The 69954-nt window shown below is 47.9% G+C and overlaps 5 protein-coding genes and 1 long non-coding RNA gene across 9 annotated transcripts in view; 3 read left to right on the top strand and 3 right to left on the bottom strand.

Moving 5' to 3' along the window:
• ahr2 (aryl hydrocarbon receptor 2) overlaps nucleotides 1-10274 on the bottom strand; it is a 52230-nt gene extending 41956 nt beyond the window's left edge. The window contains exons 1-2 of one of the 2 annotated variants that reach the window (XM_086202533.1): nucleotides 9837-10274; nucleotides 1674-1861 (exon numbers count right to left, since the gene is read on the bottom strand). In XM_086202533.1, coding sequence (XP_086058659.1) covers nucleotides 1674-1861; nucleotides 9837-9895 — 247 coding nt within the window. In that variant the 5' untranslated portion in view covers nucleotides 9896-10274. Of the gene's footprint in view, nucleotides 1-1673; nucleotides 1862-2134; nucleotides 2236-9836 lie in introns of those variants that run through there. The other variant, XM_086202534.1, reaches the window with a different exon arrangement.
• LOC147272846 (uncharacterized) lies at nucleotides 10008-13754 on the top strand. The gene is made up of 4 exons (XR_015112842.1): nucleotides 10008-10583; nucleotides 10698-10785; nucleotides 12170-12282; nucleotides 12545-13754. It is a non-coding gene; the product is annotated as an uncharacterized LOC147272846 (long non-coding RNA).
• Nucleotides 13755-25121: 11367 nt separating this feature from the next.
• On the bottom strand, nucleotides 25122-30321 carry LOC147272845 (uncharacterized). 2 transcript variants are annotated; one of them, XM_086202531.1, is made up of 4 exons: nucleotides 30151-30321; nucleotides 27504-27858; nucleotides 26390-26425; nucleotides 25122-26298 (listed from the first exon to the last, which is right to left on the bottom strand). In XM_086202531.1, the coding sequence occupies exons 2-4, from the start codon at nucleotides 27796-27798 to the stop codon at nucleotides 26087-26089; spliced, it is 543 nt and encodes a 180-aa protein (XP_086058657.1). In that variant the 5' UTR covers nucleotides 27799-27858; nucleotides 30151-30321; the 3' UTR covers nucleotides 25122-26086. The 2 variants fall into 2 exon arrangements, with proteins under 2 accessions (XP_086058657.1, XP_086058656.1); XM_086202530.1 differs by having other exon boundaries at nucleotides 27504-27863; nucleotides 30151-30317.
• Nucleotides 30322-30990: 669 nt separating this feature from the next.
• s100b (S100 calcium binding protein, beta (neural)) lies at nucleotides 30991-33631 on the bottom strand. Its single transcript, XM_086202532.1, has 3 exons — nucleotides 33543-33631; nucleotides 33148-33291; nucleotides 30991-32520 (listed from the first exon to the last, which is right to left on the bottom strand). Exons 2-3 carry the CDS (start codon nucleotides 33283-33285, stop codon nucleotides 32374-32376), a joined length of 285 nt encoding a protein of 94 aa, XP_086058658.1. The 5' UTR covers nucleotides 33286-33291; nucleotides 33543-33631; the 3' UTR covers nucleotides 30991-32373.
• Nucleotides 33632-42400: 8769 nt separating this feature from the next.
• Nucleotides 42401-57484, top strand: LOC147272843 (SH3 domain-binding protein 4-A-like). 2 transcript variants are annotated; one of them, XM_086202527.1, is made up of 5 exons: nucleotides 42401-42620; nucleotides 47796-47964; nucleotides 48045-50356; nucleotides 55541-55729; nucleotides 55816-57484. In XM_086202527.1, exons 2-5 carry the CDS (start codon nucleotides 47841-47843, stop codon nucleotides 56038-56040), a joined length of 2850 nt encoding a protein of 949 aa, XP_086058653.1. In that variant the 5' UTR covers nucleotides 42401-42620; nucleotides 47796-47840; the 3' UTR covers nucleotides 56041-57484. The 2 variants fall into 2 exon arrangements, with proteins under 2 accessions (XP_086058653.1, XP_086058654.1); XM_086202528.1 differs by lacking the exons at nucleotides 55541-55729; nucleotides 55816-57484 and adding an exon at nucleotides 50854-51072.
• A 2443-nt stretch (nucleotides 57485-59927) lies between these two features.
• Nucleotides 59928-67907, top strand: LOC147272842 (ADP-ribosylation factor-like protein 4C). Its single transcript, XM_086202529.1, has 2 exons — nucleotides 59928-61454; nucleotides 65151-67907. The coding sequence occupies exon 2, from the start codon at nucleotides 65728-65730 to the stop codon at nucleotides 66310-66312; it is 585 nt and encodes a 194-aa protein (XP_086058655.1). The 5' UTR covers nucleotides 59928-61454; nucleotides 65151-65727; the 3' UTR covers nucleotides 66313-67907.
• Nucleotides 67908-69954: the final 2047 nt, after the last annotated feature.

The following is a 69954-nucleotide window of genomic DNA, read 5'->3' as shown; positions in this document are numbered from 1 at the left end:
ATTGGGATGTTACTCAAGGCCAATTACTCATTGATTACTCGCCAGCCGCTGACATTTCTGGCTCATTTTGCAGCCTGAACAAACGGAACAAACGCTCCCATTGATTCCAGCAATGAAGGCCTTAATCTGAAGCCAACAGAGTGAAGACTGAAGCGGTTTTATTATTCCAGAATTGAACACTGGCGATGCCTGACATGGTCATGGTTTACTACACCACAATGGGAGGAGGAGAAAGTTTTACTTTACTTCAACTACAGCTGAGTTTCTTAAAACAAGGTGCTGCACAGACACGCAGCTTGTTTTTTGGTGACTTGATTTGTTAGTTGCTGCAGAGTCTTGATGCATTTTTGTAGATGTGACAGCTTCTCTCATCACACCATGTGTTTCCACTTCTGAAACAATTTAAGATAAAAATAGCAACAAATGGCAATCAAGGTGTCCAGCACCCCGGCGCTTATCTCCAGACCGCATCGTGCAACAGCTCCAAAGCTCAAAGCCTCATGCAAACAGAGAAAAGACGAGAGTTTTTTTATGAGATGAACGCGATGCAGATTTGTTAGCTTTTCCAACACAAGTTCTTCTCTCATTCTTGGAGCACGAAGACCCCGCAGGCTTGTCGTGCTGCTTTCAGGTACAGGAATCTACCTCAGGATTCTCAGAACACAACAGTACAGGAAGTTTGTGCTCCTAGGTAATAAGAGAATAAACAAGAACTGTGAGTCAGAGAAGCACTCGCCATTCGCACTTAACGCCAACTCAAGAGGACGGTCGAGGTGCTGAGATGAATCAGAAGCATGAAGGACGTGTCAGTAAATCTTTTTATCGAAATCTGGACGTTCCAGTTCCTCATTCTCAGATTAACAGATTAGAACGACTCAGCATCGTCGTTCAGCCTCCTCAATAATCAGGTAAAGACTGATTGTTGTAGACAGACTGCATGTACCCCCCCCCCCCCCCCACACACACACACACACACATTCAGAGTGTGCTCCTCGTCTCCTCGACAACATTCTCAGAGAGAGACGCTCGCCTCGTTCCACTTCACACCTGCTGTTGCTGTGGAGGCCGTCTCCAAATATACGGCAACCCCAGAGGGCCAAATTTCACAGCAGCGCTGTACTGATATAGCCTCTCAGCTGGCGATGACCACACCCCGACTCCCTTTCTGTAAATAGGGACTTGGTCTTTCAGGATGTCTGGATCTAATGGTTTCTATTTTCAAAAGAGGCAGCAGAACAATGTGAGGAAGCACGTTGGAAACTGGAACAGGCGAGCGTCAAGCTTCTCTGCGCCGTGCAGGACAGAAACTGGGCAAAATTCACCTAAATAGCCTCTCCAGGGAGCTTTAACATCGCCTTTTGTTCCAAATACGCTCCTTAAAAATGTCTGGAATATTTTTTATAACCATAAGTTTTTCAAAGGAGAACCAAACATCGATGAAAAACACTTTTTCTACAAATTCAGGCTTCACTGCTGTGGCCGGCCTCCAAAGTTAACTTTTGGTTGCTTTTTAAACAATCAGCATTTCAATTCATGCATGAATTTGTCTTTCGCCCTTGAACCTTTTCAGTGAAGGATCTGCTTCCAGCATCTGTCGATGAACAGGGCGATAAAAGTGAGCGGAGGACTGAGAGCGGGACGTTTCTAACCAACGAGCAGGTCATCACACTCACCATTGAAGAAGCTCTTGACCTTCAGGTAGCCGACACTCAGGCGAAGGACGGACAGCTTGTCCAGCCGAGCCCGGACCTCGTCGGTGAAGGGCAGCAGGCTGGTGAGCTTGTCCAGCTCGCCATTCAGCCGGTCGCGGTGGCGCTTGGATGGGTTGGATTTGACACCGTCGGGAGGCGGTGGCTTCGGACTGCACAGAAACAGAAGGAGGAAGAGACTCAAGCATGCAGCCTGGTGTTCAGCCTCACATGCATCAGTTCCCCAACAACATGCTAACACTGCATGCTAACTAGCCGCTAGCAGGCTCAGTCTGGTTGCTGAGAACAACCTGCACGCCTGACATGCATCGTACACTGAGGCTCCAACACTTTCGGTCAGCAGCACCCATGGGAGAAGACAGCTACAAAAAGGAGACATTATGGTCCTACTTTTACCAAATACGACCGCGTTTCCTAAAACTGACCGGCTAGTTTTGCTGCATGAACTTGACACGACGACTCCGGCAAACTGAACTCAACAGAAAAGCCTCTCTGGTTTCCTGACAGACGTCTCTTCTTCTACTGTTTGTGACACCTTCTGGTGGCATTTAGCAGCCTATTTTATTCACACTACGGACACACAGGGAACGCTGATTTTCTTTTTGGCACCATGTTCACAATTTTCTTCAAATTTTCTTGGTGTGAAAGAAACTCAACCACTGTTCCAGCAGGTTTGTGTCACATGAGACACTTTGAAGAGAACTGAGCCAGCCGCTTCTTCTTTAGCAAGGTTATGTGGTAAAAGAGGGTTGTTGAAGAAATAAAAACGCGGCTTGCGATGCTGAGGAAATCCCTCTAAATGTGACATTTTTCCAAATCCCTGCGCATTCGTTGATTTTTCCTCAAGAGCTGCTCCTAGGACCTGTGCTGGGGAAAGGTCAGGACAAGAACAAGCTGGAGGCTAAATATGTTAAATGACGTGTGCAAGCGCACATGCGTCAGCGCCTCAGCAGCCAGGATAAACTGAGGTGACACACCAGACATGACGAATGTTGTACAATTAAAAAAACTGTGCATTTGTGTGTCATTTAGCTTCCTCAAAGCCTTAGGAGACACATTATGGAGCCTTTCCGACCTTCAGTGTCTTCACTTTTTATAATCACTGTAATCCGTTCCAAATTATTTCCTAAGTCCAGACAGACTGATCTGTTTTATTCCTGGCTGCTGGGGATTAAATGTTTGCTGAGTGGAAAGTAACGGAGCCCGGACCACCTCCACTCTCCAGAGGCAGACGAGCAAGCTGTCGTCTACATCCACTGTTGCCACGGGAACACAGGGGCCTGATGTCACCTGCTCCAGGGCCTGTTTGTTTATCTGTGTACGCGAGTATGATGCTGAGACAAGTGACACGCTCGTAAAGCCCTTTCTCTATGCAAAACATGACTAAAATTCTTTCAAGGTCTTCGGAGACTTCTTGAGGATCTGTTTCCAATAATGCTCGCACCGTAGAAAAGCAGGTTTGAGTGTTTCCTCCAGCAAATCTGACATTTAATATTCTTACACAATTTATTTACATGTAAGTAATTCTTCTATTGCATTACAACAACATCTGTGTGTGTTTTGGTGGTGATGTTTGGAATTGGAGACTTTTTTTTCCATCCTGACAGGAAGAGAAACACCATGATGCTACACAGATTAAAAAAAAAAAAAAAAAAAAAAAAAGGCATCCAACATTGCAGCAGGAAGAGAACCGGGTGACAACCAGCTGCATCGCCGTGACGGACGGCCTCGCAGCCTTCCGGCGTCTGTCAGGTGACTGGCTACGGTGCCGCCGATCCCTGCGGCGCTCTCGTAGATGGACTGTGGCTTTATGTTTGACTAGGAGGCGAGACCGGGTTGGAGAGGTCGGTGAGCCACCGGTCCACCTGCCAACAACCACGCTCAGGGTGGACGCTTCCTGTTCCGTCTGGACTGAAACTGCTTATCAAACCGCCCGTTATCTGCTCCTCCTTTACGACTCCTGCACAACCACTTGATACATGCAGGCCTGGAAGTGTTGCATCAATCACACTTTTGCCTTTACTGGGAGAAAACTGAGTTGGGCTGCTAAAGCTGAGCTAAGCTCTGAAAGGATGCTCGCGCTGGCTCGGTAACACTTGGGTGACTTAGTCAATAACACCCCCCCCGGTCGACTGGCTGCAGGTCAATGCCGTGGGCCAGAAGGCAGGTCGCCATCTGTACCCCCGGTGACGCGGCAGTAACTCAGACCAGACCTTCAGTGCACAGAGGGGCTTTTCTTTTTCCCACAGAAGGTGTGAAGCTGCAGAGCACCTCAAACCCTGAGACGTGGGGGGGGTTATTCTCCAGGATAGAATCAGTTTTTCCAAAACTCTCAGGCTCAGTGACTCTCCTTCAGTCAGATTCAGTTCTTATCAATGAGTTATTTAAGACCAACATGTGTCTTTGATTCTGTTTTCCACTTGAAGAAAATGGTCTCCAGATCACTGTGTCGTATTTCTGTTTGTCCCTCCAAAATAAATCTTTCTAACAGTAAACCTCCCCCGTGCTTATTTAGCTCCGCCTCCTGTCAATCACAGCTCAGAACTGTAAAGTGACCCTCAAAGAGGGCATGAAAGATCTGCTAACTCCACTAACTACTGTCTCTCTAACTAACTAACTAACTAACTTGCTTGTTGGCTGTTGTCCGTCATCACAAAGACAAAGACAGAGAGAGAACATCTGGGTCAACGTCAACACTCAGCAACATTTATAACCTTCGTCTAATGATCACTCATGAAACAACAGTCTTCCTCATTCGCTGCAACCAGAAGGAACTAGCTAAGGTTTCTTGCTCAAGGACACTTCAGCAGGCATCTGGTTGTTGTGAAAATGCAACCTGTGACCTTCCAGTTACAGGTTGGTCTCACGCAGAGCAGCTGCATGTCTGCTCCACAAGTGAAATCAGCTTCAGATGTTCCTGCCGATGACTCCGCTGGGAATTTTAGGTCAGGTGAGGCCACTCGCTAAGCTGTGTGTGTGTGTGTGTGTGTGTGTGTGCACGTGTGCGCATGTTTGCATGCACGCACCTGCATAGCTGCATACTTTCTAGGCACCGTGGATCTTTGACCTCCTGACTGCTGGTGCATTCTGCCAAAAACATGCAACCGGATGTTGCAGAAAACTCTGATTTGAGCAACGGGAGCGTAGCCACATGGAGGGTTTAGTGGCGTTAAAGTAGCCTGGGACAGAGACGCTGCTACTCCAGCATCGTCAACTCGCCGTTGAGCTGAAACGTCTCAGCAACATCACATGCGCAAGTGATTTTGTTCCGGCGATGTCAAACTCAACATGGAGCAAAAAGTCCTAAAATGAACAGAAGCTAAAATGTTCTTCTTCTAACGGTTTTGGCTGAATGAAGTCCAGCTCAAATAAGGGAGGTTTTATCTGTAAACACTGTGAACGAAGCGAGTTTGACGACTGCCAAAGGGCCAGAGTGCCTCAGACTGGATTCATGGAGGCCACCAGCTCACCTCGCTCTGTCATACGGGAGGGGCTTTTAGTAACACACTCAGACATTTGCAGCACCAAAACCTGCAGGGTTCATTTTTCCCTTGAAACAGAAATATATTCAGCAGGTGTGGCTTCAAACATTCACCTGGAGCGATAAAAAGAGCCGCCTGGAGATGAAGTTTTTGACAGTAAAACGCTGCAAACTCACGCGTCACCCGTGAGATGGTTGAACAACTCTAAAACGCCCCCCGAAAAAGGACAAACCCCTTCAAAACGTTTCACCTATCAAACACAGACGATCTCTGAGGTGAGTTGTTACCGTAACATACCCCCCCCCCCCAAATAAGACATCTGCTTCCAATAATACTCCCGAGCGCGGCGTATCTGAAATCGAGGCGAGATGGCAATCGCTGCATTCCTGACGGCACAACTCCCTGCAAGAACAATGAGCGGCCAGTGTTGTTGCTTTATCTCCCAAATCTGTCCTGCAAGGAGTGTGTATGTAAGCGAGTGTGTGTGTGTGTGTGTGTGTGTGTGTGTGTGTGCAGGTGTGTCTGTGTGTGTGCAGGTGTGTGTGTGTGTGTGTGTGTGTGTGTGTGATAGACTGCGGGGTTGTGTTGGACTTGAAGAAACACTCCCCTGCCTTCACACAAAGGCACTTTGTCTCTGACGGGGCAACGACACCTTTCCAGAACAAAAGAAACTATATACGGTTTTGGCGTCCGTCCCCCGCTGGAGTCACGATGCAGGCAGGATGGAAACACCACAGGCTTCAGCCCACATTCACGGCTGAAGCTGCACAAACCTTCATCTGATTACCTCCCGTCTTTGATAGTTTATCTGAATGCATTTTAAAGACTTTTGTTCCTTGGCTTTACTTCATCCACAGCCTCGAGAACAGCAGAACATCCAGGAAGGGACTGCTGGGGGACTGATGTCAGTCACATGACCGAGAGGAACCACAAGAGGAACCACGAGTGAAACTGAGGGAGGATTATTAGCCCCATCTTCACCAGGTACCTCCACCAGGCACCTCCACCAGGCATCGGGCACCTCCCCCAGGTACCAGGCACCTCCACCAGGCACCGGGCACCTCCACCAGGTACCAGGCACCTCCCCCTGGTACCAGGCACCTCCACCAGGCACCTCCCCCAGGTACCAGGCACCTCCCCCAGGTACCAGGCACCTCCACCAGGCACTGGGCACCTCTACCAGGCACCTCCCCCAGGTACCAGGCACCTCCACCAGGCACCTCCCCCAGGTACCAGGCACCTCCACCAGGCACCTCCCCCAGGTACCAGGCACCTCCCCCAGGTACCAGGCACCTCCACCAGGCACCTCCCCCAGGTACCAGGCACCTCCACCAGGCACCTGATGAGAAGCTATTTTGCTTCTGAAACAATCAACTGACTGAAGGACAACAACAGTGAATAATTCCCACTGAGGTGCGGTTCTGCTTTCATCAAGAGTTCTAAACCTCACGGAACATAAAATGATCAGATAATAACAAGAAAGGTACAATGATATGTTTCGTCCACTCCAGGCTGCCGTAGAACCTTGGCGGAACAATCTGCTCCCTATGTGGACATGACGGCTTCACTCTTAGCTGCAAATCTTCGGTGATCATTCATTCGCCGTCTTTCCTCCAGGAACAACGGAGCTTTGCAGGTTAAACGGAACCAAACAGGTTCTCCGGTGAATTCTCAGAACATTATTTATACATGTTCATCCCGTTATTACACTGTCATATCTAGAATAAAGGCAGAAATAGAACATGGAGGAAGAGTAAACGTACAGCAGAACCCTCCCAACCCTCCACACTGGTCCTTTAATAATGGAAACTAAACATCAGGATGCGCGTAATAAATAAACTCTAATGTGTCCACATTTGATCCACTTCATAACGGCAGGATTGGCGTTGATACGATCCTCCATATTTGTAGGCCCCTCAGGTCCAATGAAGGGGAACCTGAATGCCACAGTTTGTTCCAGAGTAGTGCGCTGCAGACAGTTTACGGGAGGGTTTCCAGTTTTATGGCCATGTGCACAGAGCATCCGTGTACAGAAATGGTTCTGCTGGTGTGGAAGAACCTGACTGGCCTACAGGGCGCTGACCTCAAACCCGTCGGACGACCGCACTGACGGCGAGCCAGGCCTCCTCGCCCGGCGCTCTCCGTCTGTGTCAGCTCGCTTGCTTTGTTTATGAATTATGTAATGAAAGTAAATATTCTGCCTTTACAACGCAGCGTAAACACAAAAACCCAACCAGCCTCGGGTGGACTGCTGTGACTCCGCCTCCCTCACGCTCAGCCATGAGCCGCTCCACCAACACTCTTTCCAAAAAAGAAAAAGAAAGATAAACTCCCTGAGAGCAACTTTTCCTAAAAACCGAGGGCGAGTGAACATGGCAGACTTACATAACCGTTTGCGTGACACAGAACTATGTTAATTTGAGTCGAGGGAGGGAGGGAAAAACAACCCCCCTGAAAAACAGCAAGACAGAAGGAAAGACAGGAAAAAAGTATGTTGTGGCAGTCGGAGGAGGAGGAGGGAAAAAAAACAGAGCGAGTCTCAGATTACGCCGCCCTCCCTCCCCCCTCCTCCCTCGTGGAAACATTGCGCTCGCCGACCTGATTATGATTAATGCAGGTAGTACCACACACACACCGAAACCACGGTTCTGGCAGGGTTCTGCCCCGGTTCTCTGCTCAGGGCCTGTGGTTCTGTGAGAGGCAGTTAACACGCCGTCTGGCTTGTTAAAGTTAAATATCACAAATCACAGCGAGGAGAACGGTGTGGCTTCCAGCAGTTGCGTTCTCAGAGGATCCTTGACAGAACCATGGAGGTGTACAGTCCTTCGGTTGAAGAGAAAAACCATCGGAAACTTTGAGAACCCTCAGGAACAGGACACTGAACTCCAGGAACCAGGCTTCACCAAACACACACGGCAGGACCTCTACCCCTCAGAGAGTGACGAGGAGACGTTCTGTTCATCATCAAGAACCCCTTTTGTGGCGGCTGCAGTCAACAGTGCAGCTTTACTCTCACAAAGAGTCTGGTTCCGTCGTGGTTACAACAGTGTTAGCCGTGCTAATATTAGCACAACATTCAGAACCATCTGGAACCAAAGTGGGACATGAGCAACTCTGGGGTTCATTCGGTTCTTCTGCACTAATTGGTTCTTACACACACATTTGTAGTCCTCAGTGAAGCAAAGCATGATGGGTACTTGTGACTGCTGGCTCCCTGCGTGTATTGTGTGACTCTTTGAACACTAAAATACGACTGTGTGTTAGAAGAAACTTGATTAGAACGTTTCATGAATGAAATCTGGAATAACAAGCACACCTCCATAGAACATAGAAACCCCCCCCCCAAAAAAAAACCTGTCAAAAAGGTTCCACGAATCCTGAGGAGAACTTCCGAAAACTGTTCTGAAGTATCAGACGATGCATTCAAGAACCAGAGCTTCTTCATAGAACCATTAAAGATCTGGATGGAACCATCTGAGGATCTTTAGAGAAGTTCTACAAACCGATTCCCCATAGCTTTTTTGTCGTGTGTGTGTGTGTGTGTGTGTGTGTGTGTGTGTTATGAACTTAGCTATTGTTTTTGGTATTCGGTATTGTTCTCCTGGCACCAGGATGTGTTACATAAATTAGGCCTGCAGGATTAATCGAACAGCAACAAACAACTCAGCTGCTATTCAGAACCGCAGGGACGTTGGTTTTCCCATTTTTCCGCGCCAGTTTAACTTCCAATGTTTGAGTTAAAAGCCCAAACACGAGCAGCACCACGATGATCATCAGTGTTCGCTCCAACGCTGACACCATCTCCAGCCACACAGGCAGGGTCGGGCTGAGATTTACTGATGATGGCAGTCCGGCTGTATCTTCCTGAACCAGTCCTCCAGCAGAGCTCCTTTAAAGCAGATTTAGCTGATGAAGGAGCAGGAGCAGGAGGAGGAGGAGGAGGAGGTGTTGCGATGCTACAGCTCGTTATAACACCACCCACAGAGACACTCGGCCTCTTCAGAGGAGACTTTGGCTCAATAATTTCATTAAAGCAAACAGACCATTTTGCAGAAATCAGTCTGGGAGGCCCAGCAGTCTCCGATGGCATAATTAGATTTAAATAATACTGAAGCAACAGTTTTCTTTATTTTCCATGCCGGGCAGGCCTGCGGAGGAGCGGAGTTCACGTTACCTCGGTCTGGCCCACATTGCACAACCACAGCAGGGAAAATAGACTTTATGGCCTCTTGGATTCTGCTCAGGACAATGTGTCTATTATTGCAAAGACAGACTACGACACCCTTATAAGCATGTAGCTAACACTTTCCTGCAGATGTTTGTACAGCTGGAAGGGCTAAAAAAGTTCAAAAAAATGCTGGAAGATGTAGATTGCAAAGAAGGTAAAGGGGTGAAATAACGCGTCGGTGACGGTGCATCATGGAAAACATGTTTAAGGTGTTTTGGGTCTTTTTTTTGCAATTCTGAATTGAACACCAGAGAAGAAGAAAACTATAAAAGTTTAGCTAGCAGACTCAAACTGCCCTCCGGCAGCTCGGGCCAATGCTGAGGTGCCAACTTAACAAGTAAAAGTACCACGGTTCGTCTCTAAAAGTACTGCAGATACTCCGCGGGAGGAATGTTACAGTGATTTCTCTCCACTTACATTTTCTGGACCGGCTTCTTCCGTTTCTTCGCCGCGTACAGCGCCGTGCTCGGCAGCATGTTGAAGTCGCAGCACACAAAAGTGGACAAAAGTGGCTTTATCCCGGGTTAGAGTACACACGAACCGGTCCGACTGCTCCTGGGAGACTTACATCTCTCGAAAAACGAGGAATCAAAGTGGAAAACCCGACGGAAAATGACTCCTCGGCTGGTGTCGGTGCGCCGGAGCGGAGGACTACTTTTTGTCTGGTTTTCTTCTTGATCAATACGCCCGTCAGACGTTAGCGAACCATCGCGACGCGCCGCGCTCACTGCGTTAACGTTCTTCCGCCGCGGTTTACCGCCCGAGAAAAACGACAGAAGCGACGACAAAGACTGCGACGGAGTCCGGAGCTTCACCCGAGTCCTCCGCGGAGCTGGCGCGACACCCCCGGTGTGATTTGACAGGGCTGCCGCGCGTTCCCGCTGCGGCGTGCGTGCATGCGTGTGCGTGTGTGTGTGTGTGTGTGTGTGTGTGTGTGTGTGTGTGTGTTTAAGGTGGACCGAATGTGGGCCAATAGAGGCGGACACTGCAGGCAGGGAAACCGCATCACGGGCGGGGAGACCTTAAAAGCGGATTGTTGCTAGCTGTCCAACGACTGCGTTACACGGTAACGTGAACGTCTCGTTACCGGATAAACTCGGGACTGAGGAGACGAGAGGACTGACACGCGCCACGCTCACCTGTTCACCTGAAATCATCAGACATGTATGGACATCATCGCGGTGCTAATCCAAGTGTTACAAACGTGTTTGTCAAAACATTAAATTGCTTTCTGAACAACTTCTTTTTATGTATCGATTAAAAATCTATAATCAATAGGCAGCCCTGAAGAGGCGCGGAGGAGGGAGGGAGTACTTCTGCCACAAGTACTTTGATGAAGGATTTACCATCTGCTTAATGTCTTCAAGTAACCCTGCTACTACTGCTCCTGCTACTACTACTGCTATTTCTACTACTACTATTACCACTGCTCCTGCTACTACCACTGCTATTGCTACTGTTACTACTGCTACTATTACTACTTCTGCTAATACTACTACTGTTACTACTACTACTGCGATTGCAACTGTTACTACTGCTACGACTACTGCTATTACCACTACTACTACTACTACTGTTACCACTGTTCCTACTACTACCACTGCTATTGCTACTATTACAACTGCTACTACTACTGCTACTACAACTACGACTACTACTGCTATTGCTACTATTACTACTGCTACAACTACTATTACTGCAGCTGCTACTGCTACTACTAATACTATTACTGCTATTATTACGACTACTATTGCTACTACTACTACTGTTGCTGCAGCTGCTACTACAGCTAATACTCTTACTGCTACTATTACTGCTTCTACTGCTACTGCTACTATTATTGCTGCCGCTGCTACGACTACTACTTCTGCTACTACTACTGCTACGACTACTACTGTTACTATTGTTCCTATGACTACTACAACAACCGCTATTGCTACTGTTACTCCTACTGCTATTGCTACTATTACTACTACTACTACTGCTGCTCCTACGACTACTGCTACTATTACGACTTCTGCCAGTACTACTACTGTTCCTACAACTACGACTACTACTGCTATTGCTACTATTACTACTGCTACAACTACTATTACTGCAGCTGCTACTGCTACTACTAATACTATTACTGCTATTATTACGACTACTATTGCTACTACTACTACTGTTGCTGCAGCTGCTACTGCTACTACAGCTAATACTCTTACTGCTACTATTACTGCTTCTACTGCTACTGCTACTATTATTGCTGCCGCTGCTACGACTACTACTTCTGCTACTACTACTGCTACGACTACTACTGTTACTATTGTTCCTATGACTACTACAACAACCGCTATTGCTACTGTTACTCCTACTGCTATTGCTATTACTACTACTACTACTACTGCTGCTCCTACGACTACTGCTACTACTACTACTCCAACTACTGCTCCTACTTCTACTACTACTGCTCCTACTTCTGCTACTTCTACTCCTACTACTACTACTACTACTACTACCACCACCATTACTGCTACTACTACGACTACTACCATTACTGCTACTTCTACTACTACTACTACTGCCATTACTGCTACTTCTACTACTGCTGCTACTACTACTACTACTACTACTATTAGATGTTCTAATGCCTACAACGTTTAGGGGTGAGTTAGGAGTACTTGACTCATCCACAGTCAGGAATTCCCTTCCTTCTGTGTCATTCCCACTCAAACAGGCAAAGCTGAACATTCCCTTCTTCCCATCAGGGAGGAATTCTCGTCCCACATGAGTGAAAACTCTAACTTCATGAACGTCGACCATCAGCTGGGTCGGTCGGCGTGATGAGCGTTTGCTCTTCAAACCTGAGGATGTTCGACTGGTGAGTTCAAGCTCCTTGTGACGGTCTGTTTTACTGAGTTTTCCTCTGAGACATAAAACTGAGAGGTGCATCACATGGAAGCAGTCCAGCCACTAATCCGTCTCCTCAGGCTGGGCACATATTGGCTTACGGGCTTCGTCATGTGTGACGGCGCTGTAGTGGCTGACTACGGAGGGAGCTGCAGGTTGCTGGAAGGACTCGTGACTCGTGTCCTTCGTGAGCATCCAGACCTTGACTTGCATGAAACTGTCTGTTTTCATAGGAGGAAAAAAATAGCTGGCGGTTGCGGCTGAAAACAAAAACTGAAAAAGAGCAAACCAGAGAGGATATATTCCAGGATTCCTCAGACGCGTCTGGTATAAACGGCTCCTTGCATCCGTCAAACGTCGACGGAGTGAAAACACCAGATTTGTTATCCTCCAAGCTGGCATGGTGCGTGTTCACTCAGAGCCCCGCCGGCAGGAGCCTCACCGCCGGATTTGGACGCCCCCCTTGTGTTTGCTGTGTCCAGGCCAGCGAGTGTCAGTGTGAGGGATGACGTTTGCTCCAGCACGCCAGCAGCCTCACACACTCACCTGAGAGGAAAACCCACACACACACAAGCACGTTGTCGCTGTGTGCAGGTTCCTAAAGAAAACGCAGCGTGGAACACGAAGCGGTGACCTTCGTCTCTCCTCAGAGCCTCATCAGTCCGATGACGCGCTCCATCCAACGCTTCCATGTTGCTTTGATCTGGAATATAAAACAAAAAAACCCAACTCATAATATCGCCATCATGCATGTACACACTTTGTGGTTTGGTTCATTTCATCATCAGTTTCTCTCATTTCTGTCCAACATTCGGAGGAAATTGTCCTTCACACCACAAAGTATTCTTGGTGTTTCTGTTGTTGTTGTCATGTTCGGTGGAAGCAGAAGCAGCAGCACAGTGGCGACACGCTCCCTGAGTTGTCGTAAACTAGACAGTCAAACAACACACACACAATATTCAGAATGATATACAAGCTAACGGTCGTTTCCATGAATACGGCGAAGGAAAGGAATGTTGTCTGGGAATGTTTTCCGAAGCCCGTCTGCCCAACAACACGCTTGTCTTTGTCTTTTCTAACGAGACTTGTCATAAAGGTAACCCAGATCCGTCGGTGGACCTTTGCTGAATTCATTCTTGTGCTGCGTTCAAGTGCTGGAAACTGCTGGACACTTTCGACCTGACAGGAGTTTCGCCGCATGTTTTCTGTCAATAACCGAACACAAAAATAAAGTTTTAACAGATGGAGAAATATTCAGGGGTGCAGGAGGCTTGTAGCTTGATGAGCATTTGCTAATCATCTTTAATTAACCACAGGGAGGTCTCAGGCCTGATTTCAGGCCAAAGACCAATTCTACTTCAATGTCCTTCAAATGTTTTGAGCTCGATGATGTCAGAGGGGCTAGGACGCATTGCCAACATCGCTAAGTCGACATCTGGTCAACGCACAGTCTTCAGCTTAAAAAACCCAACAGATTTCATGGAAAGACCACCAGGACTATGATCCTGCTCCGTAGGGCCAGTCGGCCTCCGCACACCAACCGCCAGCTAGTTAGCATGAAGCATTAGCTTGCTACAGGAAACAGGGACAGCACGAGGCTCCGCCGCTGATGTCCAAGGTTTGTAGCACTCAACCATCGCTGGTTTCCTGCCCTCATGACTGCAACGGCCACTAGATGGCGCCGGCATTCTCAGGAGGACGTGACCACGCCAGCGTCGGACACCAAACGTGTGGCCTGACGCCGAACTTTGGTCACGTCCGGTCATGGAATCAGGACAAGATGGCTGCAATTACATCATGTTTTTCTTCCCTGCAATTAAAATTTACTTCTCATTTGTGAGTCTTTTGCATATAAAACTGTTCCAGGTTGGCTGGCCTGGCAGCGCTGATGGGGAACTCTTGGCATCCACGTCGCCATGGCAGGACGTTCTGTTTAACGCTAAACAAAGTCAACTGCTATCTAGCGAATGCCACCCTCTGGCCTATTAAAACACAACCTTTGTTTAAAATACACCCTTCTTTAATGCGACTTGGCCGGGACCCCGAGCGTCTGGCGGCCGCTGCTGGGCGCACTCACTTTTCTTCATCTTTTAAAGGAGCTTTTTCTGTCCCTGCAGCTCAGCTCGGCTTCTATTCCTGCAAGTTGTATAATTTTGTGGAGGATGACAGGTTGATTTGTGCCCGCGGAGCTGGAATGTAATGGCTTTCTGATCTGGAGATGCTGATGGAGCTGTTGCCCTTAATTGAGATGGAGAGAAAGTGATTTATAGCAGGTGATTAAAACAAATGATAGTCCTTTTTGAGTGATAAAGGCTAACCGAAGCCCTCGGCTGACAGCCTGATTATGAATCACGAGTTTTTAGTGTCGTCGCTCTGATCAGGACTTGTCGTCTGAATCAAACACAGCCTGTTTTCTGTTGTTGCAGAGGGAACCGGGGGGCTGGGAAGCCGGCAGCTGCCTCTGTTCCTCATCATTAGCACGCTCCATGACTAAACTCCACCACTTATATATTTGGCTGCACCAAAACTAGCCAAAGAGCTGCGGCAACTTTCCACAGTGCCACCGCAGGCTGCTGCAGCCTTTTACTGCGACATGCAGAGGTGGAATTTACACAGCAGTAAACGCACCCGAAACTCTGACTACAACTTGTGAACTTTCTGCTTCCTCGTGATTCCCAGAAGGTTCAGCTGAGTGCAAACACCCTCAGTTTGAGAGAGTATTCATCTCACTGATCTCACTGTCAAGCTTCTTGTGCTCCAGGCTTCTTCAGCTCTGGCTTCTGACGACCTCATGACCCTCGCTGATGCGGGGTTCATTTCCCAAAAGCTCATGTCTGCGCTAACCTGTGACGGCTGCCGACATTTAGAGCGCAGGTCGTTAGAAGTCTTCAGATCCAGACCCTCATTTCCCGCCAGGCCAGGCGGGTTTACGTGGAGGCGTAGCACCAGAGCGGATCTGAGTGTTGCGTGCTGGCGATGCTGACTTTGATGGCCGTGGTTCTGCACGAGTCCTGGCTCTCACCTCAGCGCCTCTTTGGCTTTGTGTAACTGGTTGCATTACTGGTGTAACTGGTCATATTTGTGGAGAATGTGTGGGACCTTGCACAGCTGTAGTCTGGAAGGTAAAACGAGGTCATTCGGGGCAGGAAAATCTGCTTCATGTCCATTCCTGTCTGTCTCCACGACGACTGGCAAATATAAGCACAAAAAAATGCGCAAGAAGAAGCGTTCCTGCCCGTAGCCAAGAATTCTGGAGGCTGCGTTCACCGTCTGTAACGAGAGGGACGCCACACACCTCCACCAGGGCAAACACAGCCAAGACCATTAACAAGGAATATGTCATTCTTAACAAAACAGAGGGGTCCCGTGCTACAGCCTCCACCAGGTTTGGTGCTGAGGGGTGTTTGATTGGACCGTCTCAACACCAGTGAGAAGAACTGACCTGCAGCCAGCAAAGTCAGTCAAACACCCTGACCAAGCACCTGCTGACGTTGACGGGTCCCTCAGAACTGCTCTTCCTCACCGGGTAGAACCTTGATCCAGCACGTGGGACTGTTTTCTGGCAATGTTCCTTTCTGACGTGTCCCCGAAATATGACATGGCGCTCCAGCCGGGACCAGATCAGCTCGAGCTGTTCAGACACACGAGGTCTCAAATTAGCACAGATGCTGAAAAAAGGATCAAGATCAAGATTGTGATTAAAGGTCACAGCCACTCAAAATTACAGGCTTGCTGCAGTCGTGTTATTTCCGTGTCGGGCCGGTCTGGAAGGACTCGGACCTGCGGCTCATCCTTCAGCCCTTGTTAGTGGTGAGCTCTGGATGGGACATGGCAGGCTGCAGCTCTGGTTAATAGCCGTATCCGGTACAGGCGTGTTCTGGTAAATCGGTGGCAGATGTTGATAAGTTTGGAAGCGAGCTGGGGGATTCTGGGACGATCGGTTTGTGTCAGGACACTGAAGCAGCGCTCTGCTGAGGAGACGCTGTCCCCTAATATTTCTGTTGATGATGTCATCATCTGAAAGCGTTTGACTGATGGTTTCTTTGGAACGCACCGAGCAACAGACCGACTTCCTTCTTCTTCCTTTAATTTGCAGCAACTCTTTCGTCTTCGCTGACAGAAATAATGTCTCTGGACTTTGACAATAATGTGTCACAACTTGTCCACAGCAACAATGTGTATTCGTTCTGTAGCGCCGCCTAGTGGGAGTGGTATTAGCACCACGGTGCTGCATCAGTCTGCAGGTTTCACCTTGCGGGTGATGGTCCATTCTGAGCTGCTGAGGACGCAACATGGCGGACTAGAGGAACCGCCCCCTGTGTGACCTCAGTCCAGGCTCAGACTCTCTCCGCACTGGACCCGCTGGAGATCAGCTCCCAGCATCTGTGCAGCTTGTAAAAGTATCACATGACACGGTTTGGTTGTGGCGAGTTAATGAGGCCATTAGCGCCACACGTCGTCAATCGTATCTTAAACGCCTGCTTGCCGAACAGCTCGGCATGTGATGTGGTCGCAGGCCGCGAGTCACTCGGGGCCTCTCATCTTCACCATGTCACTTCTCCTATAAAAGGCTTCATTAGCTCAAGTGCGGTGAGACCGTCTAAAGAGAAGCGTTTATGTCCTGACCTTTATGTTGAATTTAAGGATTTTTTTCAACCAACAGTGGCGGTATTTTTCTGTCATGACATCAGCTCTGCCGTGGTTGACAAGGGGAAACCCCGTGAAAAATAGCTTTGCAGTGAAGAAACTCTGCATTTGTTTCCTGTTGGATTTAGTTGGGTGGTTGTTTTGGAGCGTAAATAAACAGTTTGACCTTCAGGAGGGTCTAAACAAGAATGAGGGAAATGACTGCAATTAGGTTAATTATCAGTGACATGATCCCTCTGCTTTGTGAGGCTTTTCATTGCAAGAATGGGTTTCTTTAAAGCACTTTTGATTGTTGCTAAAATGTGTTATCTCTGTCCTCCAGCAATTTGTGCTTAATTGTGCTTTTACACTTTGTTTTCTTCCATAAGATGGAGTGGAAAAACCCCGCCTGCAAACCAGATTTCACGATTCCTCTGAGAGGAATCAAATTGAATTTCTGGCTGATTTTACAGAGGGTTTGTGATGTCATGCTCATGTTTGGCCTGAAGGTTGTGAGAACTTTTGGAGGAATAAACTCAGGTACACTGCAAAAAAGCCAACTTGTGAACAGTGAGTTTAGTTGGCAAAACTCAAAGAAAAAAAAATTAAATTATTGATATTTAGGGCAAAAATGTAAGTTAACGCAACGAAGCAAGCCAGGTGCGTGCTCCAGAACAAGTTGGTGAGCTAACGAGGGACAGAAGTGCTGCTAACTCTTATTGATTTGTTGTGAAAGGCGGGAAAACCAACGTTCTGAGTTGGCACTTGAAGTCTCACTGTGGCCGCTGCCTCGCGCTGGACGACACACAGGTAAGGTTTAACCAACGGAGTCAAATGACACAGCAGGTTGAGTGAGTTTTGTTGTACGGAGGCACCAAACACGTTTTCAGTATTGAAACACAAACAGCCTTTCAGTTGTTAGCTAAAGCTAGCGGCTAACTGACACTAGCGGCACCGCATCATTTAGCCGCTAGCTTGTTTGGGCCATGCTCACTCACGTGTGCTAACCTGTTGCAGATTTTGTGAACTTCCTGTTGAGTTGACAAAAACCAGAATTCAGAGCTGAGCAAACTCAAAACTGAAGACATTTAGTTTATTGGTCCAACTTAAAATTTTATCGACATTTGTTGCCATCAAATTTTAAGTTCGCCCACCTTTTTTTTTTTGCGTTGCACTGAGCTGGTTGGGTGGAGAGAAGTTCCTCCTGTCGTCCGTGAGCTTCCCCCTGAGAAGCCTCATGATCAGACGCCGTTCCTCTCGACAAAGACCTCAAGTTTCCTCACATTTCAGATCAGCCTCAACTTTTTAACGTGAACTTTTAAAGTTTTCATGGTTGATGTTTGTCCTGGCCACCAGGTGTTGTTGGTCTGCTCACTCAGCACTCCTACATCTCGTAAAAACCCGTTTTTATGCCCAGAGGAACGCGATAACGCAGCTTTGTCCTTTCGCACAATTCAGCCTGGAAATTTTGACTTAATTGCACCTTTGAAGGTTTTCTTCTCCGCTGCTGAAGGAGCTGAAAAACAGCACGAGGACTCTGAAGTCACCCCTCACGGACATCAAAGCTAGAAACGACCGGTGAAAAAAATGAAATGCCGCCACTTCAGCGACAGATTTATTTGCTCGTTTGAGGAAAAGTGATTGATGCTAAATAAAGATAAGCGCGGCCCTCCCACGACGCCGGCTTCCCTCGCACAGAACCGTCTGGACCTGTGACCTCGCTGCCTCCCACCCTGTACTTTAACCCCACAGCTCCTATTTATACCTCACAGCTGAACGTTACCGCTCGTTAAGCTGCGGTGCCGCTGGCAATTTGTAGCAATTTGTTTGAGGGGAAGAGTTATCAGACGAGAGCTGCTACCTCATATCCTGATCTGTGGAGGTACGAAGCCCTAAAAGACGAAGAAGAAGTATTTTTAAATGTGGACAAAAGAGTTCCCCAGTAAACGATTTACAAATCCCTTGCTCTTGTGTCCTATTCTGATATTTTAAGTTTTTTTTGTGTGACATCTGATGTTGTCTGTCCTCCAAGACGTGCCAGACGTGCCATTTTAGGACAGCAGTGCAAGTGAAAGGACAGCCTGTTGAGGGGAAAAGCTCCACGCAGGGAGGAGTACGCGAAAACACGTGGGGGCTCGCTGAGGAGACGTTAGCCGTGGTGGAGTTCATGTTGTAATACCACTCCGTTCCTCAAGAGGCGACAGTGAGTCAATCATTCTTTCACACAACCCAAGAGTTACGATCGGTAACTTTGAGAAGAAGAAAACGTCAGACAAGTAAACAGCACATCCTGCATCTCCTCATCCATGTTTGCCTTTGACTTTTCTATTAAAAATGTCAAAATCAAGTTTTCTCCAAAAGATCCCCTGCAAACGTGTGATTTAAGCCGCCAGGCCGCCACCGCCGCACATCGCTGGGCTGCTGCGTCTGCACATTGAAAGCGTCCTCAGATAAATGTTTTTATTGACAGGACATTTTTACTTCCAGATCTTCTCCGTCTTCTTCAGTAGCAGCTGATTTTTCCGTGTTGCGGACCCGAGTCGGTTATTTTTCCAGCGATGATGAAGAACTGTGCTGGTTTGTTCATCATCCGACACGCTCAGGTGTCACATGACTGTATTTGGTGCGAGCAGGTGTTGCATGGAGGCGTTGGAATGACGACCCCCCCCCATCCCAGTGGAGACTGGAGCGGCGGCCACTTTGCCTTCACATGTTGAGGTCAAAGTGCTTGAGAAGAGGAATGATTCGCCAGCAGCCAGCGCGGCCCGCGAGCTGTTTGAAGTGGAGGCATTCTTCTGCCGTCCTGTCAGCCGCAGCGAGCAGCGAGATCACAAATCAGGAGGAAAAACAAATAAAGCTTCCTCCTACGACCCTCAGCTGCCGCGGAGACGATAAAGGCTTGTTTGTTTTGGGGGATGAATCTGAGGACGAGTGTGTGTGAGAGAGATTTTGATGAATATGTGCTTTCCTGTGTGTTTTAGTCTGGATGTGCGTGCGTGAACGAGGCCTTGAACTGAACGGCTGAGACGAGGACGGCCACGAACAAACCTCCCGTCGGAAACCTTCATTTATCTGTTTGGTCATCGTGAGACGTGACGCTCATGAAGCCACGCTCGCAGGCGACGGCTCGCCTTTGACCCCTGAGACAACCTGAGCAATAAAGAGGAATACAAAGGGGCGGGGATGTGCAGCTGGAGAATGGTCGTCACGACAACGATCACCCCATGACACCAGAAACAGCAGACGGCTATGGCACAGCGCAGCGCCACGTCTGACAACAGGCCAACATCATCAGCCTCCCAAACATCCTTGAACTGAATCACAGTCACAGAACAAAATGAGATCTCGTCACAAAACCAAGATGGCAGCCTTAGCGTGGTTAATTTGGACTTTCTCCAACCGCGAGCAGCGTTCAACGTCTATCGTGTGCAACGCGGGATCTGGAAGCTACGCGCACGGGGCTAACTGTGCCAGTGAAGCTAAGCTAAAGGCTAAACCTGCTAACCTGGAAGCTCTCATCATAACATCAGGAGTTCGCTGAGGCTTCGTGACCCACTTCCTAATGAGCCCAACTGAAATGGGCCGCGTTCACAGGCCACCGCAGGTCCACAGCAGGTCCACAGGCCGCCGCAGGTCCACAGGCCGCCGCAGGTCCACAGGCCGCCGCAGGTTCACAGGCCGCCACAGCAAAACCCAGGAAGCACTTGCACAGGTTGAGACAACAAGCTGTTGGTGGCCGACTCACTATCCCCCGGAGTGAGGAACCTCCTCAGGTCCCGCGGCGAACAAGACACTTAACATCCAATTAGCTGTATGGCGGCGGCAAGCTGTGGCGGCGCTGGGCAGCTTCCAGTAGCTGACAGTGGCGGCGGGCTGTGGTCAGACTGGGCCGCTTCCAGACGATAATGTGTGCAGCTTTATGGAGCAGAATCACGGCATTGTTGAACAACCTCCCCTGGATAACGAGGGGTTGAACAAAAACCTCATCGCTGACCTGAGAAGCGCAGATTTTGTTTCATGTATTTATTTGGAAGAGCATTCAATCCATCATCCTGCCATGTGAGTAACCGAGCATGCTGGGAAATGTTTTCCTCTCCTCGGAGGGTTATGCCGTTTCTTTCCAAACCCTGAAGATTTGATGACTCATTCCTGGCCAGCATGAAACCTCCGGAAAATGAACTGGCGTTTTTGGTAAGAGATGAAATGAGTCCAGAGGACTGAGGAAGAAGGCTTGAAAAACAAACCCTGGAGCGCTGAGCTGCCCTCTGCCCCTCCACCTCACCCCCGCCAGTCTGGACCTGCAGCAGCCGGACTGATGAGAGGAGCCCGCCTGCGTCCAGCTAGGAACCCACGGAGGGTCAAAGAGGGCCCTCCATTCAGGTTCAGATCTCTAACTCAGATGAGGAGAAAAGGGCTGTTTTTTTTCATGGAGTTTGGTTGAGTCCTGGTCTCTGAGCTCCTGGGTGACATCATGCGGCCTTGGCGATGTGCTCTCCAGTTTGTACAGCGATTGACCTCAAACGCAGTCTCTGATTACTGGTTGTCATCGCTGGTTGTTTGTTTGTTTATTTAAAAACCAGGAGGCTGGTGGTCTGGCGGTGGGCGGAGCCTGATACAGGACTCTCTGGTCCTCCTCCACCGCTGCACTCGCAAACTGGCGCTGCAGTTGGTTTCATATTTGGTGCGAATGCAGAAATATTCAGGAAGCCAAGTCGAGGCGTCCCCGTACCCCCCTCCCCCAAACACACACACACACACACACACACACACATCTCTATTCGCACGCAAAGGTGCTGCTGCGGCCTCCTTGTCCCAACATTCTCAGGTGGTGACTTCACAGCGAGCTGCCTGGAAGTGTGTGTGTGTGTGTGTGTGTGTGTAACGGCAGAAATAACAGTCTTGACTGGCGAGGTTCGTCCCGAGTGCCGGGCCCCCCAAAACCTCAGGCTCAGGGCCAACACACACACACACACACACACACACATACACACACACACAGATTCATACAGCAATCTTTTCGAGAACAAACCTTGACCTCAACCTTCAAACCAGTCAGACCAAGTCTTACTGGTCCCACTGGTGTGCGCCGGCGTCTCAGGACCAGAAATGTCCTCACGAGGGTTGGAACTCAGACGGCTCCTCAAAAAGACCGACACACAATCACATGCTGACTCTGAGCTCATCTGGGGTTGATTAACATCCCCACTCCCCTGCTCGCACACGCACACACACACACACACACACACAAGCTGTGGTGTATGAATTTTTAAAAGTGTGTGTGTGTTTCTGAGAGGTGGGGGGGGGGTCTGCTGGACTACACACACACAAAAGCGATGTGACGGCGGCGTCCCATGAACTCACTCACCCCTTCAAAATAAAATCTGCAGTTTGAGACTCTTCTCTCTCATGATTTCCCAGGTGACTCACTCAGGTGTCTCCATGACCTTCCAGGACTTTCCAGGACCACCCTCAGAATTCAGAGTTGCCCTGAAGATTGCCTGTTTGCTGATGGAGCCCTGAGGGAAACGCTTCAGTCTCCAGACGTGAGAGCAGCAGCGGAACCCCAAACATCTGTTTTCGGTTTTCATCTCCAGGATTTGTGATTTCAGACGAAATTGCAAAATTTCAGATTTTTTCTTTTTGGTTTCGTGACGCGTCCTGACCTTCTGAAGTTACTCAGACTTCAGAATTTTATTGATGCTGATATCTGGAGATCTTGAGCTACTCATGTAACCATCAGGATGGCCTGCAGCCCCCTGGTGGACTATGGCGGTACTGCAGGTAGACCACAGGAGGTCATCTACAGAGATTAAATGAATCATTTTTAGCTCAAGTTTTTTATCGTACTCGCTAAAATATTTGTTGAAGATTTTTCCACGTTATTCATTGACTTTTATTTGCACAGAAGCAGCAACAAGCGCCCTCGTGTGGCTCGTAGTGGTGCTGCAAGTGTGAATCTGACCCAAGAAAGTCTGCACATTTACCCCAAACAGAACCTTGGGCTCCTCACTGCCACCAAACCGCATTTGCTCCATTTCATTAAAATAATATAATAATATATATTCTTTATTGAGCCTATATTTTCATGAGAGAATGACTCCTGAACCCTCAGATGATGACGTGGGTCCCTGGTGGCAGTCGCCTTATTTGCACGGTTGATTATTGAGCTCGTTAGCGATTAGCTGCAGGTGGAAACCGCTGTAAGAGAGACCCACCAGGATCTGAATGCAGAGTGACAGCAGCTCACCGGCTCCCGCCCGCTAAATTCCACATGGAGAGCCATCAGTTCAGGCTGCAACATTAACGGCTGCTCCTATTTTCTTTAGGGAAGGGGAGAAATGGCAGGTTCCAGTGATGGAAACCAGGCTGCAGGAAATGAGCCTCTTAGAACCAGGTGAAATAAATCACTGGCTAAGAAATGGATGTGTTTTCATGTTCCAGTAATGATCTGGAGGGACCGCCGCTGCCGCCAAACCTCCCTCCTCTGGAAAAGACAGCAAGAAATTAGCCGCCTCTCCGGGGAATTTCGGGGTTTTATCTCTTTGCTCAAAACAACTCCAGCTCATTCCCGCCTCGGCGGCCTGCTGACTCAGCTCTGACTCGGCCGAGTCTCTGTCAGCGAGTCACTTGTGATTGATGATGACAGAAGTCCTCACCTGCTCAGACTGCGGTCGATCAGGTCGCTCAGGGAGCCTCATCCAGCTAGGAGTTAATCGACCATCACATCAGTCGGCGTGAGTCAGCAGAGTTGAAACATCAGCAGCTGCTCGCAGGACGAATGAGGCCAAAACCAAACAGCGGTAAAGAAAGTGACGGGCGAGACGCTGCAAAAAACAGCCCTTTGAGTTGGGCTGCGTCGGTTCGATCGGAGCTGAGACCGAAAGATCAGGAAATCACAGGACCACCGCGTCCATTGATCTCACGAGTTTCTAATCAAAGATGACATCATCAAAACATCAGTGCCGCCTGCGCCAAGGTCACGAGAGTTGGTTTGAGTGTCTAAAGAGTTTCTACTGAAACAGAGGTGTTCCTATGACGACGTTAAAAAAATAAAGTGTCAATAAAACTGCTTCAAGTTCAGAAATTGCAAATTTTCCCAACATGGAAGGTTCAGGAGAGAGAAATCTCTGGTTCATGGCCCGGCTCACGGTTCGTTCCAGGCGTTTTCCAAGAGCGCCGAGGGTGAAACTGATGTCGGCTTCATCACGAGACCCTGACGCCTCTCTGACATCATCAGCTTCTCCATCAGTGTAGCAGAAACCATGACGGTGCACCAGGGGACCCCAGCCAGAGGAGCGGCTGGACGCGAGGACCGGCATGGTGGCGTGCAGGTCGAAGGCCGGACCACACACGCTGACATCACCCCCTCTCCTCCCTCCCTCCCCCCTCCCTCCTTGGCTCAGCTGCTGGGAAGCTTGGCTGCTCCAGGAATGAAGAAATGAGAATTACTCATCGCCACGGTGACTCTTCAAACTGCAGCCAGGAGAAAAAGAAAAACGCCTTTTTGTCCATTGTGACATTTCCTGTGGTCACATGATCATCAGGGTCAAACTGGACTGCTGCCATCAAAGTAGCAGGAGGAGGAAAAATCAGCTCCAGTCCAAAAGGTTCATTCCAGACCCACACAGGGGGCTGCACCAGTTGAAGACCAAACCATCAGTCCTGGCTTGCTGGTTCCTCTTCTTCACACACACACACACATACATCTGGGGCTGCAGTATCGCATGGCGGCCACTGGATGGCGCTGTAACAGCTGCTGCGGCTTAATGAGACAGAAATCACCCTAACAAAAGAAATTTGTCCCTGCAGGACTGATTTAACGCGACTGAGTTTCTGTCCACGCTCTCATTTTGTCTTGAGTGAGTTTTTAACTTCTAAAAACTGTTTTCCTTTTTTCTTTATTCTGTCGGTCTTCAACAAAAAAACAAACAAACAAAAACAAAATCAGCCACATGAACTCACACACACACACACACACTCACACTCACACTCACTCTCGTATCTGATTCAGAGTGACGTGGCCTGTGTGTCGTATCTTCAGCAGGAAGTCGCCGCCGCCGCTGTGACTGAATAATCTGCAGCTGCAGGTGTGAGCGCCTCAGTGAGACACGTCACACGTCTGGAGGAGGGGCGTGAGCCACGTGTGAAGAAACTCAGGTTGCAGACGAAATCACTCAGCGGATGGAAAGGTAGGACACTTTACTGGAGGGACACGTGATTCAATTTAATCTGAGGTTGTGATTCGACAAACTGACATTTTCCCTCTAACTCTTCATGAGTGAACTCAGCTGTTGGAGTCGCAGTTTGCAGCTTCTTCTGCCCTCTAGTGGACATGTTATGTAGTACACGCGTTTGAATGCCAACTCAAAAATGGCGAATCAGGGAGGGAAATATTCGATGAGTTATGGCAAGAATTACATAGATTATTGTTAAAAAGAAATTCCACAGGAACAATTACTGGATTGAAACTACTGATATTCAATCATTTGTAGCTTATTTAATTTAAAAAATAGTGTTAAAGGTTATCTAAGGTTTGATAAACTGAATTGTCCGTGGATCTTGCGGTTGTAACTGAACGTCACGATGCAGTTGTTACAGTTTATAAAGAATTTCATGTTATTTTCAGTGTCATTGTTCTGCTTTGAAATGCCTCCTGCTGCCACTTGGATTTTGAACCTCTTTCTGTTCAGTTTTCTGGTTTAAATTGTTTGAAGAAGGGAAGAAATTAGAAGCAACACTGAGATATGTTACAGCTGGGGTCCTAGTGTGTGTGTGTGTGTGTGTGTGTGTGTGTGTGTGTGTGTGTGTGTGTGTGTGTGTGTGTGTGTGCCACTGGTCCCTGTATCCTGTGTGTGTGGTGGTGTGCCAGGATGGGTTCCCCTTGGTGAGTGGGAACCTTCCATGTTGTCTCTGAGAATTCAAGGTTTTTGAAATAAGCGACGAAGAATAATGTAAATTATCGCCAAATTTGTTTTTGTTTTATCAAAAGTTTGAGAAAAATCTTTCATTAAAGGCAAAATTGAATGTTGGAATGTTTGAAGCGTCACCTGATGCTGAATGTTATTAAAACTTCTGTCTTTTACAACTTATTCTCCTTCAAAAGGCTCCCCTCCGGTCGTCAAGGCAACAGAGTCCATATTTGAGTCCATCTATTCGACCTCTTTGACCTCCAGAGGTTCCACCTCAGAGCCCACAGGTTCATCCTCATCATCGCCGCCGCTGTCGTCGCAATCATCGTCATCATAGCCGCCATCATCGCCGCGGCCCTTCTCGTTGGTGCGGTACGAGCCTCGGTGTCTGCAGGCGCACCACAGCAGCAGGACTGTGAGCAGGCCGAGCAGGAGGAAGCCCCCCAGCAGCCCTGAACATCACACAGGCGAACACGTCAGAGACGGACAAACACAAATCGAGAGAGGAGCCTCCTGAAGCTCCAGAGCAAAGATGGTTCTCACCTCCCACCAAGGCTGCGAGGCTGTCCTGGCTGGCGTCTGCGGGACAGAAAACCGAATCAGTGCCGGATCATTCGTGTCATCGAGAACCGGACGGACATTCACATTGGCTGCTGGAAACATGATCGCCTGATGACATCATGATGTTTTGATGGCTTCCAGCATAAAGGTTAGTTACAAAGGGTTTTTATCAATATTTACGGCCCAGTCTGGCCCAGTCTGGTACAGTCTGGCACATTCTGGCCCAGTCTGGCCCAGTCTGGTACAGTCTGGCACATTCTGGCCCAGATCAGCCCTGCCGCCGTGGTAAAGAAAGCCAGCTGCTCTTATCTCCATGGTGACAGACCCCCGAGGCGTCACACTTCTTTCATACTCCTCTCTGGTACGAGGCTGATAAGACACTCCCTGTGTGTGTGTGTGTGTGTGTGTGTGTGTGTGTGTGTGTGTGTGTGTGTGTATGTGTGTAATTTACATGTCCATTACAGACCTGATGAAAATATTCAGTCAGGTGTTTTTCTTCTCTGAGCTCAAATTTTATATCCTTGTCAAGTCAGTTTTATTAGTGTGGCACCAAACCCCAACCAAAGTCCTGTCCTGACTCTGTCCAAGTAGAGCAGGTCCAGCACCTCCCTCCTTCAATGAACCTCCACCCAACAATTCTCCATCAGCAGCACATCCTGCAACAGCAGCCACCAGAACCTTCCTTTACCAGCAGGAAGGTGGAGCAGATCCAGGATCAGTGGGGACGGGGAGAGAGCAGGAGAGCAGGACAGAGACAAAGACAGAGAATGGAGGAAGACAGAGAGACAGAAGGAAAGAGAGGGACAGAGATAAAGAGAGAGAGAAAGGAGGAGAGACTGATGGACAGAGACAAAGACAGAATGGAGGAAGACAGAGAGACAGAAGGAGAGAGAGGGACAGAGATAAAGAGAGAGAGAAAGGAGGAGAGACTGATGGACAGATGGGGACGTGAGCAAGTCGGAAGGAGAAAGATGGCAAACAACAAAAACTCGCTATCAATCATCACATCTAGTGGCGAATCTGGGACGGTCCAGGTTCTGCACATTCTGTAGACCCCCCCCAGACACCAGTAGACACTCGTTGTCCTTGTCCTCACCAGTCGCCGTCTTTATTCCAGGTGCAAGACTTGGGTGTGTCCTGTGCAGGGTCACATGTTCAGGTGCAGAAGTCAGGGACACCATGTGGGGGGCTCCAGGTTTAGCTGCAGAAGTTGGGGACACCATGTGGGGGGTCAAAGGTTTAGGTGCAGAAGTCGGGGACGCCATGTGGGGGGCTCCAGGTTTAGGTGCAGAAGTCGGGGACGCCATGTGGGGGGTCAAAGGTTCAGGTGGAGAAGTCGGGGACACCATGTTGGGGGCTCCAGGTTCAGGTGTAGAAGTCGGGGACACCATGTGGGGGGTCAAAGGTTCAGGTAGTTCAGCTCCAAGTCACTCGTCCAGGATGGCGTCAGCCTGAGCTGAAGAAAAGCAGCATGCAGCTGGTTGATATGAAGGCAACATGGAGGAATATCAACTACTACTTCCCAACTAAAACTACTTTCTCCTCTTGATATTTGCAGTGTTTTCACACTAAAAGCAATAGAACCTCTTTGTGGAGGTCTCTGACTAGTACTCTGGAGTACTCTGTTTTATGGAGTTTCCCAGTTAACATCAAGAGTTTCTCCCTCCCTCAAATATTCCTCGCGCTGTTACGATGGAAGCTGGGTTGGTGACCAGAGATCAAGTTGTCAGCATGGTCTCTAAGCTGGGTTGGTGACCAGAGATCAAGTTGTCAGCATGGTCTCTAAACTGGGTTGGTGACCAGAGATCAAGTTGTCAGCATGGTCTCTAAACTGGGTTGGTGACCAGAGATCAAGTTGTCAGCATGGTCTCTAAACTGGGTTGGTGACCAGAGATCAAGTTGTCAGCATGGTCTCTAAACTGGGTTGGTGACTAGAGATCAAGTTGTCAGCATGGTCTCTAAACTGGGTTGGTGACCAGAGATCAAGTTGTCAGCATGGTCTCTAAGCTGGGTTGGTGACCAGAGATCAAGTTGTCAGCATGGTCTCTAAACTGGGTTAGTGACTAGAGATCAAGTTGTCAGCATGGTCTCTAAGCTGGGTTAGTGACTAGAGATCAAGTTGTCAGCATGGTCTCTAAACTGGGTTAGTGACTAGAGATCAAGTTGTCAGCATGGTCTCTAAGCTGGGTTAGTGACTAGAGATCAAGTTGTCAGCATGGTCTCTAAGCTGGGTTGGTGACCAGAGATCAAGTTGTCAGCATGGTCTCTAAGATGGGTTAGTGACTAGAGATCAAGTTGTCAGCATGGTCTCTAAGCTGGGTTAGTGACTAGAGATCAAGTTGTCAGCATGGTCTCTAAGCTGGGTTAGTGACCAGAGATCAAGTTGTCAGCATGGTCTCTAAACTGGGTTAGTGACCAGAGATCAAGTTGTCAGCATGGTCTCTAAACTGGGTTGGTGACCAGAGATCAAGTTGTCAGCATGGTCTCTAAACTGGGTTAGTGACTAGAGATCAAGTTGTCAGCATGGTCTCTAAGCTGGGTTAGTGACTAGAGATCAAGTTGTCAGCATGGTCTCTAAACTGGGTTAGTGACTAGAGATCAAGTTGTCAGCATGGTCTTTAAGCTGGGTTAGTGACCAGAGATCAAGTTGTCAGCATGGTCTCTAAACTGGGTTAGTGACTAGAGATCAAGTTGTCAGCATGGTCTCTAAGCTGGGTTAGTGACTAGAGATCAAGTTGTCAGCATGGTCTCTAAACTGGGTTAGTGACCAGAGATCAAGTTGTCAGCATGGTCTCTAAGCTGGGTTAGTGACTAGAGATCAAGTTGTCAGCATGGTCTCTAAGATGGGTTAGTGACTAGAGATCAAGTTGTCAGCATGGTCTCTAAGATGGGTTGGTGACTAGAGATCAAGTTGTCAGCATGGTCTCTAAGCTGGGTTAGTGACCAGAGATCAAGTTGTCAGCATGGTCTCTAAGCTGGGTTAGTGACCAGAGATCAAGTTGTCAGCATGGTCTCTAAGCTGGGTTAGTGACTAGAGATCAAGTTGTCAGCATGGTCTCTAAACTGGGTTGGTGACCAGAGATCAAGTTGTCAGCATGGTCTCTAAACTGGGTTAGTGACTAGAGATCAAGTTGTCAGCATGGTCTCTAAGATGGGTTAGTGACCAGAGATCAAGTTGTCAGCATGGTCTCTAAGCTGGGTTAGTGACCAGAGATCAAGTTGTCAGCATGGTCTCTAAACTGGGTTGGTGACCAGAGATCAAGTTGTCAGCATGGTCTCTAAGCTGGGTTAGTGACTAGAGATCAAGTTGTCAGCATGGTCTCTAAGCTGGGTTGGTGACCAGAGATCAAGTTGTCAGCATGGTCTCTAAACTGGGTTGGTGACCAGAGATCAAGTTGTCAGCATGGTCTCTAAACTGGGTTAGTGACTAGAGATCAAGTTGTCAGCATGGTCTCTAAACTGGGTTAGTGACTAGAGATCAAGTTGTCAGCATGGTCTCTAAGCTGGGTTAGTGACTAGAGATCAAGTTGTCAGCATGGTCTCTAAGCTGGGTTAGTGACCAGAGATCAAGTTGTCAGCATGGTCTCTAAACTGGGTTAGTGACTAGAGATCAAGTTGTCAGCATGGTCTCTAAGCTGCTGGCTGATAACGACGCTGACGGACAAACCAGGGTGTAACGGCTGAGCTGCAGCAGCGACACCATGAAGATTATGAAGAGACATAAACAAGGACAGCAAACTCACCAGATCTCAGAGTCAGAGCTTCATTTGAAGAACAAGAAAAACACGCAACAGAGCATACGCTTAAAAACACACACAAACACACACACTCTCGGGTGTGGTGTCAGTCCCCAGGGTCGGGGTCTGTTCCTGCAGGCCAATCCTGATGCTGACTCCGCCTCTTTGATGCTAAACAGCCTGCAAATGTCTGAACAAGCAGCTGACATCGGCTCTTACATCACTCCTAAAGTTGTTTTCACACACGCACACACACACACACACACACACACACACACACACGTCAACTTTAAAAAAATTAAATATGAACGAGGAAACATCTGCAGGCCAGCACAGAAACTGACTGAAGAGCCTGGTTCTTGTGGTTCCTGGCTCCTCTTCAGTCCTACATCCTCGTCAACTGGACCGCTTCCAGTTCCTTTGAGGTGTCTCGCCTCTCGTCGACGGGACTCTGACCTCTTGTCCCTGAACACGACATCACTGGGCTGTGTTTGGGCCTCACAAAGGTTCCAACTGGTATTCAGGGAAGTGTTATTTACACGTGAGCAACTTCAGTCAATACCTTTCAGAACTGGGAGAGAGAAAAACCCCAAAAATATTGTAATTTGTTTCATGAACAGACTTTTAGGATCATGTTTTTTTGCTTGTGAGAAGCATCTCTGTCTCTAGATGAAAGAGCTGGGCTTCCGGTGTTGGTCCACTGATGACGGCTATTTGTGACTTTTATTATACATTAACATTTATGTTCATGTGTGACGATCGTACCTTTACCATCTGGTGACGTCTTTTGCGTTGAATCATCTTCCTCTCACAAAAAAAACAAACAAAACATCCTCGAACTCAAGACAAGATTCACATGGATAATTTAATTCAGCTCATAAAACCAACAAACACATTCCACACGGTCACATTTTTGCATACAAACTTTCCCAATTTTCTATCTGTCACTTTACAGAAAGTTATAATTCAATATTTGTTCCATCAGCGTCACTCGGATTGTTTTTTCTACTTCGAAGAAGAAAGAAATGTCCTTGATATCACCGATAAGCTCAACATTTGATTTACTCGCTCTCTAAAAGGATGGACGGCTGCTCGGCTAATTTACTGTCTTCATCAAAAATGTAACAAAAAGTACATTCAAATTATGTGTTGAACAAAAAGACTTACCAACCATTTAAACTACTTCCTTTTCCTTTTCAAAAACCATAAAGTGAATGATTGACTATTGATTATTGTAATAAATAATAATATTTTTTATAAGTAAACCAGCCAGTTTTACAGTGACAAACTGCTAAAAAAGGTGCTATAAGCTAAAGCCGCTAGAATTGTGACTGACCAACCAAAATCGCCCCGTATCCACAAATGGCGGACAAATTGTAATTTATACTGATGTGCATTTGTCATTTCCTGTGCAGTCATCATGTGTTTGTTCCTTTTGAATGTACTCTGAGGAAACGTGGTGTAGCGGGTCTTCCTGTAGCACTTTTTGGATGCTAACCTTTTAGCCTAATCCTCAATTAAAGACACAAAACGTGATTCTTGTTTGCACTTGTTAAGTTTTTTTTGTTTCATTTAAATTCAACTTGGTAAAATTTTGGCCAGTCCCATCGTTATGAAGGCCAAACGGAAATTACACCCAAAAATGCCTAAAACAGGAATGGGGGGCTAGCAATTAGCTGTTGAGCTAACCATCAAGTAGCTAAATTAGCTGGAGTGGCTAGCACTAGCCAGTCACACAGCCTCTCTCAGGTCCTATTTGTTGTCTCATTGAGAGTTTTGTTTAGTAAAAGCTCATGTAAAGTGCCAGTCTGTTTGTGTTAGCTTAGCTAGCTCAACTGCTAATGAAACAAAACTCACAGTTTAACCAAAGAAGCTTGGCGCCACCATAAGGTAGCGCTTGTGTGGAAGAGTTCTGCAGCTAACTAGCCTCTAAAGTGATATTGAAGTGCCAAAACTTTAGTTAATTTTTGTTTTCCAGATCTTTTTTTCACACCACAATCTGATATTTTAACATTTTACATCTAGGTATTTGGAAAACAAGTAGGGGATGTCTAAAGCACAGGTAGATTTCCAGCCAAAAGGCTAGCAGGCTAACAGGACTATTAGCCAGCCATGCTAATGTCTGGCTGCTGGTCGGAGAATGTTTCCACCCTCGTCTGAAACCATCAACAGGTGCTCAGCTTCTGCTTCAGGGTTATTGACTGTAGCCTCCCTCTTTCCTCAGGCCACCTACTCGTCCTCGTGCACAAAGAACTCGTGGCAACAGATGGTAACCGTGGCGATGAATGTCATGAACTCCTGGAAGTCGCACTCGTCGTCACCGTTGGCGTCCAGACTTTCCATCAGGCTGTCCAGCGTGGCCTGGTCTTTGACGTGCTGCAGGCAGGACACGGTTGGTTAGACTTTGTTTTATTCACTCTATCCTCAAATCTTAGGGTTAGAGAATTAAAATTGTTTCATCCTTTTAAGATCTTTAACTCATTTTGGAGTCTAGATTCATTTCAATATTCTGATCATCAATTCGTTGTGAAGGCTTTAAGGGATTTTTTGACTGAGCCGCTGCCGCCGCGCTGCTGGAGAGACGCAGGTCTGGGAACCTGAACAGAGGAATGATGACAAACAGGGTGTTTGGCGTCGTGGACTTGATCGTTTCTGTTGCTGCTGTTGCGTTTGATGTCCTGAACAAACAACACTTGAGCTGCGAACAGTGAATACAGACTAAACTGAAAAACGCCACATCCTCTTTATTCCCTGCTGTATGAATTCAAGTTTTTCAAGTCCATCTTCTTCATCAGAACTTTTCAATCGCTTCTACTTGTTCGAACCTGTTGTGGTAGATCAATATTGAATACTTAATCCAAATAAGTAGGCAAAGTTGAAAAATGTAGCTAGAAAATAACAGAAATCGTTGACGTGTTTAAATGAGATTCAGCTGGAAGGGAGGGGCACCAAATCCAACGAGCGCATCCTGGAATTCATCTGTCTAATCTACGTTCACCTCACCGCCATCAGCTCCGGCAGCTCGTCGTGAAGGAGGTCCTTCAGCTCGCTCTTCTTCAGCTTGTGTTTGTCTCCTTCCCGCTCCGAGTACTTCTGGAACACGGTGATGATGGTGGCCATCGAGGTCTCCAGGTCCGTCATGGTCACCTGCCGTTCAAAGCCTCCTGAGTCGCACAATCTCAAACTAGAGTTTCTCTCCTGTTGTACGAAAGCAGGTCAGATTTTCTGTTCTGATCTTGAGAAGCACCACCACTGCTCCATCAGTGTGCTGCTACACATCAGAGCCAGGACGGGACCGGACCGGACCGGACCGGACCGGACCGGTCCTGTCCCATCTGTGATGCCCAGTGCTTCCTGGAGGCTGCAGCTGCTGAGGGAGCAGGCTGGTGGGGACTTACCTCAGTGTGAGTCGGCCAGCAGCTGGAGAGTGGCGGCTCAGGCTGGACTGGGGTCTTTATAGTGAGCCGGCGTGGTGGGTGGGGGTGTCGGGGGGGCCCTGCTGAGGTCAGCCGGGCCCACCAATCACGTCCCTCCACCTCCCCTCACTCCACTGCAGGACCAGCAGTGACGGGGCGAGTCCCATCAAGAAGTTTAACACGGAGCAGAGGACGGGAGAGAAAACAGGACAGCATGGATGGAAGGTGGAAAACTGGCGCGTGCCAGTCAGGCGGCGACGACTCCGGCAGCGGCATCTCTTCCCTTCATAAATCTCAGGTTTCGTCCTGATGTGAACGGATCACATGTTGTAACTCACACGTGTGTGAGACGGCCTGGGACGTCTCTGCATCTCAAACTCACTTCCCCTCTTGGTGCCAGTAAAAACATGCACCATGACCACAACCGTAATAAGAAACATATTAAAAATTACTTTTTTGAACATTAACTGAAAATAAAGTTCACACCAAACCTTGTTTACTCTTTTTTTTTTTTTTTAATTGATTTGGAATTTTGACAAAGACATAAATGAGACGAGGGACCGGCCCGGCTCGGCCAGCAGGGTTGAGCAGTTTCTTGTACTTTTTCACAATTTGAACCCCAGGTTGGTGCTTGTCAGGTGTAAAGAACGACATCGCGAAGCTTTTCTCTGTGGCCATTTGTGACAACAGTGCTCTCAGAGTGAGACTGCAATCAAGAATCGCTAATCAGACGTCATTCATCTCCTGGAGAGCGTTTGATTCATTGGAGGTGCAGAGTTTCTGACTGAAATGTATTTTTACAGTCCTGCCAAGCAGCTCGCGGCTAATTAAGATGAATTTAGAGGAACAAACGGGCGTTAAAGTGCCAGCCGCCTCCTTCTGTACGTCGTATACCATCGATCTGCTTCTCCTGCTGCTGGTCAGACATCTGCTGGGCCACAAAGGCCTGTTTCAGAGGAAGCGTGTGGCCGTGCATGTTAATGATCGCCTTCTTTTCACGGGTGAAGTTGGCCAGACGTGTGCCTGGACACAGCTCTATCTCTCTCTCTCTCTCTCTCTCTCTCTCTCTCTCTCTCACACTCACACACACACACACACACACACACACACACACACACACACACACACATCTGCTGGAGCCAAGCAGGCAGAAGTTCGGAACGCCCAAGTTTCTGCAGTAAACAACCTTGCGTGACCTCGACCGGACCAAATTCACACAAGCAGCAAAAATCTGTTGAGTTTGTGTAAATTCCCCCAGCAGGTGCCATCAGGTTTCACTCCAGTCCACAATGTTCTGAGCCGCCCTCTCTGACCTTTGACCTTCCTCCACTCTGAATTTCCAGTCAGGCAGCATCTTGGACAACAGAGCTGTTGATGACATGATGATGAACGTGCCTTTGTGTGGCGCCAGATTCTCACGCGGTGGAACCACTGACCGGGTCTTTGTTCGCGTCAGACACTGAGACCCTGTGAGGCCAAACGGGCCGAGTCATTCTAAGACAGCAGCGCTGAAAGAACAGATTCTGCCTTTCTATGGACCAGTTTGACGCGCCGGGCGTGAGAGTCAGCATCCCAGCGTCCGTCTGGGCCTCAGAGCTCCTAAAGGAACTGGGAATGAGGTCTGAGATGAAGATGGTGAGGGGACGTCCACTCAGGGCTGAAGTCATCAAAAGACTTGTCCTGAATTTGTCTTCGCTGCTTGGTTTTGTCCTTCTGCATTTTTCTCCAGAGAGACAGAAAACGACCGAGGCGCCCCGAGAGCCAGCGTGGCTCCTCGAGCTATGCCGTCGCCATGGCAACCGCTCAGCGCCTCCTGCTGGGGGCAGAAGAACAGATCGCTGAGTCATCACCTGGCTGACGCACAACTATTAACTCCAGCACTTTGAGCTCCTCTCATGGTTTGATTCTAAGCTCTACATGGCTGCTGTGCCTCTGTCTGCGTGCTTTGACCTTTGACCTCTTCACTCCGGGCTTTTAGCAAGTTGGACGGAGGAATGAAATCCCTGTAACCTCACAAAGGGAACCACTAGAGGGCAGCAGCTCCTCGTGTTGAAATCCTGCTGGTGACATCTGTTTCAAACCGAAGGCCTCATGCTGACTGGAAACGCTCTCCCAGCCCGTCCACGCCTCCCGCCACACACCATCAGCTCGCTTCAGGGAAAAGTTCAGTTGTTTTAGGACGTGGATGAAATCTCTCAAACTCTGGATGTTGAATCTGTCTGTTCGTGAGCTTCTGTCAACAGCTTCTACCGACGTCCAGTGCAAGACTGGAGAACGCAGAGGAGGAGGTGTTTCCAGAGGCAGCTGGGAGCGCCACCGTGCTGGCTGCTAGCCTGAGTTATGGCTGCAATCAAGCCGCTCAGGTGATTTGTGAAGGTCAGCGGTTGTCGCTTGGAGCTCCGGAGAGTTGATTGTCTGCCTTCTTGTCTCCAGAACACTCTTAAACAGCAGCATTCATCTTGAGACCAGCACACGGCGTTCTAATGACCTCAGAGCAGCGAAGAGAAGGTTCCATGTCAGGTTGTAACACGCGTGGCCTCTACAGCTCTCCGGCCGCTCCACGCTGTGGAGGCGGGATTGTTGCGGTGCTGTTACACTCAAAGTCTGCCGATTCATCTTTCCGTTGAGCTACGATGTGTGTTTCCTCTTTTCAGCAGGACCAACTTCCTGTTCTTTTCCAGGAATAGCGTGAACACACACACACACACACACACACACACACACACACTTGTGTCGGAACCAAGATGACCTCGGACAACTCTCACTTGACCCCAAAGAAAAGGTGACAAAGGTCCGTGGAGAAATCGATTGCTAGATGTTCATTTAGACAAAATCAGGGCTTCGTGTTGAAGAACGCCAGTATGAAGATGGCGTTAGCGTGCATCTGAGAGGCAGTCAGATTATAATCTACTGAAAGTCTTTGATCACCACCGAGACTGCAGCAGATTTTAATGGGCGCCGTCTCCATCGCCATGGCGACCCAGAATGTGTCAGCGTACAGGGCCGCAGCTGCCAGAGTGGCCATCTCATGTCGCATCTTCTCCTCCCTAATCCCGTAATCCTCTCCAGCCTCCACTCTCACCCCCCCGATCGGATTAGAGGCTCCTGGATCTGAGCATCCATCCTACACACACACACACACACACACACACACACACACACACTCACACACACCTGATGGCCTACATATCTACTTCCTCCTTCCAGTTTGGACTAATTGGACGGATGGAAACCAACCAGGAGGCAACAAGCAGGTTTTATCTGAGCCCGACAGACGCGGACTGAGCGAAGGTCGCGATGAGTCACTCACGGCGTGGACGAGGTCCAGCTGGCGCCGCTGGCTCTCACATCGATCAATAAACTGTAAAGTTTTCATAAAATCTGCTGAGTTTTCCTGAAAAGCGACGCCTTTCGTGTGAAAGTCTGGTTCTTATTGAAGAGGGAGAAAAAGGTGCGGAGGGTGAGCGGCGTTTATTGGAAAGTCATCGCTGTTGCATGCATGTCCGCGTGTTCTGGCGTCTCCACCTTGCTGGGTCACCGGAGCCGCTTGAGCTCGGCGCCTGGTTAATGGAATCGGATCACACGGGCGGTGGAAGTGTGGGTGCTGCGGGAGGAAGCGTCGCCCCGGCGCCGCGTGGATGATGAAGCAGAAGGTTCAGGTTCGCCCGTCCCAGACGCCGTTTTTAGGGGCTTGAGATGTTTAAGCCTGAAGTTTCAGCTTCTCTGGACCTTGAATCTTCCAACATCAAGTCGATTTTAGAACGACGAGTCCGTAAATGTGAAATTTCAGTGACCTGAGAGTTTATGCCACGGGCCAACTCTTAAAAGACTCAAATTAGAATCCATCTGTGGGTTCGATTTTCCAGCTGCTTTTGTCTGTCGGGCATTAATTCCGTTAATTCTGGTTCAGGAAAAACCAAAGAGTTGTGAGTCCAAACAGAAAAACACAAACCAGGTGGAAAATGTGGGCAGAACCAGGCAGAACGCAATGACACACCAGCAGGAGAAAGAAGTGACAGGAAGTTAAGTGGAAATTTGATAAGTGAGGATAATTTGTCAAAATAAAAGCCCAGCATGAAAACACCAGTTGTCCAAAGTGAAAAGCAGAATAATTTGAGTTCCACAGGGGAAGGACAGCTCTGCAGCTGAATGAGTGGCGGGTGACGTGCTTTCCACGAAGGTTGAAAGATGTGGAGGGAAGTCTGCAGTTGTCAACCACTTATGTGTGAAATTAGCTTTAATATTTGGAAATAAAGTTCATTCAATCAACATTTACAGCTGTGAAAGCCTTCACTTTTCCATCAAACCCAGACAGCTGTGCTCCAGTGACCCTCCGGTCTCCAGGTTAGGATCTGGACCTTCCCCTCCAGAGGAAAAGTCTGAAGTCAAGTTGACAAACTCGGTTTATTTCTGTACCGCCGTCGCGGCTGTGAATCCACACTTTGGTGTGAACGGGTGCTACAGGTTCCTCCCTGACTGCTAGCAGTGTGTGTGTGTGTGTTGCTGCGTGGCGGGAAGCAGTGACGACCTCCGGTGTATATCTTGCGGTCTTGCAGCGAGCGCCCAGCGTGGCAGCGACCACACAAAGCTAATCTCTCGCCTCCCCCGCACACACAAAAACAGCTCCTGACAAGCACAACACCATATGGCCGACGCTAAGCTGCCGTCAGCCCTGAAAGGCACCGCGGGGCTGGCACGCCGCCGCCGTGAGTGCCGGGATTACTGCCCAGGAAACAATGACCCGCAGCACTCAAACCACAACTGATAGACGTAATCCCAGCTCAGGACCCGCACACCTTTACTGGAACCACTGGGACTGAGAAGTTCGGACTTCCAGGCTGTAAAACGCAGAGAGAAGGAACTCTTGGTCTTCTCCCGGCGACGCTTGGGATTCATGAGCAGGAAGGACAAGAAGCCACGTTCCCGTTGCAGCGACGTCACTTCGTCAAGTCAGAAATCATAAAAACGCACAGAAAACATGAACTCATCATGATCATGTGACAGTGGCGGCGGCGGCCTGCTGTCTGAGCCCTCATTAAAACACCTGAAAGCTGCAGCTCCTCCAGCAGTCAGCATCAGAACCGGTTTCAGAACGGCGGCGGCGGCGCACCAGGAGGTTAAAAGCAGCAGAAAGACCAGATTATCAACTAATATTCTTGTATTTATTGACCGTATCTGTGCCCCGAAACCCCAAAACCTTGGAATATTCCAAATGGATCGATAAATACACGATGTAATACAGAACAGGACCGCTACTGCAATACTCCGTTAGCCATTACTACGACCAGCCGTGATATTTTTGAGTTGCAAACTGAAAAAATAAACAGAAGTTTCTTAGCAAACGTGGTCTGTGAGTTGTAGTGTCATGATTTCCACGTCACATCTCAAACCTCAAGCTTTGACTTTTCAGGAGGTGTCGTTTTCACTTTAAGGAGAATAAAAACCCGTTGAATCCGGCGTGACGGAGCTGAGCTCTGAGCTCTGGACGCTCAGTGGCGTGCGTTCCTCCCCGACGCTGAACTTTGCTCCAAACGAACGTTCGTGAAGCGAAATGAAGACGAAGACTTGACATAGTGTTCAGGAGCAGGAAGGTTATCGCTCAAGGGCTCATCCGTTCAGCCTGAAATGAACTTGCGACCTTTCATAGCAGGAAGTGACCTTTCGCAGCAGGAAGGGACCTCCGTCGGCATGGGGCTTTGAACGTGGCGCTCGTCTGATGTGAGCAGCTGCGGCGGCGTGGGGAACTCATTATGCTAATGAAACAGGGCCCCGGAGCTTTTCAACCAGATTAAAACCAACTTGATTGACCTGTCCATCAATACAGCGGCGAGCAGCGAGCGACTCCCTGCAGGGACAAGCGCCGGCGCAACGGGGAGACGTTGGTTTAAGAGCACGTTTGATTCTGAGCGCAACTTCTCGAACGTTTTCATCAGTGAGGCTGCCGCCAGAACACGAGCCGTCCGCCTCTGACGGGAGACGTCTTTGTTGATCATCCCGTATCTCAGCGTCAAATCCCTGAAGTTCCTGGGATAAAAGATGGATCCTGGCGGTCGGAGGATCTCGCCGCCAAAATGGTAATCATTTAGAAACCTGGGATTTGGGGATTTAAGGATTTAAAGGCCGACCTTCAGAAAGCAGCCTCATCTGGAGGGATTCGTTGGGAGGAAATCTGGGAGTGAGAGAAACAACCTGAAAGGAGACGGGTTCTGGGCCGTAAAAACATCTGAAACGCTGAGGAGAGATTCACGGGGAAACGCTCGTGTTTTTTCTACTTTATTAAAATTATCAGCAATTAATTCTGAAAAGGCAGCAGATTTCCAGGTGTGCGTTTGCCTGAAGACACAGCCGGCTAATCCTCCCAGGGACTGATGAATAAGTAATTGGACGCGGACAGGTGGAGCAGCCTCGAGTGTGGAGTAAACGGACAGATGGAGGCGAGAAAATGGGCCGCCGAGACGAGAGGGAAATAACAGCAAGGCGGAGGAGAGCGCTGGAGGATGAAATCTGCTGCGCTCTCTGTTTACTGAGGTGGAGCAGCAATAAATCTGCTGTTCTGGATTGTTTCAGATGAAGCAGACGTGGAGGGGAGCTGCTTCAGCATCGGGGTCCTGGAAGGAGCGACTTCCCAGCAGAATGAGGGAACGTAGGCGAGAGTTTATGAAGGCAGCTCCACCAATCAGGCTGACGTAGCTCGCTTTGATCAGCTGGACTCAGGAACAGAACGGCTCCTCTCTGGAATCAAAGATCCAGAGAAGTTTGTGTATGAGGAGGAAGTTGGAGAGAGGAGGAGGAAAACCAGAAGATATCTCCAGTTCTAGAGGTTCTATCAACGGAACGAGCATCTGAAGTGGTTCCAGCCAGTAGAAGCATTGGGGTTCCCTGCATTTGCTGGAGCGGAAGGTCTTTATCCGTGGTATAAAGAACAAACTCCCACAGTTTCCGAGAACGCCTGGTTTCTTCCCAGAAGCGACCTGGCTGACGAGCGCCATTGTGATGCAAAGTGAGCTGCTGATAGCGAAGCGCCGCAATAATAGAAGGCTCCTTTTCACATCCCACAGCTCCCATTCATCCCAGCTTAATGGACACGTCCAGACCAGTCTGGGCCTCGAACTGCAGCTGAACTGCAGGGCAGCAGCATCCAGTGTTAGCAGGCGCTTGTGTTCTCTGAGGAATGTCTGGTTTATTTGGCTAATCAGTGTGAAGGCCGCGGCGTGGAGGAGCCCCGACCTGCTGCCAGGCTGCCAGGCTGATCACCTGACTGCTGCGGTGGAGGCTTGGTTATAGTTGCATCACAAAATAACCATGTGACCAAGCTCAAAGAGGGACGTGGATCCCATCAGGACGCCGCTGTCCGTCCCCGGCACTCAGCAGCTCGTTTGAGGCTCTTTCATCCTTTTTCTTTGAGGCTTTGATGTTAGTGTTTTGTTCCCTGTGACGTTTTGTGGACCTCCCACGGCAGGAGACGCTACGCTCAGCGGACGCACGGCCCCTCACTCTTGTCACAAGCCTTCAGAGAGCTTGGCTCCACCTGCCGGCGGCTGATGGAGCGCCATCACGTGGAATACACAGAAGCTTCAGCTCTGATTTATCCGGCCTCGGCCTGGGACGATTGGAGGAGGACTTCTCTGAGAGTGCAGGTCCTGGGTGACTCCGGCTGGATGGATGATGCTGGTCGCTTCATAACTCACACATATCCATCATCTGGCTGGCGCCGGCGCCCGAGGGGAGGGCGCGGGGAGCAGTCACCTTGCACTTTCCCAAATCCTCCTCCTGAGGAGAACCTGGATGGTTCTGTCTCTGGATCGTGAGACTCAAATGTAACGTGATTATTTTCTTGCAAGCCTCTCCTCTCCTGGTCCTCCAGCTGTTGCCGGTCGGCGGGTCTAATTAGCGGCCTCCTCGCCGCCGCTCCGGCCCCCTCAGGCAGAACGGAGGCTGCTAGCAGACAGGCAGCCGCGCCGCGCCGCAGGGCTTTTTCTATTTTCTAACGGTCCAGATTTTACAACCGTCTTTGGTGGAGAACATCAAAGGCGTTTGCGTTCTTTGAGCTTCGCTTGCATTTTTCATCAGATCGCTCAAAGTGCTCATTTTGATGTGTTGCCTGTGATGAAGGATTCAGAGGCTGCGGGTCCAAACTGTCAGTTACAGCACTTTGACTCCAGTCCGTGTCTCAGAGCAAACATTTGCTGGCTTCAGAATTACCGGTTCCTCGTTGGCACAGTCGGTACAAGAGAGTGCACAGGTTCCTCCTGAGGTCGGCGGACACTTGGATCTGCAGGAAGAACTCCTTTGATCTGATTGATTCCTCTCCCAACGTCTTTACTCCTCGCCACAGTTACAAGTTAAAAAAAAACACACGTGAAAATCGTGCTGCGCTTGACACCTCGGGGCCTCCGTAGGTTTGAGTGACCAGGACAACACAAACATTTGGAGCAGCCAGATGACCAAAGACGCCGTGATGGTTTTGAGCTGCTTTGAAGAAGGTGAAACACAACACAAGAGGAATTCAACCCTTCTTTCACGAATGATGAATAAAGCTTCTGTGTCAGAGTTGTTGTTATGAAGAGGAGAATATTTCCAACTATTTTGGTCGTAAGAACATGGAAACAAAGATGAATGACTGCAGATAACTGTATTTATTCATTCATGTGCTGAAACCTTCACTTTAACTCATGTGTTTTGTTATTTTCATTCTTGTTTTCCTTTGTTTTTATTCATTTATACCCTTAAAAACAAAACGAATACAGCAGCCGCGAATGCCACATTTCTCATTTGAAGCATGTGGCCACGCCCCCTCGGTGACGTCACACACTCCCATCCAGCAGGGCAGCAGCAGCCCTCCGCCCCCTCCAGTCCTCCGACAGACCGGAGCGGAGACGGACGTGCTTCACCTCCCCCCTTCCAAAACTTCTGGGAGCTGAAGTCTTCAGTTTATTATTTTCTTTTCTTTAAAATAAATGAAACCAGGCGAGAGAGAGAAGAAGAAGAAGAAGAAGTGAGGAGGAGGCTCTTCTTCTGCTCTTCACCTTCTCAGAGCGGCGGGCTCTCAGCCAGCAGGCGGTCAGTTCACATTTCCATCGATTTTACTGTTCATCACTTCCGATGTTCATTTCAACGAATTAAACCTCAACTTTGTTCGTCGGCCAGGCAGAAAAGACCACAAGCAGAAATTCGGCGTCATTTCCCCTTCGATTCTCCTGTTAATATCCCGCGTCTGCCGCTGTGTGTTGACGCTGCTTGGCGACTTTGAGCTCAAATTCACACGTTTGGACGTTAATTGCGTTGCTTCTCTAATTACCAGCCTGCAGCCTCCAACTCAAACGCGTTCTTCCTCCCTCCGATTTATTTTCTTTTTATTACTGCTTCCTTTTTATCTGTTTGGCTGCTCATGAATATTCAAGAGACGCGCGCGCGCGCGCGCACGGCAGAGAAACACTGGCCATGATAAGCTGTCAATTACCGACATGGCGGCGTGCGTGCGCAGGCGCGTGCACGCATGTGTCTTGCCAATAAGGTCATTTGATAAGCTGAAAATCCCCCCCCCACACACACATCTCTGCAGCCTCGAGCTCTGTTTAATTAGATGTGTGTGTGTGTGTGTGTGTGTGTGAGTGTGTGAGTGTGTGATATCTTCACCACCACAGACTCAGTGTGTGTCTTTTCCCAGTTGGGTTTGTCTTCTTTTGTCTGCGTCTTCATCCCTTCACCCCTGGTTCATCCTCCTCTCCCTCACCGTTAACTCCTCCCTTCCTCATCCTCCTTGTTGCTGTATCTTCATCGTCCCTCCTCTTCCTCCAAAACTCTCAGCCTCACTTTTTTCTTCTCTCCGATCAACCCTCTCTTTTCCCTCCCTCCTTCGTTAGCATTAGCAGGCTAATGAGTGCTGTCCGACTGCCACTGGTGACAGACTGGTTTGGTGGTCTAGACCAGCCTGTCACCAGTCCGTTCCAGTTTACATAACAGCAGCAACATGTGGATCGAAGAGCAAACACACATCTGGATGCGGTGTGGACGCATGTGCACATTTGATTACACACAAATGTAAATGAGCTACGGGGTCAACGAGAGAGGCGGTGCTGGACAAACATCCTGGACTGAGCTAGCTGATGCTAACACTTCCCACCAGCCGACTCTCATTGTGCTAAGCTAACTAGCGTGGGTCTGTACCCGCGATGGACAGGAAGAGACTTTCCCTAAAAGTCGGTGTGTTCCTTTAAAGAACCTGCTGACGTGGTTCATGCCGCCGGGAGGCGAGGGAGACGTTTGTATGAGCTCTCAGCCGGCGCGTTCATGTATTATTTATCCATTGTTAGGAGAGAGGCTGATATTCTGCAGATATGTTAGTATTTGACCACCTGCCAGGTTGAAGCTTTTAAAAACTTTTATTTTTCTCTGCGGGATAAAAAAAGCGAGCGCTGAATAAATAATGAGGCTGCGGGAGGAGTGAGGGGGCGGCGTCTGAGTCCATGGCGTTGGAGTGTGGTGCTGATCTTTGAATGTCAGGGAAAACGCGGGCTGTTTTTCAGTGAGTTTGTGTTTCATGGAAGGAAATGTGAGGCTCAGGTTTCATTCTAGTAACAGAAGGACGTTCAAGTCTTTCCATGAGTTCTGCTCACGTCTTCGCTGTCCACCGATGGGAAAATGTGATTTACAAACACCCTAAAACAAGAAGGGGTCTGCTGGTTAACTCTCTCCTTTCTCTCCTGTGTTTGAAGAAGGAGGGATAGATCCTGCGGTGGTGTCAGCTACATCTCAGGAGTGATTACCTGTCTGTGTGATGATGCAGCACAGAAGGGAAATAAATAACTCGCCAGCTTTCCATCACGTCTCTCGCACAGCTGATTTGGAAAAGAAAATGGGATCATTCGTTCAGGTTTGCTGGTGCGGCTGTAAATCTGGGAGCCTTGCTGGGCACGACATTACTTCTCTGGAGGCGGCGTGTGATGAACGGCGACGAATCAGGGCGCAGAGCACCTGTCGTGATTCATATGAAAGAACTGGCCAGCGCCTACAAGTCAGGTGAACTTCCAGAGATCAAACTCACCAAAGCATCAGTCTTTATTTCATGAGTGAAACTTTGAGGGTCTTTCTCCGCAGCAGTGAACGACTCCTGCGCTCGTGACGACCGACTCCGCAGTGAAGCAGCGTCTGCGGCTGGCCTTTAGCGCCCTCTCAGCTCCAGCTCGACGCGTGTTAGCTTGTGTTAGCTAGCATGCTGTCCATGGTCCGTTCCAGCTCGGGAGCCAAAGTTACATTCAATGTCGTCACTGCAAATCCGGCCATGAATGAACGAAGCGAGGAGTTTAGCAGCCCGGCGTAGGTTCCCAGCACGTGGGCGGATGTGCTTTGACCAATGTCTGGACTCCATTTCAGAGAGCGATCAGAGATGTTTGCCGAAAAAATCATTTCCAGTGCCGTGATTCTGCCTTCAGAACAAAAGCAGCTCTCCCTCGTTGCTAGTTTGCTTTTGTTTTCAAGCCTTACTTTGAAAAACTCTGACAGCAAGTCAAGGGTTCTGTTGCTAGCTTGTTGTGTGTGGCTAAGCTAACAGCTGTCTGTGCCGTATGTTTACAGTCAGGAAGGAAGCTAATTTGGCTTCAATATCAAAAGCTGTGGCGGTTTTTGTTTTCTGTCGGCTGCTGAACGGATTTGTGGAATTAAGTTTTCCTTTTCCTCGAGTTGGGAGCTGGTCTCCATTTAACGTCTCCTGCTTTGATCTGCAAGTCTGATGTCCCTCCTAGGAAATCCAGCTGTGACTTTGACAGAGTTGGTCAGTTCTAATATTTGACACGGCCGCCACGTAGCTGCCAGGTCTGTTCTATAATCTGCTGGTTTTAGCAGCTGCGATAAACTCTGTGAGCATATGGCTGCTGGAACTTATCATAGCCACGTTCATCCAGAGATTAGGACCAGCTGACTTTCAGCCAATTAAAGTTGTGGCTCCCTGACGACCTCGCCACTCCTCCAGTCCGTCAGCTGGACTGAAATGTAGTGCAGAGTATTTCACCGCGTCAGATAAAGCAGCCCTCAAGGCCTCCGGGAGTTTGCTGCAGATCCCCTGAAAGCTCCTTTTTAGCGTTCCCTCTCCTTCTGTAATTGAAATTTCTCCGGTATAAAACACAAGCTCTTTGTTCAAAATGTCTGCCAGTGTGAAGAAATATCTCAGCACGAAGAAATATTTTCTCTGACGAGGTCACAAGCAGGATCTCTGACTCCAAGTTTCCCCCTCAGCTCTTGGATGTTTCCTCAAGGCTTGTGGGGACCTCCTGCTGCGGCTGTCAGCGGCGTCCTCGCCCCTGCAGCAATTAGCAGCAATTGCAGTGACAGTGCCTGTTTGTGCCGGCTCGTTATCGATCGCAGGCTGGATGTGTTGAGCGGAGGGAGGGAGGGGCCGCATCGACGGATCGACACAGAGGATGCAGGAAAGTTTGACTCGCAGGTGAATAGTCGTTGAGCGAGCTCTCGCTGCAGCATCTGCATGAGCGGCCCTGAGAAGTTTCAGTCATGACTCGACTGCTAAGGAACCTCGCGAGGGAGAAGGAAAGCACGAAAGGCAGAGCAGCTTTTTCATGATCGCTGATTCAAGCTGAAGCCTAAGAGTGGAACAGAGATCCTCAGAGGGCCACACGGGGGCCTCGCGCATGACTTCCTGCACAAAGCTCAGAGGAATTAAAAAAAGAAAATCCCCCGCAGGATTTGTGCGACTTGCTTTTGTCACCAACCAGAGTTCATCCCTGTCATGTTTGAGTTCAGCAAATGATTCCAAACTCTGCTGTGCGAAGTCTGCGAAGGTCTGTTTTCCTTTGCAAAGACGCAGTCGTCCAGGCATCAGAAGCGACAGGCCGGCGATGGAACCGTCTGCGTTTGGATCAGCGCAGCTGGTCTGCATCAGCTCCAAGAGTCCAAAGTTTCCAAACCCTGTGAGGTTACCAGGAGCTGCTGCTCTACAGCACAGACACAGCATGTTGGGGTTCCCCCTTCTTCTACTCAAGATTGTGCTGTTTCCATAGAGACAGGAGACTTCATGTTGATGTGAAAAAGAAGTCAGTAAACATGAGTTTTGCTCGGAGAAGAAACCGCAGGGATTCAGTAATTATGTGCTGCCGTTTTCTTTGGGTCCTGATTAAAGTTGTGTGTCTGCAGAGAAATCCCTGAACGCCGCTGCAGTTTCTACAGTTCATCACATCTTTGCTAGACATCCTGACGAGTTCCTGTCGTCAGCGTAGCTGGGGGTTGACAACCAGACGCTGCTACCCTGGAATGTGGCGTCGCTATGAAAACTGTTGATGCAAACAAACGCGAATGGTACTTTGAGCAGAGATCCAGCTGCAAATATGAAAGCTGGAATGGAGAGAATCAGTGAAATGCATATTACATGGCAGCTTTAATCAGATTAAAACGCCATCATTAGCGTGCAAATGTTCCCGCCGTCGCTGCTCGCCACACCCGCAGGAATAATAATAATGTCTCATGACTGAAGGGTACAGCGTTTCTTGCTGCCTCCTTAATCAGATTACCGTCTTGTGCTGACTGTGTGTTTTCACACCCAAATTGAAATGGGCTCCTCGCTCGATACGTTGGGGGGTGTAGAAAACCTCATGGCGAGCAGGATGCTGGGTCAGAGCAGGGCGAGATCAAAATGGTGGTGGTTGCCTCACCTGGAGGGAAACCCCACGGCCGTGTCCCTGAGACTGGGGATTAGACAGATTTACATATTCCATCATACATAAAGCGGCATTTATGATGAATGATGTCATTTTGGCATGAAAAAATTCGAGATGCCTGTCAAAGATGTCGTTTGGTTTTGGTTCAGATAGTTCATTTTATTTTATTTTATAAAACTGGAAGCTAAACCCTATTCACTCCTCCGGTAAACACGTTTGAACTCATTTTCATTAAATCATCCGAATGTCTTTCCAACATGCGCGCGCTTCATTTTTTTTGCTTCATGCTTTTTTGCTGGATATGAGCTTTGTTGTTGTTTGCTGAAAATAGAAAATGGTTTCATTTTCAAGATTGCTTTTTCGATTGCTCTGGTTCTCCTCTGAGCTCACTGCTCTTTGAATCAATTTATGATCTCTGTTCAGCTGGGAGCTCATTTTTCCAGCACATTCTGCACGCCGACTCCTCCAGAAATACAGATATTTGTCAACTTCTCTGTTGCGGTGGCTTCAACTCTGCTACTTGCAGTGTTGCTACGCTCCAGATTGAACTTCTCCTTGCGTTGATCTCCAGATGAAAAGCCTCCGATGAGTGAAGGTTACGAGACGAGGATCAGCCATGGCTGCTCATCGAATCATCAGAGTGACGAACAACAACAGCGTCCTCCCTCGCTGCAAGTCTGAGGGGACGCTCATCGAGCTCAGCGAAGGAGTGAGTGCTGCCAGTCTGACAGATGTCAAAGGTCAGTAGTCACCTCCCATTTATGACATGGTTCCAAACAGAGGAGGACATTTTCTTCACGCCCTCTCTTTTCTTTTCCAGTGCCTTCTCCTAGTGCCTTACGACTGGACACTTCCGCCTCCTATGGAGCGGCGCAGGAAGTGGTCGCCATAAAGGATTATTGCCCCAGCAGCTTCACCACGCTGAGGTTCTCCAAAGGGGATCGCCTCTACGTGCTGGACACGTCCGGTGGAGAGTGGTGGTACGCTCACAACAACACGGAAATGGGCTACATCCCAGCTGCCTACGTCCAGCCAGTCAACTTCAGGAACTCGTCGCTTAGCGACAGTGGCATGATTGACAGTCTCGGGGAGGAGGAGTCTAAAGAGTTTGAGGGTTTGGGAGAATGGACGGGGATGACCCTTAAACCCTCCCCAGTCTACTCTGTTAATCCTTTCACCCGCCCTTTAGATCAGAACTGCAAAGAAGCAGGTGTAAGGAACTCAGCCGACCTTATTCTTTTTGACGCATTAGCGTCTCCATCTACAGGCTCCAACTCTGACACTGTTGTGATCGGTGGCTTCAACGGTTGTCCTTTTAACACCCTGACCAGCATGGACCAAGAGGTCTCTCCAAACCTCCACAGGGATAACCCTTTTTTCAGGAGTAAACGTTCCCACAGTCTTTCAGAGCTGTCGGTTCTGCAGGCGCAATCAAATCCAAACTTACCTTCTTCGGGGTTCTTCACCGGTCTCAAGGCTCCTTCACCGGAGCAGTTTCAGAGCCGGGAGGATTTTAGGACAGCATGGTTAAACCACCGGAAGCTGGCCCGATCTTGTCATGACCTTGAGTCTTTGGGGCAGAGTCCAGGATGGGGTCAGACTCAGCCAGTAGAGACCAACATTGTGTGCAGGTTGGACAGTACCGGCGGGGTAGTTCAGCTCCCAGACACCCAGATTAGCATGCACATCCCTGAAGGTCATGTCAGCCACGGGGACCACCAGCAGATCTCATTGAAAGCACTGTTAGATCCTCCACTGGAGCTCAACGGCGACCACCGCTCCAGCATCAGCCCAGTGGTGGAGATCAAGCTCAGCAACATGGAGATTAAGTCTTTCATCACGCTAGAGATGAAAGTATCTGTATCAGTGAGGAAGGACAGTTGTGCTGAGATGCTTTGTGTTCGGAGCGACTGCAAAGAAGGGCCTTACACGCCGATCCCGAATGCCTACATCTACAAGGATACAGTCCAGGTCCAGCTGGACAGTCTTGAACCTTGCATGTATGTTGCGGTTGTGGTTCAGTCACAGTACGTGAGCCACAATGCGACTGTTTGGGACCATGTTCAGAGGAAGGTAACTCTGGGCGTGTACGGACCCAAGCACATCCACCCCTCCTTCAAGGCAGTGGTGGCCATGTTCGGGCATGACTGTGCTCCCAAGACCTTACTGGTGAGCGAGGTGGGCCGGCAGGCTTGTTCAAACCCAGCAGTGGCCCTCCAGCTTTGGGGGAGGCACCAGTTTGTTCTGGGATACCCACAGGACCTCCAGGTGGGATTGTACTCCAACATGTCCAACTACCAGGTGAATGTGAGCGAAGGTGCAGGGATGATTCGGGGATTCCAACTCAAACTGGGGAAGGTCAGTCGGCTGCTGTACATGATCTCATCGCACAACCCCAACAGCATCTCAGACTTCACCCTCAGGGTTCAAGTCAAGGATGCCCTGGACTGCATCCTCACACAGTTCTGTGTCCAGACACCGCAACCGCCACCAAAGACTGGAGCAAGGGTAACAGGCCAGAGGAGGTTCTTGAAAAAGAGGGAGGTGGATAAAATCGTCCTCTCTCCGCTGGCTGTAACCTCCAAATACCCAAAGTTTCAGGATCGCTGCATTACCAACCTGAAGTTCGGTAAGTTGATCAAAACTGTGATCAGGCAGCACAAAAGCACGTATCTGCTGGAGTACAAGAAGGGGGATGTCATCGCTTTGCTAAGTGAGGAGAAAATCAAACTACGAGGGCAGCTGCGGACCAAAGAGTGGTACATCGGATACTACCAGGGGAAGATGGGGCTCGTCCATGCCAAGAACGTTTTGGTTCTCGGGAAAGTCAAGCCCATTTACTGGTGTGGGCCGGATCTAACCACCACAGTGCTGCTCGAGCAAATCCTTAAACCTTGCAAATTTCTTACGTACATCTACGCAACTGTGAGGACGGTTTTGATGGAGAATGTGGGAAACTGGAGGGCATTTGCAGACGCCCTGGGGTACGGGAATTTGCCTTTGAATTACTTCTGCCGGACCGAACTGGACAATGAGACGGAGAAGGTGGCGTCTGTTCTGGAGAAACTCAAGGAGGAGTGCACGAACATGGAGAATAAGGACAGGAAGTCCTTTCAGAGGGAGCTCATGATGGTGAGTCAACGATTGTCATAGCGGTCCCTTTTATGTCCAGGTTCTTGTCATGACTTCGGCTCTCAGGTCTGGTTGTGATTCATTTTGACCACAGCACCACTGTAGAATTGTTGATGTGTACATTTAGAAGTAAACTGAGGCAGAAAGTTGAGGACAGAAAAGTGTTGTGCCTGAGTTCTCTGATCACCTCTGTGGCACTGAACCCTTCCCATCGGATGTGGGAGCAGGTTTTAGTGTCACTGTGGTCCCTGTGGGTGTTGGGCTTGAGCATGAGGACTCTGTACTGCTGGTTTCAGGCACAAGTTACACTGCCTCTTGTTTTCAAAGTTCACTATGTTCCTTTTCAACCAAATGGTCCTCATGAATTGACCCGCCAGTACAGAAATTGTCCTCCTCTGCTGGGCCTCCCTGCACGCTAACGAGCATCATGCAGTATTTGCAGTCAGATATCCAGACAATGTTGTACGTCCCTGCCTTGAACATGCGTGCGTTTCCAGGTGCTGATCCAGTGACGTCCCTTTCCTTGTTTGAGTCCCAGTAAAACCTCAAATACTCCCAGAGACAAAGGTCACGTTTTCCTCTGTGTTTTGTTCCTCCAACGGACCAAAACACTGTACAGTTCACAGTCGAGCAAAACAATAAATCCTCATATTTGAGAATCAGGGAACAGGTGATGTTTTGCTTTGTGATGTGTTTGTTTTTTGGTGACTGGCAGGAAGTCACAGTTTGTCAGTGTTTGTCTCCAAACTCAAGGGTTGGGGCGCGCGCGTGTTCCCTGTAATTGACTTCAAATTGATGCCTTTCAACTGTTTCACTGCACGGTTAAAATCACCCACACGACACTGAAGTGAACAGGAGTTTTATCAGCGTTCTTCAGTCGCTCTGAGAAAAACAGAAGCCTGAAACAATGAGTGCCACTCGCTGTCTGATTGGCTCTCCTGTCTCTGCCACAACCTCCCTCCCTGCGCCGCAGCCGCACAACGAGAGGGATTTGAGTCCTTATGCTCAGTCACATGAATGCTAAACAACTTGTGTTTTAGCCTGCGGAGGCTGGCGGTGCATCACATGAACAATGAAGAAGGAACAAATAGTAAAGGAGAGCATAGAAACAAGGGAACACACACAGGCCTTGATGTGTTTCTCATCTCTGACAGCGTTGGTGCCCTGCAGGAAGCAACAGTCCCGAGACTTTCCCTCCCCTGATGCCATCTCTCAAAAAGTACCTTAGCAGAGTACATTTTCAGAAGTGCTGTTTATCCAGGCGGAGCTAATGAAGCATGCCACTTTAGTTGCAGCGGGTTTGGCTGCAACTGAGGTAAAGTGCTTTGCTAAATGGGACTTTGACAGTCACCGTTAAGGGGAATGAGAGTGTTTGCTGTTCATGCTGTGCTCCTGCAAGTCTGTGTGGCTGAAGTCACATGACCTCCATAATCTCAGAGAGTCTAAAGGGAGCAAGGCGTGCTTTCATGTTTTATAAAAGGCTTTTATTCTGGCGGCTACCTTCAACTCCTGCAGCTGCGGCGTGGACGTGCTCAGAGAGCGCCTCGGCGTTGTTATCTCTGATTCAGGCTCCATTCTCCCAGCTTCAGGTTTTAAAACACATTTTCCTTCAATGGAGTCCAGCTGCAGCCAGAAACTCTTTCATCATCAAGGACAGGAAGTGGAAAGATGTTTAAAGTTTCATATTTCCTGGCTGCAGGGATTTTAAACCCTCCTCCCCCTTTCAAGAAATGAAAAATATTCAGTCGCCGCAGGACATTCAGGGTCTCATGCTGCTTTACAGGCAGTTCAGACCAAATGAAATTCCATCTTGCTGTCAGTTTATTACCATAACAACAGCAGCAGGACGTCGCCGTGTCCTTGGTGATGACATACATGCAACACTGTAAACACATCGGCGTTTGTGACGAGCTCAAACTCATTTTCAACCAGCGCCGATGTTGTGGCTTTAGCATCTCCGTGGGCTCCCAGTCTCTCAGCACGATCTCATTTTTACCCTCATGGAGCTGCGACTATCACGTAAAGGAGGATTAAATCAAACGCTGGAAGAGCCGGACTGCCTGGAAGTAACAATAATAATCATAATCATGAAAAGATGCAGTGGAGGTGATTTTCTAACTTCCAGCCTTGAATGACTCGGTCCTCCTCCAGATCCCCTCTTCAATCAGCACATTGCTCAGACGTTCAATTTGGGCACTTGGGGTGTGATTCTAGTCGCCCAACACTGAAGCATCAGATCCCCCAGCGCCACTCAATCAGTCTACAGATTCATGGTGGAGCCCGTCGACCTAAAAAGCAGCGTCACATTATAACGTGTCACTTCCTGCTGTTATAAAGCACTCTGAAGTGTTTATGTGCCAATGATTTTCCCCGGAGAGCGGTGAGTTATTGTCAGGATCCACTGAGGCAGACATCCTCCGACCACGGAGTTCAACAGCCTCTCCTCTTGTATAATTGTTGCTTTTAGGAAATCCTCAAGTCACAAACAAGGCTTTCATTCTTCGCTCCACCAAAACACCCCGTGAACTTCTAATCCGGGCAGCGAGCAGATTACCATCTCCGTGTTGCTCCACGACCTCGATCTGATGCTCTGAGCACCTTAGGAGGGAAGTGAAGTCTCCCTTCTTTGTGCCAAAGCTGGGTGGAGGCGTGATAGCTGATACGTGTGAAAAGGAGAGCGGTTGCACACACCTGCGCAGGTGAGGTCGGGTGGGCCGATGACACCAGGTCACACACTGTCAATGAAACCCTCTGTGGGAACCTTCTGTGCTCTCTGTCCATGTGTGTCCGTCTCATGTCCGCTGCCCTGGAATCAACCTGACATTCACAAGTGAGCAGAGAAGTTAGAGACTGAAGAATGAAAGCGTCGCTGCAGGGCGAGCAGTCATTGGCAGGCACCGGCTCGCCACAGGCCGGCCGGCAGGTGTTCCCACGTGAAACGTGATCCAGCACTGATCAGGACGGGGCAGGAGGCCCGGGGGGCATCCGACACCACCCCGGCAGATCTGACTGCTGTATTGAGTTACGGAGAGAGAGAGTGGAAAAAGCACTGTGTCATCCGACTTGTGGACGAAAACTCAGCACTGCGGACGAGGCCTCCTCATAAATGCGCAGCTGCTTTGATGCTCTCTGACAGCCAGTAAAAGTTAATTAAACGATTAATATTTTACAGTGTCTGAGAAACTGGAGGAGGCAGGAAGCTGCGAGCGGCGAGTCCAAACCAGCATGGCTGCGAACACAGCAGTCGGTAAAGGGGCTGTGACAGTGAAGACAGCAGAAACCCTTCCAGTTTCACGGCTTCTCTCTCTCTCTGCCTGCCTCATCCTCATTTGTTTTCTACCTGTCGGGGTTATCAGCCGCCGCCGCCGCCGCCTCCTCCTCCTCCTCCCCATCCAGGCTGCAGGAAGTGAGGCTCGTTTAGCTGACAGCCGCCCAGTCAGCTGTCAGCTCCGTCTGTCCGTCAGCTTCGGGGCTTCCTGCTCATATCGCAGACTGTTTTCTATTTTCTGAACGGAATCGTCCCGCTAGCTAACCACGCGGGCTACAAGCGGGCGACTCGATGAGGAAAACACGTGGCGGTTTAATTCATGTGGTCGAGTTAAATTGCAGTTGTTCGTTCATGCAAAATCTGCTGGGAACGACTCTGAAGGACTCGATTGGTCTGAGAGACTTGACTAACGGCTCCAGCTGGACCTGAAACAGCTGACAATGTGTCCTTGAGCAGGACACTGACCTTTGACCCCCATCTGGTGCTGTCTGGGCCCTTAACTTCTCACAACAACACTGAATTGCAGCCACGCTGACGGGACTCTCCCTGACCTTTCGTCTGAAGCTCCTTCCTGTTTCCTGTCATGTCTGCTGCTTTAATCCTTTCCGGCTTAAATGACACATCGGTCCTGCACGGAGCTGCTGATTTGCATTTGAACTCGTCGTGCTCCTTCTGTATGTGCGTGCGTGTGTGTGTGTGTGTGTGTGTGTGTGTGTGTGTGTGTGCTCTCTATATTTAGACCGTATGAAGCCAGACGCTCCTGTCGGCCAGGTGCTGGAGCAGGAAGACAGGGAGGGACGATCGGGGACAGAGTGAAACCTGACCTCAGGTTGAATGTTGCGACCAGAGGCGAGGTTCTTCTGTCTCCTCAGAGTCATCAAGACCAGCAGAACCCCTCCGTGGCGGTTTGTCTGCTCTGTCAGCGATGACATCAGAGGCTCCTCTTATCTTCATCCTGCTTCATAATCACGTTTTCTCTCTCTTCGTTCGTTTCCGGGGCTCAAATGCAGCGCGTCACTGAACTCAAATCAGTTTCTGTGCATTTATTTTGTTCCGTGTTTATTCGCAGAGGCTCATTTCCCATGTCAACATTCAGTCCTGCGTCTCTATGGAAACAGCACAGTCACAGGAGACACAGCCCTGATGCCAGAAATCCTCAAAAAAGGTTGAATTTATCTGATAATTGATTATTCCAAAATGTTAAAACATAATCAGAATATACTTCGTTTCCAAGGCTCTTGAGGTGTCTCTGATTTTGTAAAATTTCATGTTTTCAAGCCCCGTCATCACACTGGTTCCAGCTGCTTCGTCAGATCAGTTTACTGGATTTCTGTCACGTGACTGCTGCTGTCAGCTGAGAGGTTCCCGGCTTCTCTGCTGCACCGAGGAGCAGAACATTTTCTGCTTTTGACAGAATCTTGTCAGTGTGAACGGTTTATTTTTGGCAATATTTTAAAGGAGATATGAAACAATTTTTAACTACAGTTTTGCCCTTGGAACTTCCTGTCGGCGAGCAGCCTCGGAGATGTTTACCTGGTCAGAAATGGATCGAGCATCGATGTCTTCAGGTCATCGATCACGTCAGCGCTGCAGAAACAAGCACGCAAATCAAAGTGTCGGGTTTGCGTTCGGCGACTTTGCTGCATCTCGTTATGGATTCTTTCATCTTTATCAAGACGATTCCAGCAAATAAACTCATCCAGCAGTGTTTCTTATCAACACACACACACACACACACACACACACTCCCTATCGCGTCCTGTAATGTTCTCCAGTTTTTAATTAAAATCAGAACATTGTGGGTCTGACTGACAGTTTTAGTTCCAGCTCTGCGTCTGCAGCAGAAACGGCTTCAACAGCTGATCACATGACCTCCTAGTCGTCTCTAACCCCGAGTGTCCCTCCTCTCCCATCAGGCCTTGCTGAAGATGGACTGCCAGGGTCTGGTCGCCAGGTTGGTCCTGGACTTCGTCTTGTTGACCACGGCGGTGGAGGTGGCGTCACGGTGGCGGGAACTGGCCGAGAAGCTGGCACGAGTGTCCAGGCAGCAGATGGAGGCGTACGAGGCGCCGCACCGCGACAGGAACGGGCTGCTGGACAACGAAGTGCGTGTCCTGGTTGTGCACATGTGTAGACATGCTGTGTAGTCGGTCACATGACTCCTCTAAGTGCCTCCTCTTCCTCTCATCAGTCTATGTGGAAGCCAGCCTACGACTTCCTGCTGACTTGGGCCGCCCACGTGGGCGACAGCTACCGGGACGTGATCCAGGAGCTGCACCTGGGCCTGGACCGCATGAGGAACCCCATCACCAAGCGCTGGAAGCACCTGACCGGTACGCTGATCCTGGTCAACTGCCTGGATACCCTCCGCAGCGCCGCCTTCTGCCCCACCGGGTACGGAGACTTTGCCGTGTGACCTTCTCCTGGTCCAGAGAACATTGAGGATTATCTGTGGAGTCAGGAGACGCAGGCTGCGGTGTCCAGGTTTCAGACAGCGTCCTGGTTTAGCTCCTCCGCTCCAGACGGCTCCTCTGGCGTCTCGCGGTCTCTCCGACTTCATCTCTCCATTTCTGTTTGTGTCCTCTCTCTCTGTCTCTGTCTCTCTCTCTACCTCAACCTTCCCATCCATCGACGCAGGGACCAGCGTGAGCGCCAGGAGCTCCGGGGTGGGACAGCCTGGTCCTGGCCGGCGTCTCACACTGTCTCTCTCCAGCATTTCATGTCCAGATTCACCTTTAATTCCTTTTTTGATCAGTCGCCACGTCTCCGTCTCCCTCAGGACAACATTCAAGACCTCAGCCACTGCAGTACATCGCCACACAGACTGTGACCTCTGACCTTCTGTCACTTGCGAGGGTGGAGCCGACTCCCCCTTCACATCTGAGCCGCTTGTGAAAAGTCTCTTTTTATATTCTCCTTTTATAGCAAAGGCGACAAAGATGGAGATGAACTCTTTCCAATCAATGAAAGTGGTTCTGACGCTGCTGCCAAAAACGGTTCTGACTTCCCACCCACGTCACAGATGTTGAAATATATTTTTAATACTTGCAGGACAGGAGAGACGGCGCGTCGCCAACCGGGTCTCCCAGCTGATCGTCTTCACTTTTCCAGGTTTATTTGTGTGCGGCGGTTCAGAGCGATTGACACGAAGAGACGCGGAGGCAGAATATGAACGCAGCAGCGAGGCAAAATGAGATGACCTTTGATCACAATTAAAACTGCAGTGAGGCAGTGGAAGTGTTACAGCGCTGCACAGGATTTGAACCAAGGCCTGAAACTTGATTCAAATGTTCTTCAAAACCATAAATGTGGTCGAATGAGTGACTGCAAACAGATTTATGGTTGCAAATTGCAACTAATTGTGCCGTTACGTTGCTTTTCAGAGTTTTCTTTGGGATGCTGCGTTCTTCTTCACCTCCGTGGAGGCGGCCGGGCGGTCGCGCTGGGTCGGGCCGGCGGCCTCAGTCACAGGTCGATCGTTTTGACTTCATCCACTGTTACAAAGTCAACCAGCAGTTCAGATAATCAGTTTTCTAAATGACTCGTTTTGTTACGTCTGTCCTTAATGAAGCCTTCTGTCTCTTTAGTGCTTTTCTCTCTTCGATTCTGAGTGTAATCGGTCGTCCGTGATGCTTTTATTGTCTCGGGTTTGGTTCCTGCGCCTGCTTCTGTGTATCTTCCTGGTTTGTGGCTGCTGCAGTCTGAACATGAACATGTTCTATATTTGTACCAAATGCCGCTGCAGTTTTTGACACGTGGGTCACGTCGTTCTGTCAGCCGTGACAGGCTCATGTTTGTGTTCGGACGGTATAAATAAAGCTGAATATGAAGACAAGTCTTGGTCTCATCCTCAGCCTGTAAAACCGCTTGTTTTTTGTCTACTTTTCTCCTCCATTAAAATGGAACCCTTCCACCGTGTGTCAGGAAGAACAGCTCAGGTGGACTAATGAGATCATGCAGGGCAGGTGGTGAGACGTGAGGCAGGATTAGCTGACGGAACACAGGTGATGTCACAGAAAAGGAGGGAAGCAGAGAGACAGGAAGTAATGCAAACCACGACGCAGAGACAGGGAAGGGGTTTCAAAATAAAAGCTTAACTGCAGCAGGGTTTGAACAAACGTGAGAGACGAGAATGTGACCTCATAACAGCCAGGAAAGAGCAAAACTGACGAGATCAAAGTCAAAGATATTTGTGATATTCTGAGAAAAGGCCAGCAGGGGGCGACGCCACGTCTCGCTTGATTGACGTCTGCACATGAGGAGGCGTTCATGGCCTCGGACGCGAGTTTCATGTCTTCAACACAACATGATGTCCACTTAGTCAGTTATGGTCTCATTGAGAGAAAAATACATGGTAAACAGCTGGTGGGAGGGCGGGGCTACCTTTTGATTGACATCTTGCTGTGAGAGACTGGTGTTTTGTTCTTGTCCAGACTGACGACAACAAACTAAACCAGTACCTGACCCACAACGCGACCTTTGATTTGTGGGTCAGGCAGTGAGAGGAAGTGACTCACGCGGTGGTTTGGGTCGGAGGCACCAGTGGATGCTAAGCTAGGCTAAACCACACATCCTGGAAATAGACCTGAACCTCCCGGCAGGCCCGGGATCAGGTTTCCTGACGAGATTCCTTGGGTTTGTTCAGAGGAAACTGAACCGGTTTGTTTGTTAAAGGTTCTGGATGATGTCATCAAGAATGTAGCAAAGAAACGACACAAATGACGACGTACAGAAATGCAGCATGAATGCACACTGATGCCCCCCCCCCCCACCCACCCACCCACACACACACACACACACACACACACACACACACACGCTGTTTAATGTGCTTAATTAAAGCAGATAATTATTCTCCCTCGGAGGTCGCCACCTTGACTGTCGATGACTCACCCTCAACATTCCTGCTGGCCTCCTGGATACCAGCTCCGGACGGGCTGAGTACTTCAAAACTCAACACACAATTTAGATAAAACGCTCTTCCCCTCCCTTTCAGACGGAACACTTGAGTGTGCGAGCAGCCGCTTCCATTCTTTCACACGCAGAAATGTTCTCTCGGAGATAAAAATAAGTTCTAAAAGCTGCCAGACATTTTCTTCAGGGATACAAAAGCAGAACAGTGTGTTCTTATCAGCCAACACAACTCTTGAAGTTTAATATTTGTGTGTGAAGTTCAGGGAGACCTGCCTGCATGGAATCCAGCTCTGCCAGACGTGACAGGAACCTTCGTTAATTCAGGACGAACCGTCCTGCTTCAAGCAGCTTTTGAAAATGCAAAACAGCTGGAGAGATGAGACGTTGCTGCTCTGTTTTATCTGCTGCTGTCGCTGAGCCGCTCGTGGGCCTGGAAGATAAAGAAATAAAGCTGTTGATTTGTTTTCTCCCTCCAAATGGCGCCGGTGGAACCTCCATCCTCCCAGACGATGGCAGCTGAGGCAGCCGCTGAGCCCCCAGTAAGCCCCCACCCTGCTGGAACACAGATACGGTTCACTACCAATCCTGTTACCCACACAGTACGTTAGCATGGCGGCGATGAGGTGTTTCTGTAGTCCAGAAGGAAGGTAGCATGGCGGCGATGAGTTGTTTTTGTAGTCCAGAAGGAAGGTAGCATGGCGGGGATGAGGTGTTTTTGTAGTCCAGAAGGAAGGTAGCATGGCGGGGATGAGGTGTTTTTGTAGTCCAGAAGGAAGGTAGCATGGCGGCGATGAGTTGTTTTTGTAGTCCAGAAGGAAGGTAGCATGGCGGGGATGAGGTGTTTTTGTAGTCCAGAAGGAAGGTAGCATGGCGGGGATGAGGTGTTTTTGTAGTCCAGAAGGAAGGTAGCATGGCGGGGATGAGGTGTTTTTGTAGTCCAGAAGGAAGGTAGCATGGCGGGGATGAGGTGTTTTTGTAGTCCAGAAGGAAGGTAGCATGGCGGCGATGAGGTGCGTTTGTAGTCCAGAAGGAAGGTAGCATGGCAGGGATGAGGTGTTTTTGTAGTCCAGAAGGAAGGTAGCATGGCGGCGATGAGGTGCTTTTGTAGTCCAGAAGGAACGTAGCATGGCGGCGATGAGGTGTTTTTGTAGTCCAGAAGGAAGGTAGCATGGCAGGGATGAGGTGCTTTTGTAGTCCAGAAGGAAGGTAGCATGGCAGGGATGAGGTGTTTTTGTAGTCCAGAAGGAAGGTAGCATGGCGGCGATGAGGTGCTTTTGTAGTCCAGAAGGAAGGTAGCATGGCGGCGATGAGGTGCTTTTGTAGTCCAGAAGGAAGGTAGCATGGCGGCGATGAGGTGCTTTTGTAGTCCAGAAGGAAGGTAGCATGGCGGGGACGAGGTGTTTTTGTAGTCCAGAAGGAAGGTAGCATGGCAGGGATGAGGTGTTTTTGTAGTCCAGAAGGAACGTAGCATGGCAGGGATGAGGTGTTTTTGTAGTCCAGAAGGAAGGTAGCATGGCAGGAATGAGGTGTTTTTGTAGTCCAGAAGGAAGGTAGCATGGCAGGGATGAGGTGTTTTTGTAGTCCAGAAGGAACGTAGCATGGCAGGGATGAGGTGTTTTTGTAGTCCAGAAGGAAGGTAGCATGGCAGGGATGAGGTGTTATTGTAGTCCAGAAGGAACGTAGCATGGCAGGGATGAGGTGTTTTTGTAGTCCAGAAGGAACGTAGCATGGCAGGGATGAGGTGTTTTTGTAGTCCAGAAGGAAGGTAGCATGGCAGGGATGAGGTGTTTTTGTAGTCCAGTTGGATGATTGAATCAGAACATCAACTCTGTGGTGAACAAAAGTTAATATTTTCCTTATAAACCGTTGTTCTCTTGAGAAACTGTGGGATAACAAAAGGAAATCCAGGACATGCTGAGGAGACAAGACTGACTGAGGGTGTAACGAGGCTCAGGTGATCAGGCAAGGATGAAGACAGGAAGCACGGAAAACTGAGGAGCTTTCAAAATAAAACACGGACGAAATGGAACCAAACAGGATCATGAGAAATTAAGACCGGGACCATGACGGTGCTTCAGAAGAGCAGGTTCTGATTGTGGAGTCATGAAACGTGACTGGTGCCGACCAACTTGTCTGACGGGCTCTGGACCGGATCTCAGTCGCCATGGACGCACGTGTGTCTCCTTCCCAGATGAAGACGTCCTCCTGCTGCAGGTACATGAGCCCAGTGTGTGGGAGGTGGACGATGTGCAGGTGACTCAGCCTCGCAATCAAGGACAGTGTGTGTGGGAGAGAGAGAGAGTGAATGTGTGTGTGTGTGTGTGTATAACCTGTTTGTAATTTGTTTTATTGATCTCACACACTCATTAAAAGGGAAATCAATGGAAGCCAGAGAGAAAAATGAGGGCATTCTTGATGACTCAGGTTGGTGGTGGACGGACTGCGGCCGCCATCTTACTCAGAATTCTGACTTTTATTCAAGCCAGGAAAAGAAGATTTGCTCCAAAGATGTTGTGTTAAAGTTCTTCAGAGTCTGGGCGTGGCCTCTTTATGAGGCTAAAACGAATCAGGCTTTAGACACACTTGTTTAGATTTGACCTCTGCGTGGTGTTCGAACCCTCCTGATGTGGATCATTATTGGTATGATTATAATACCCTTTTCTTTGTTAGTCTTTCACAGTTCATTTGTAAAATCACTGCAGTTTATATTTTCGATTTATTTTTAGATATTTTATGAATATTTTATGACTACTTCTTATTTTCTCCCTGTTTTCTGAGAGCGGCAGAAAAATCATCCTATTATGAAATGCTGTCGCCATCTGGCGGTGCTCGGGGTGCATTACAGGAGCACGTGGGCCATGGACAGAGGAGCCGCAACAGATGACGCGCGATGACGCGTCACGGGAGTTTGTTCAGGTACACACGACAGCTAATAATACTAATTACAATAATAATAATAATAATAACAGTAACAATAATAATAATTGCAGTACTACTTCTAATAATACTAATACTGATATTATTAATAACAATAACACAGCTACTATTACAATGCTATTACCAGTACTACAACTGCTACTAATAATAATATTAATATCACAATAATAGTACTAATAACAATAACAACACTTATAATAACAATAACAATACTACTACTACTAATAATAATAGTATAACAATAACAATATTACTAATAACAATAACAATACTACTACTAATAATATAACAATAACACTACTAATAACAATACTACTAATAACAACACTACTAATAACAATACTAATAATAACAATAACAACACTACTAATAACAATACTACTAATAACAATACTACTACTAATAATAATATAACAATAACACTACTAATAACAATACTACTAATAACAATAACAATACTACTACTAATAATAATATAACAATAACAACACTACTAATAACAATAACAATACTACTACTAATAATAATATAACAATAACAACACTACTAATAACAACACTTATAATAACAATAACAATACTACTACTACTAATAATAATAGTATAACAATAACAATATTACTAATAACAATAACAATACTACTACTAATAATAATATAACAATAACAACACTACTAATAACAACACTACTAATAACAATACTAATAATAACAAATAACAATACTACTACTAATAATAATATAACAATAACAACACTACTAATAACAATAACAACACTACTAATAACAATACTACTAATAACAATAACAATACTACTACTAATAATAATATAACAATAACAACACTACTAATAACAATACTACTAATAATAATATAACAATAACAACACTACTAATAATAATATAACAATAACAACACTACTAATAACAATACTACTAATAACAATACTACTACTAATAATAATATAACAATAACAACACTACTAATAACAATACTACTAATAACAATAACAATACTACTACTAATAATAATAACAATAACAACACTACTAATAACAATACTACTAATAACAATAACAATACTACTAATAATAATAATAACAATAACAACACTACTAATAACAATAACAATACTACTACTAATAATAATAACAATAACAACACTACTAATAACAATAACAATACTACTACTACTACTAATAATAATAATAACACTACTAATAACAATAACAATACTACTACTAATAATAATATAACAATAACAATACTACTAATAACAATAACAATACTACTACTAATAATAATATAACAATAACAACACTACTAATAACAATACTACTAATAACAACACTACTAATAACAATACTACTAATAACAATAACAATACTACTACTAATAATAATATAACAATAACAACACTACTAATAACAATACTACTAATAACAATACTACAACTAATAATAATATAACAATAACAACACTACTAATAACAATACTACTAATAACAATACTACTACTACTAATAATATAACAATAACAACACTACTAATAACAATAACAATACTACTACTACTACTAATAACAATAACAACACTACTAATAACAACACTACTAATAACAATACTACTAATAACAATAACAATACTACTACTAATAATAATATAACAATAACAACACTACTAATAACAATACTACTAATAACAATACTACTACTACTAATAATATAACAATAACAACACTACTAACAATAACAATACTACTACTACTAATAATAACAATAACAACACTACTAATAACAATACTACTAATAACAATAACAATACTACTAATAACAATAACAATACTACTAATAACAATAACAATACTACTACTAATAATAATATAACAATAACAACACTACTAATAACAATACTACTAATAACAATACTACTACTAATAATAATATAACAATAACAACACTACTAACAATAACAATACTACTTCTACTAATAATAACAATAACAACACTACTAATAACAATACTACTAATAACAATAACAATACTACTACTACTAATAATATAACAATAACAACACTACTAATAACAATAACAATACTACTACTAATAATAATATAACAATAACAACACTACTAATAACAATAACAATACTACTACTAATAATAATATAACAATAACAACACTACTAATAACAATAACAATACTACTACTACTAATAATAATAATAATAACACTACTAATAACAATAACAATACTACTACTAATAATAATATAACAATAACAACACTACTAATAACAATAACAATACTACTACTAATAATAATAACAATAACAACACTACTAATAACAATAACAATACTACTACTACTACTAATAATAATAATAACACTACTAATAACAATAACAATACTACTACTAATAATAATATAACAATAACAATACTACTAATAACAATAACAATACTACTACTAATAATAATATAACAATAACAACACTACTAATAACAATACTACTAATAACAACACTACTAATAACAATACTACTAATAACAATAACAATACTACTACTAATAATAATATAACAATAACAACACTACTAATAACAATACTACTAATAACAATACTACAACTAATAATAATATAACAATAACAACACTACTAATAACAATACTACTAATAACAATACTACTACTACTAATAATATAACAATAACAACACTACTAATAACAATAACAATACTACTACTACTACTAATAACAATAACAACACTACTAATAACAATACTACTAATAACAATACTACTAATAACAATAACAATACTACTACTAATAATAATATAACAATAACAACACTACTAATAACAATACTACTAATAACAATACTACTACTACTAATAATATAACAATAACAACACTACTAACAATAACAATACTACTACTACTAATAATAACAATAACAACACTACTAATAACAATACTACTAATAACAATAACAATACTACTAATAACAATAACAATACTACTAATAACAATAACAATACTACTACTAATAATAATATAACAATAACAACACTACTAATAACAATACTACTAATAACAATACTACTACTAATAATAATATAACAATAACAACACTACTAACAATAACAATACTACTTCTACTAATAATAACAATAACAACACTACTAATAACAATACTACTAATAACAATAACAATACTACTACTACTAATAATATAACAATAACAACACTACTAATAACAATAACAATACTACTACTAATAATAATATAACAATAACAACACTACTAATAACAATAACAATACTACTACTAATAATAATATAACAATAACAACACTACTAATAACAATAACAATACTACTACTAATAATAATATAACAATAACAACACTACTAATAACAATAACAATACTACTACTACTAATAATAATAATATAACAATAACAACACTACGAATAACAATAATAATAACTATTATTATTACAATAAGGCTATTTTGTTGCCTACAATCCACTCAAATGTAAAAACCTGTTTACCTGCAACTCTACGCATTGAGGCAGTTTGACAGGGAATTAAAAACCCATGAAAGGGAGGAGGGGAAGGGGGAGGAGGGGGAGGAGGTGAGGTAGTAAATAACACTCGCTTCCGTGTTCCTCCACCAGGTGTCAGCTTCTGCGGCTCGTGGTTTTGTGCGCAGCGGAAACACTTTGGATGTGAACTAAGTTTTTTCAAAATAAGAGCCAAACCGGAGCGTGTTGCTGCTGCCGCTGAGGGAAATCTGAGGCTTTTATCTTGGACTTGTAGGACATAACCGGAAGTTTTCTCGCGCGTTTCCCTGCCGCAGCCTGACCGCCCTGCTCGCCAGCATTGAGAGGCTGGTCCACGCGTCACCGAGCGCCGCTGCTCCTCCGTGACCGGATCGACGCGGCGTCATGATGTGACTTCCACGCGGAATCTGCGCATTTGGAGAGCCGGTGTGCGCGTGGGGATGCGTTGATGTCGTCCTCGTGAGTGTGGGGATGCTGCGGCGTTTCTGGCTGCCGGAGTGCCGCCGCGCAACGAGGGGCTGCGCCCTCCAGATGTGCTGAAGCGGATCAGGCGTCCCCCTTCCTCCCCCCTCCTCCTCCTCCTCTCCGACTTCTTTGACTCTGAACCCGCTATGGACGTTTATCCGCTGCGGTGAAACCGTGCTGCGGGGACTGCGGGGACTGCGGGCGCTTCCTCCCTCCAGGCTGCAAGATGGGGAACAGCTTCTCCAACCTGGCGGCTTTCCAGTCCTTACACATCGTCATGCTCGGTCTGGACTCCGCGGGGAAAACCACCGTGCTCTACCGGCTCAAATTCAACGAGTTCGTCAACACGGTGCCGACCATCGGCTTCAACACCGAGAGGATCCGGCTGGGCGGCGCGGGGGCCTCCCGGGGCATCAGCTGCCACTTCTGGGACGTCGGGGGCCAGGAGAAGCTGCGGCCCCTCTGGAAGCCTTACAGCCGCTGCACGGACGGCATCGTGTACGTGGTGGACTCCGTAGACGCCGAGAGGCTGGAGGAGGCCCGGACCGAGCTGCACAAGATTACCCGGTTCTCCGAGAACCAGGGGACCCCGCTGCTGGTCATCGCCAACAAGCAGGACCTGCCCCGGGCACTGGATGTCGGGGAGATCGAGAGGCAGCTGGCCCTGGCCGAGTTGAGCCCCTCGACCCCCTACCACGTCCAGCCCGCCTGCGCCATCATCGGAGAGGGTCTGGACGACGGCATGGACAAGCTGTACGAGATGATCGTGAAGAGGAGGAAGTCCCTGAAGCAGAAGAAGAAGAGGCAATGATGGAGGACTGGGAGGACCCCCAGAGACCCGATGACCTGACCTCACCGCACCTCTGCACCGAGCAGTCTGATAGGCGCCAGGACATCATCACCATCATCATCTTCATCATCTCACGCTGGGATGGAGAACGAGACTGAACTCCGTCAAAAACCTGTCATGTGCTGCAGGTTCTTAAAGTGAAGTCCGGGGACCACAGGGGGGCTCCTGGGGGTTCTCTGGCCCAGCATCACTGATGAGACATTGTTGTCACGGGTGGGTGCTTTTGGCTTTTAGTTTTTCAATCTTCTTACTTTCGTTCGTCCATCTTTCAGCCTAACGTGCAGCTGCGCTTCCTGCTGGTGACTCTAGAACGCCACCAATCACTTCCGGCTCGCTTTCAAGTCGTCGTTGGGTTTCCACACCTTATAAAAGAAGCGGAGTCCTGAGGGAACAACAGCAGTAAAGAGGAATCACATGAGCAGCAGGAGCAGGAGCGGACGGCCTCTGGTTGATGCTGGGTCAGACCTGTGGCCTGGAACCTCCCAAGGACGATATTCCTGAGTGGCAGCAACACGGCGCCGTCCACGCGCAGGGGCTTCGGAGACAGACTTGAACTTTAATCAGAACTTTGAGGTTCTGTGGAGGAAAAGAGTCCTCGAGATTGTTTGTCTGTGGGCGTCCCACGAGACGCCGACCTGCGGCGAGTCTTCCTGTTTAAACGCACCGGCAGGCGGGAACCTGCTCGTCTGCTCCCAAAAAAATGACTTTCTCACCTCCCCCTTTTACTTTGAAAAATCATAGGTGTTAAATTAGCTCAGTTTCTAACATCCTGCGTCACTCATCTCACAACGGAACTCCTGTGACAGACAGCCGGCGGAGCGGCTCGCACGAGCCGTTTGTCTCCGGTGTGGCGTTCAGGGACGCAGCGTGGCGGTTGAACATCCCATCAAACTGAAGCTATCTGACAGAACGAACATCCACCTGTTAATAAATCATCTCCAATGAAACCGCAGCATGTTAATCACCTTTCTAACATTCAAACCCGACTGTGATTTGATCGTCTTGTGATGCTGCAACAACTCTTGTGTCGTTCTGGTACCTACCACCAGGGGGCAGACACGGGCGATTTCATTTAGAATTCAAAAAAACGTCATATTTCCCGACGCTAATTGGACGTGAACGTGCCATCGTTCCTCTTCCAGAGGTCAACACTGCATGACAGCCGCTACTCCAGACGAAGTAAATTCCACAGTATAATGTTACAGCCAAGACCAAACGATGTACTACATGCCAAAACGGAGAAAAGAAACAAGTATTTTTGGGATTAAACTCTTTGTAATTGATCTTGTGTGTCGTGTGTTTATTCTGTCACTCAGAAATGTTTCACCAGCTTCATTTCTACAGTTTCTATAGACGTTACTCGCTCTGCGCTCGACCGAACGCCTCACGTCTCGTGGTTATTGAGTGTGTGTGTGCTTCTCTGTGTGGCCTCTCAAGGCTTCCGTACGGAAAACTGCACCTATCAGCGTCAGCTCAGATAAGAACGCCAATCGTCCAGGTTTTGTTGTTTTACTTTAACTGAGGACAAATCGGCGTCCTGGCCTGAGCTCGAAGCCCCGCCCCCTCCCACTCCCACCCGGGGTTCCTCCACAAACGGAGCCCCTCTCCTGTGGATGTGCCGTGAAGCAGGCCGGTTGGTTTGGCAGCCCCACTGTCAGCCATCTGACAGAGCGGTGGGTTTGTGTCTTCACCAGCGTTCCTCCGTGGGTGGGCGTGAAAGGGGTTTATGTCCCTGAATGATACAAACCCTCACTCCTCCACCCTCGCCCATCAAAATGGAGCGCTGTCATGTTTCTGCTGAGCTCGCAGAAGCTTTGAGTCGCAGCCACACGCTCTCAAATCCATCTGCCTTCAAATGCGCCGGATTACTTCACTCCACCTAACGGCGCCGATAAAAGAGACACACATTTCCGTTTAAAACCTCCGCAGTTCGTTAGCCAGGCTGTTGGACTGTCGCGCCAAAGTCAGTTCCTGGTTACGATGAACCTCGGGAAAACAGAAGTGGAGAACATCTGAAAAAACACAGAGGCGTCAGGAGAGCCTGATCCCAGCGAGGCCGCCTGCTTCAATAAAGGTTTTAATCCAAAAAAAAAAGGTGTCCAGCCGCTTCCATGGGTTCAGTTCAGTGTTGGTGAGCTGAGTTTAGTCAACAGAGGCTTGAAGGTTCATCAGGACGCTGGCGACCTGGGAGATTAAGCTGTTTATCAGACAACAGAGGCTGGCGCCGCGTTTGCCGGCCTGCCACTCGGTGAGCTCCTGTTTAGTCGGGTCACTTGAGGTTTTTCCATCAGAAAAAGGAGGAAGTGACACCAAAGACCCAACTGACCTGCGCCAGAAGAGCCTTTTATCAGCAACACAACACAGTGCAGATTAGCAGTCGCACAGAGACGAGTTTGTTTGGTGACTAAAGTCTGAGCACATCCTCGCTTCGCTTCTGCTCCGAGTCGATCCATCAAGTCTTTCTGTTCGCATGGAAATTCACACACACACACACACTCGCGTGTGTTTGCAGCGACGCTCGGTTCACATGGAGGCTAATCCAGCTGTGTCTCCCCCTGCCAGCAGTGTGTCGTGTGAGCCGGGAGTCACCGCTGACGTCACGGCCGAGGCCGCGCTCCAAACCCCAGCAGATTGACGGCACCGTGGGACGGAGGGCGAGATCCCAGTCGGCCGCTGGACGTTGAATCAAAGCTGAAAATGTAAAATCTTTGTGGCACTCAGTTGTGTGTTTTCTCGTCTGATTGGAATCTGATCGAGCGGAGCTTTCAGCCTTGATCCCTTATAAAGGAGTGATTCCAAAGAGCAGTTTGACTGACGGGGGTGAGTTTCTGAGGCTGAGGGTCTCCCAGCGTCCCTGGGAGCGCGGTGGTGGCGAGGGTCCCACCCTCGGGATCAGAGGTGAAGCGTGTCATTTAAAATTCTAATGACACGCTTCGCTCAACAGCTGCTGCTCCAGCCAAACATCTGCCTTCTGCTCTGCTCTCAGCGCGTCTCTGCGCTCCGACTTAGTCGAAGATTTAAAATCCACCTAAAATCTTTTGCGTGTTTTGGTTCCAGAATTCTTTGTGTTTTTTAGTTCCTCCCGTCTGCATGAATAGTTTGTGTGTTTCAAATGAAGTAATTGGCTTCGACAGCGAGAACATCAGAGCTTCGCCGCCACCTACACAGATGAGCAGGTTTCTGTCCTTCCAGAGGGAAGATGATGGTAAACAATCTGACGAGAATTCAAGTTTCTTGTTGTTGGCCGCAGGTGAAGACGAGATGGAGGCGGCAGGAAGGACGAGGCCTGTTTTATTGTGGCGAGGAAGTGGATGTGATGGCGCTTGAATCCAGGGGAAGCAGGACGGGCCCTGAAACCCAGTTAACCAGAGACAAAACTACAAACATGGCTGCAACTGCAGGTTGGCTACATCCTGGCAACACTGATGGCAGGATTAGATTAGAAGAAGCTTTGCCAATTGTGGGAATATTTGATGTTGGAATGAACTGGAACATGAACATTTGTGGGGATAAACTTGAAATTCCAGGGTTTTCTAACCTATGCTGTGAGTGTGACATCACCCCGTGACAAACAGTTAGCCAAACAACTGGAATGTTCATTAA

This window comes from Aulostomus chinensis, chromosome 1 (genome assembly GCF_037954235.1).
Source record: "Aulostomus chinensis isolate RoL2024-O1b breed Wild chromosome 1, RoL_Achi_v1.0, whole genome shotgun sequence".
Lineage (NCBI taxonomy): Eukaryota > Metazoa > Chordata > Actinopteri > Syngnathiformes > Aulostomidae > Aulostomus > Aulostomus chinensis.
Note: the sequence above shows the minus strand (reverse complement) of the source record. Positions and strands in the feature narration are given on the sequence as shown.

Coding starts and splice junctions, on each gene's coding strand:
- LOC147272845 (XM_086202531.1), bottom strand. CDS start 27,798: ATGGTGTCCCCGACTTCTACACCTGAACCTGGAGCCCCCAACATGGTG. Junction 26,426..27,503: donor TGGAATAAAGACGGCGACTG/GTGAGGACAAGG, acceptor TCTGTCCCGCAG/ACGCCAGCCAGGACAGCCTC. Junction 26,299..26,389: donor CCTCGCAGCCTTGGTGGGAG/GTGAGAACCATC, acceptor TGTGATGTTCAG/GGCTGCTGGGGGGCTTCCTC.
- s100b (XM_086202532.1), bottom strand. CDS start 33,285: ATGACGGACCTGGAGACCTCGATGGCCACCATCATCACCGTGTTCCAG. Junction 32,521..33,147: donor AGCTGCCGGAGCTGATGGCG/GTGAGGTGAACG, acceptor TCCTGCCTGCAG/CACGTCAAAGACCAGGCCAC.
- LOC147272843 (XM_086202527.1), top strand. CDS start 47,841: ATGGCTGCTCATCGAATCATCAGAGTGACGAACAACAACAGCGTCCTC. Junction 47,965..48,044: donor CAGTCTGACAGATGTCAAAG/GTCAGTAGTCAC, acceptor TTTCTTTTCCAG/TGCCTTCTCCTAGTGCCTTA. Junction 55,730..55,815: donor ACGGGCTGCTGGACAACGAA/GTGCGTGTCCTG, acceptor TCCTCTCATCAG/TCTATGTGGAAGCCAGCCTA.
- LOC147272842 (XM_086202529.1), top strand. CDS start 65,728: ATGGGGAACAGCTTCTCCAACCTGGCGGCTTTCCAGTCCTTACACATC.